The 67,397-nt window shown below is 49.1% G+C and overlaps 1 protein-coding gene across 2 annotated transcripts; it reads right to left on the reverse strand.

Moving 5' to 3' along the window:
- Positions 1 to 36,234: 36,234 nt before the first annotated feature.
- Positions 36,235 to 60,239, reverse strand: cpn1 (carboxypeptidase N, polypeptide 1). Of its 2 annotated transcripts, none has more exons than XM_070870341.1 (8): positions 60,049 to 60,239; positions 48,554 to 48,700; positions 47,236 to 47,418; positions 45,750 to 45,861; positions 41,726 to 41,865; positions 39,773 to 39,872; positions 37,962 to 38,080; positions 36,235 to 36,881 (listed from the first exon to the last, which is right to left on the reverse strand). In XM_070870341.1, the coding sequence occupies exons 1-8, from the start codon at positions 60,214 to 60,216 to the stop codon at positions 36,708 to 36,710; spliced, it is 1,143 nt and encodes a 380-aa protein (XP_070726442.1). In that variant the 5' UTR covers positions 60,217 to 60,239; the 3' UTR covers positions 36,235 to 36,707. The 2 variants fall into 2 exon arrangements, with proteins under 2 accessions (XP_070726442.1, XP_070726443.1); XM_070870342.1 differs by lacking the exon at positions 60,049 to 60,239 and adding an exon at positions 49,386 to 49,520.
- Between the last annotated feature and the right edge of the window lie 7,158 nt (positions 60,240 to 67,397).

Consider the following 67,397-nt stretch of genomic DNA (forward strand, 5'->3'; position numbering starts at 1 on the left):
AAAGAGTAGGAGTAAATGGGTACTTTTCAGAATGGCAGGCAGTGACTAGTGGGGTACCGCAAGGTTCTGTGCTGGGGCCCCAGCTGTTTACACTGTACATTAATGATTTAGATGAGGGGATTAAATGTAGTATCTCCAAATTTGCGGATGACACTAAGTTGGGTGGCAGTGTGAGCTGCGAGGAGGATGCTGTGAGGCTGCAGAGCGACTTGGATAGGTTAGGTGAGTGGGCAAATGCATGGCAGATGAAGTATAATGTGGATAAATGTGAGGTTATCCACTTTGGTGGTAAAAACAGAGAGACAGACTATTATCTGAATGGTGACAGATTAGGAAAAGGGGAGGTGCAAAGAGACCTGGGTGTCATGGTACATCAGTCATTGAAGGTTGGCATGCAGGTGCAGCAGGCGGTTAAGAAAGCAAATGGCATGTTGGCCTTCATAGCAAGGGGATTTGAGTACAGGGGCAGGGAGGTGTTGCTACAGTTGTACAGGGCATTGGTGAGGCCACACCTGGAGTATTGTGTACAGTTTTGGTCTCCTAACCTGAGGAAGGACATTCTTGCTATTGAGGGAGTGCAGCGAAGGTTCACCAGACTGATTCCCGGGATGGCGGGACTGACCTATCAAGAAAGACTGGATCAACTGGGCTTGTATTCACTGGAGTTCAGAAGAATGAGAGGGGACCTCATAGAAACATATAAAATTCTGACGGGGTTAGACAGGTTAGATGCAGGAAGAATGTTCCCAATGTTGGGGAAGTCCAGAACCAGGGGTCACAGTCTAAGGATAAGGGGTAAGCCATTTAGGACCGAGATGCGGAGGAACTTCTTCACCCAGAGAGTGGTGAACCTGTGGAATTCTCTACCACAGAAAGTTGTTGAGGCCAATTCACTAAATATATTCAAAAAGGAGTTAGATGAGGTCCTTACTGCTAGGGGGATCAAGGGGTATGGCGAGAAAGCAGGAATGGGGTACTGAAGTTGAATGTTCAGCCATGAACTCATTGAATGGCGGTGCAGGCTAGAAGGGCCGAATGGCCTACTCCTGCACCTATTTTCTATGTTTCTATGTTTCTATGAATTAGGACACGGGGCAGTGAGCACAGGGGGTTATGGGTGAGCGGGACTCGGTGCGAATTAGGACACGGGGCAGTGAGCACAGGGGGTTATGGGTGAGCGGGACTCGGTGCGAATTAGGACACGGGGCAGCCTAGTTTTGAAGTTTACGGTGGGTGGAGGATGGGAGGCCGGCCAGGAGAGCACTGCAATTGTCGAGTCTGGCGGTGACAAAGGCAGGGATGAGGGCTTGAGCAGCGGATGAGCTGAGGCAGGGGCGGAGACGGGCGATGTTACGGAGGTGGAAATAATACTTGAAGGGACAAATTGCAGGGCTGTGGGGAAAGAGCAGGGGGAGTGGGACTAATTGGATCGCTTTTTCATACAGCCGGCATAGTCACGACGGGCCGAATGGCCTCCTCCTGTGCTGTACGAGGCCAACATCCCCAGCATTTATTGACTTGACGCACGCTCGCGCACACACAGTTTTCAACATACGAACATAAGAAATAGGAGCAGGAGTAGGCCATCCAGCCCCTCGAGCCTGCTCCGCCATTTAATATGATCATGGCTGATCTGATCATGGACTCAGGTCCACTTCCCTGCCCACTCCCCATAACCCCTTATCGGTTAAGAAACTGTCCATCTCTGTCTTAAACTTATTCAATGTCCCAGCTTCCACAGCTCTCTGAGGCAGCGAATTCCACAGTTTTACAACCCTCAGAGAAGAAATTCCTCCTCATCTCAGTATTAAATGGGCAGCCCCTTATTCTAAGATTATGCCCTCAAGTTCTAGTCTCCCCCATCAGTGGGAACATCCTCTCTGCATCCACCTTGTCAAGCCCTCTGATAATCTTATACATCTCGATAAGAATCGACTCTCATTCTTCTGAATTCCAATGAGTCGAGGCCCAACCTCCTCAACCTTTCCTCATAAGTCAACCCCCTCATACCCAGAATCAACCCAGTGAACCTTCTCTGAACTGCCTATAAAGCAAGTATATCCTTCCGTAAATATGGAAACCAAAACTGTACGCAGTATTCCAAGTGTGGCCTGTGCGACCCAGCTTCTCACCCACGGAGCTGGAGAGTGGGGCAGTGGGCACAAGAAGGTTGGGCCCGGAAACGATGCCTCCCCTGGTTGGATAACTCGTCAAGCCTGTTCTGACGCAAGAAAAGGCTACTCGACGAGATAGGTAACGAGTCTGAAACTGTACCTCAGCATCGCCACGCGACAACGTGAGGGATGCTGGCTAATTTTATTCCCTTACTCACCCACTGTTGCTCAGCATCGTGCTAGACCACAGACTTGAGCACACAATCCAGGCCGACACTCGCAGTGCAGTACTGAGGGAGCGCCGCACTGTCGGAGGGGCGGCACGTCAGGGAGGGCCGCACTGTCGGAGGGGCGGCACGTCAGGGAGGGCCGCACTGTCGGAGGGGCGGCATGTCAGGGAGGGTCGCACTGAGGGAAGGCCGCACTGTCGGAGGGGCGGCACTCAGGGAGGGCCGCACTGAGGGAGGTACCGTCTTTTGGATGAGACATTAAACTGAGGCCGCGTCTGCCCTCTCGGGTGGGTGTAAAAGATCCCGTGGCACTATTTTGAAGAAGAGCAGGGGCGTTATCCCCGGTCCTGGGCCAATATTTATCCCTCAATCAACATCATTAAAGCAGATTATCTGGTCTTTATCCCCGAGTCAACAGAACAAAAAAAAACAGATGATCTAGTCACAATCACATCACTGTTTTTGGGAGCTTGCTGTGCGCAAATTGGCTGCCACATTTCCTACATTATAACAGTGACTCCATATCAAATGTACTTCATTGTCTAAAGTGCTTTGGGACCTCCTGAGGTCCTGTGAGGCACTATAGAAATGCAAGTCTTTCTTTTACAGCAGTAAATAAAACCCCTGTAGCTTTTGAGAGGACAGTATTGGGGGTAATATACTGACATGGATAGGGAACTGGTTGGCAGACAGGAAGCAGAGAGTCGGGATAAACGTGTCCTTTTCAGAATGGCAGGCAGTGACTTGTGGAGTGCCGCAGGGCTCAGTGCTGGGACCCCAGCTCTTTACACTATACATTGATGATTTAGATGAAGGAATTGAGTGTAATATCTCCAAGTTTGCAGATGATACTAAACTGGGTGGCGGTGAGAGCTGTGAGCTGTGAGGAGGACGCTAAGAGGCTGCAGGGTGACTTGGACAGGTTAGTTGAGTGGGCAAATGCATGGCAGATGCAGTATAATGTGGATAAATGTGAGGTTATCCATTTTGGGGGCAAAAACACGAAGGCAGAATATTATCTGAATGGCGGCAGATTAGGAAAAGGAGAGTGCAACAAGACCTGGGTGTCATGGTTCATCAGTCACTGAAAGTGGGCATGCAGGTACAGCAGGTGGTGAAGGCGGCAAATGGTATGTTGGCCTTCATAGCTAGGGGATTTGAATATAGAAGCAGGGAGGTCTTACTACAGTTGTACAGGGCCTTAGTGAGGCCTCACCTGGAATATTGTGTTCAGTTTTGATCTCCTAGTCTGAGGAAGGACGTTCTTGCTTTTGAGGGAGTGCAGCGAAGGTTCACCAGACTGATTCCAGGGATGGCTGGGCTGTCATGAGGAGAGACTGGATCAACTGGGCCTTTATTCACTGGAGTTTAGAAGGATGAGAGGGGATCTCATAGAAACATATAAGATTCTGACAGGATTGGACAGGTTTGATGCGGAAAGAATGTTCCCGATGTTCGGGAAGTCCAGAACCAGGGGACATAGTCTTAGGATAAGGGGTAGGCCATTTAGGACTGAGATGAGGAGAAACGTCTTCACTCAGAGTTGTTAACCTGTGGAATTCCCTGCCACAGAGAGTTGTTGATGCCAGTTCACTGGATATATTCAAGAGGGAGTTAGATATGGCCCTTACGGCTAAGGGGATCAAGGGGTATGGAGAGAAAGCAGGAAAGGGGTACTGAAGGAATGATCAGCCATGATCTTATTGAATGGCGGTGCGGGCTCGAAGGGCCTACTCCTGCACCTATTTTTCTATGTTTCTATGTTTCTAGTGTGCCCCCTGCTCTTTGTACCTGTGTGGTTTTACTCGTGCACTGCTCTGTCTCTTGTTGAGATCATCCAAAACTCGGCTGCCCGTGTCCTAATTCACGCCAAGTCCCGCTCACCCACCACCCCTGTGCTTGCTGACCTACATTGGCTCCTGGTCCGGCAATGCCTCGATTTTAAAAATCTCATCCGTGTTTACAAATTCCTCCATGGCCCTCGCCTCTACCTATCTCTGTAATCTCCTCCAGCCCTACAACCCCGCCCCCCGCCCCACATCTCTGCCCTCCTCCAATTCTGGCCTCTTGCGCCTCTCTGATTATAATCATTCTACCGTTGGCGGCGCCTTCAGCTGCTTGGGCCCCAAGCTCTGGAACTCCCTCCCTAAACCTCTCCGCCTCTCTCCCCTCCTTAAAACCTACCTCTTTGACCAAGTTTTTGGTCACATGCCCTAATATCTCCTTACGTGGCTCGGTGTCAAATTTGGTCAGATAATCGCTCCCGTGAAGCGCCTTGGGACATATGTTCTTAAGACATAGGACCAGGAGTAGGCCATACGGCTCCTCGAGCCTGCTCCGCCATTATACAATATCATGGCTGATCTGATCATGGACTCAGCTCCACTTCCCCACCCACTCACCATAAACCCCTTATCGTTTAAGAAACTGTCTATTTCTTTCTTAAATTTATTCCATGTCCCAGCTTCTACAGCTCTCTGGGACAGAGAATTCCACAGATTTACAATCCTCAGATAAGAGATTTCTCCTTATCTCAGTTTTAAATGGGCAGCCCCTTATTCTAAGATTATGCCCTCTAGTTCTAGTCTCCCCTATCAGTGGAAACATCCTCTCTGTATCCACCTTGTCAAGCCCCCTCATAATCTTATACGTTTCGATAAGATCACCTCTCATTCTTCTGAATTCCAATGAGTAGAGGCCCAACCTACTCAACCTTTCCTCATAAGTCAACCCCCTCATCCCCGGAATCAACCCAGTAAACCTTCTCTGCACTGCCTCCAAAGCAAGTATATCCTTTTGTAAATATGGAAACCAAAACTGCATGCAGTATTCCAGGTGTGGCCTCACCAATATCCTGTATAACTGTAGCAAGACTTCCCTGCTTTTGTACTCCATGCCCTTTGCAATAAAGGCCAAGATTCCATTGGCCCTCCTGATCACTTGCTGTACCTGCATACTATCCTTTTGTGTTTCATGTTTCACTATGTTAAAGGCGCTATATAAACACAAGTTGTTGTTGTTGCACAGCCTGTGTGTAACTCGAACTTGCCATTTACATGCATTCCCCACAACAACCCATAAATTAAATATCTCCTCTCCGGCTAGGATTGCACTCGAGTCTGAACATAGCCCAGCTCCTCACAGGCCAATATTTACACCTACATCCACAACTGAGAGAGCAGCACAGTCTGACAAACATCACCTCCTCCGACCTACATTCCCCCTCACACCAGCTTCCCGCCCACTTCACCAGGGCTCAATCGCAGCTTCCAACACCACTCATTTGCTTTTCTAACATTAAAACCATTTTTTCCATCTATATAAATATCACGTCACCATCACATAAATATAAATGCCAGTGTTGATGAATGCAAAATCTTTCTGCTTTTGTACACACTGTCCCATCAAACACTCCCAGGGCAGGTACAGCACGGTTTAGATACAGAGTAAAGCTCCCTCTACACTGTCCCAACAAGAGCCAGAGAAGAGGGGGTTTGCGGAGAGACCCTCCCCCCACCCCCGCTCTGTCCTGCCAACAGCTGACATGCCTGTGCGGCCCGGTACAATAGTGGTTTCCAATCCTGGATTTGCAGTATAATGCAGGCAGCCTCTGCAGACCAGCTCTCAGCCCGATGTGCTGACTCAGTTTCCCCTGGGCCCTGCTCCAGCTCTGAAAGCAGTGTGTGCCGAGATCACCACCGTGCTTTCCTGCAGATTGCTCGCTTCCAGATTTAAAAAAAAAAATTATTTTGCTCGCTGACATAGTCGAGAGTTTACCGGCCAGCAACCGCTGACCTACCCATGGTGAACAATACAGTGGGCGAGGTTCAGAAGAATTAGGAGCAAGAGTCGGCCATTCGGCCCCTCGAACCTGCCCCGCCATTCAATAAGATCACGGCTGATCTTCGACCTCAACTCCAAACTCCCACCCGATCCCCATATCCCTGGATAGCCAAAAATCTATCGATCTCTGTCATGAATATACTCAACGACTGTGCTTCCACAGCCCTGTGGGGCAGAGAATTCCAAAGATTCACCACCCTCTGAGTGAAGTAATTTCTCCTCATCTCAGTCCTAAATGGCCGACCCCTTATTCTGAGACTGTGACCCCTGGTTCTAGACTCCCCAGCCAGGGGGAAACATCCTCCCTGCATCTACCCTGTAAGAAATTTGTTTGTTTTAATGCGATCACCTTTCATTGTTCTAAACTCTAAGGAATATAGACCCAGTCTACTCAATCTCTTTGCATAGGACAATCCCCCCCATCCCAGGAATCCCCGGTCATTGTATTCCCCTTGCTTTAGGACGCCCCCACCCAGGCGGAGATCAGCTGATCCCCATATCTGAAGAGGGGCTTGTATTGACGCACGCCCACGATATCGCTCCTCTCCCCCAAGGAACGGAGCAAATTATTTAAATGGGTAGAGACTACAGAATGCTGCAGTACAAAGGGGCATGAGGGTCCTTGTGCATGAAACACAAAAGTTAGTATGCAGGTACAGCAAGTGATCAGGAAGGCAAATGGAATGTTGGCTTTTGTTGCAAAGGGGATGGAGTATAAAAGCAGGGAAGTCCTGCTACAACTGAACAGGGGTATTGGGGAGACCACACCTGGAGTACTGCGTGCAGTTTTGATCTCCATATTTAAGGAGGGATATACTTGCATTGGAGGCAGTTCAGTGCAGGTTCACGAGGTTGACTCCTGAGATGAGGGGGTTGACTTATGAAGAAAGGTTGAGCAGGCTGGGCCTATACTCATTGGAGTTTAGGTGATCTTGTTGAAATGTATAAGATTCTGAGGGGGCTCGACAAGGTGGATGCAGAGAGGATGTTTCCCCTCCTGGGGGAATCTAGAATAGGGGGCACAGTTTCAGAATAAGGGGCCGCCCATTTAAAACTGAGAGGAGGAGGAATTTCTTCTCAGAGGGTTGTAAATCTATGGAATTCTCTGTCCCAGAGAGTTGTGGAGGCTGGGTCATTGAATATATTTAAGGCGGAGATAAGACAGATTTTTGAGCACTAAGTATGTAAAAGGGTTATGGGGAGCGGGCAGGGAAGTGGAGCTCAGTCCATGATCAGATCAGCCATTATCTTATTGAATGGCGTCACAGGTTCAAGGGGTCGAATGGCCGACACCTGCTCTTAGTTCTTAAGTTATGAGGAACTGGCAAGTGTGGCTGCCTCCTCAACCCCAGGCGAGAGTCGGGTCGTTTGCCTGGTGCAGTGCACTGGGATCTTAACACACTGGGCCACTGCAGCATTGCTTCAACTGAGCCAGCTTGCATTTACAGCCCAACAATTATACATCCCTGTCTGGTGTAAAAATAAATCACGGAAAGGTGGCTCAACCATGGCTAACAAGGGAAATTAAGGATATAGTTTTAAATCCAAGGACGAGGCATATAAATTGGCCAGAAAAAGCAGCAAGCCTGAGCACTGGGAGAAATTTAGAATTCAGCAGAGGAGGACAAAGGGTTTAATTAGGAGGGGGAAAATAGAATGTGAGAGGAAGCTTGCTGGGAACATAAAAACTGACTGGAAAAGCTTTTATAGATATATGAAGAGAAAAAGATTAGTGAAGACAAACGTAGGTTCCTTGCAGTCAGATTCAGGTGAATTTATAATGGGGAACAAAGAAATGGCGGACCAGTTGAACAAATACTTTGGTGCTGTCTTCATGAAGAAAGATACAAATAACCTTCCGGAAATACTAGGGGACCGAGGGTCTAGTGAGAAGGAAGAACTGAAGGATATCTTTATTAGGCGGGAAATTGTGTTAGGGAAATTGATGGGATTGAAGGCCGATAAATCCCCGGGGGCCGACAGTCTGCATCCCAGAGTACTTAAGGAAGTGGCCCTAGAATTAGTGGATGCATTGGTGATCATTTTCCAACAGTCTATCGACTCTGGATCAGTTCCTATGGACTGGAGGGTAGCTAATGTAACACCACTTTTTAAAAAAGGAGGGAGAGAGAAAACGGGTAATTATAGACCGGTTAGCCTGACATCAGTAGTGGGGAAAATGTTGGAATCAATTATTAAAGATGAAATAGCAGTGCATTTGGAAAGCAGTCTCAGAATCGGTCCAAGTCAGCATGGATTTATGAAAAGGAAATCATGCTTGACAAATCTTCTGGAATTTTTTGAGGATGTAACTAGTAAAAGTGGACAAGGGAGAACCAGTGGATGTGGTGTATTTGGACTTTCAAAAGGCTTTTGACAAGGTCCTACACAAGAGATTGGTGTGCAAAATTAAAGCACATAGTATTGAGGGTAATGTACTGACGTGGATAGAGAACAGGTTGACAGACAGGAAGCAGAGAGTCGGGATAAACGGGTCCTTTTCAGAATGGCAGGCAGTGACTAGTGGGGTGCCGCAGGGATCAGTGCTGGGACCCCAGCTATTTACAATATACATTAATGATTTAGATGAAGGAATGGAGTGTAATATCTCCAAGTTTGCAGATGACACAAAGCTAGGTGGCGGTGGGAGGTGTGAGGAGGATGCTAAGAGGCTGCAGGGTGACTTGGAAAGGTTAGGTGAGTGGGCAAATGCATGGCAGATGTGAGGTTAGCATAATGTGAGGTTATCCACTTTGGTGGCAAAAACATGAAGGCAGATTATCCGAATGGCGGCAGATTAGGAAAATGGGAGGTGCAACGAGACCTGGGTGTCACGGTACATCAGTCATTGAAAGTTGCCATGCAGGTACAGCAGGCGGTGAAGAAGGCAAATGGTATGTTGGCCTTCATAGCTAGGGGATTTGAGTATAGGAGCAGGGAAGACTTACTGCAGTTGTACAGGGCCTTAGTGAGGCCTCACCTGGAATATTGTGTTCAGTTTTGGTCTCCTAATCTGAGGAAGTATGTTCTTGCTATTGAGGGAGTGCAGCGAAGGTTCACCAGACTGATTCCCGGGATGGCAGGACTGACATATGAGGAGAGACTGGATCGACTGGGCCTGTATTCACTGGAGTTTAGAAGAATGAGAGGGGATCTCATAGAAACATATAAAATTCTGACAGGACTGGACAGGTTAGATGCTGCAAGAATGTTCCCGATGTTGGGGAAGTCCAGAACCAGAGAACCTAAGGGGTAAGCCATTTAGGACTGAGATGAGGAGAACCTGCTTCACTCAGAGTTGTTAACCAATGGAATTCCCTGCCGCAGAGAGTTGTTGATGCCAGTTCATTGGATATATTCAAGAGGGAGTTAGGTATGGCCCTTACGGCTAAAGGGATCAAGGGGTATGGAGAGAAAGCAGGAATGGGATACTGAGGTGAATGATCAACCATGATCTTATTGAATGGTGGTGCAGGCTCGAAGGGCCGAACGGCCTACTCCTGCATCTATTTTCTATGTTTCTATATAGCGCCTTTCACAGGAGTCGAGGCGATGGGGGAGCGGGACTTGGTGCGGGGGTCCAGGTTAATGGAATGTTGGCCTTTATGTCGGGGGTGGGGGAAAAAAAAAAAGAGGTGCGGAATAGAAAAGTGAGGAGGTGATGCTTCAGCTGTACAGAGCCCTGGTCAGACCCCGGTCTGGAGTAACTGTGTTCAGTTCTGGGCACCATACCTGTGGGCGAACACACTGTGTGCTGGTGGGTACAGGTGCAACATAGATTCACCAGAATTATACCTGGCTTCAAAGGGTTAAATTAAGAGGACAGATCGCACCAATTGGGTTGGCATTGTTTCAAGTTTGGACGGTTGAGGGGTGATCTAATTGACGTCTTGAAAGTGATAAAGGGATTCAAATGGGGGGGGGTGGTAGGGAAACTATTTCCTCCAGAACAAGGGAGCACAATCTTAGAATTAGAGCCAGGCCGGTCAAGAGGGAAATCAGGATGCAATTCTTCACACAACAGGCAGTGGGATCTGGAACTCTCTTCCCCCAACAGGCTGTGGATGCTGCGGGTCAGCAGACATTTTCAAGACTGAGATTGACAGATTTTTGTTGGGAAAGGGGGAAATCGAGGGATACAGAGCAAAGGTGGGTGGATGGAGTTAAGATACAGATCAGCCACAGGGGGGGCATTCCGGGTCAGATTCGAGGGGCTGAATGGCCTCCTCCTCTTCCTCAGACGTTTTATCAACAGTGGCCTGTGAAAGCACATGCGAAGCTATTACATCGAGTATGACAGCCTTGTTCAGTTTGGCTTCAGTCCCTCTCCCTTCATTACCCGACACATGGCGAGGTGTAGCACAGACATTACACCATCCCTCAGAGTTTGCTAAATTGCAAGGTGGATCTGGGAGGGTTTGAATACTACGCTCAATTTCACTTTGAAAAACATCCAGCAATGTAATTACAGATTCTGTCCTAAAGCTGGGATGTGCCTGGACAGTATTTTGAGCTAAATAACATTTTAACATTATGGCTAGGTCCATCATTGTATAACACTGGGGTACAGGTCTGTCGCTGTATAACACTGGGGTACAGTACTGCTGGGTACAGGTCTGTCACAGTATAACACTGGGGTACAGTACTGGTGGGTACAGGTCTGTCACTGTATAACACTGGGGTACAGTACTGCTGGGTACAGGTCTGTCACAGTATAACACTGGGGTACAGTACTGCTGGGTACAGGTCTGTCACTGTATAACACGGGTACAGTACTGGTGGGTACAGGTCTATCATTGTATAACACTGGGGTACAGGTCTGTCATTGTATAACACTGGGGTACAATAGTGGTGGGTACAAGTCTGTCATTGTATAACACTGGGGTACAGTACTGGTGGGTACAAGTCTGTCATTGTATAACACTGGGGTACAGTACTGGTGGGTACAAGTCTGTCATTGTATAACACTGGAGTACAGTACTGGTGGGTACAGGTCTGTCACTGTATAACACAGGTACAGTACTGGTGGGTACAAGGCTGTCATTGTATAACACTGGGGTACAGTACTGGTGGGTACAAGGCTGTCATTGTATAACACTGGGGTACAGTACTGGTGGGTACAAGGCTGTCATTGTATAACACTGGGGTACAGTACTGGTGGGTACAAGTCTGTCATTGTATAACACGAGTACAGTACTGGTGGGTACAGGTCTGTCACTGTATAACACGGGTACAGTACTGGTGGGTACAAGGCTGTCATTGTATAACACTGGGGTACAGTACTGGTGGGTACAGGTCTGACACTGTATAACACTGGGGTACAGTACTGGTGAGTACAAGTCCATCACTGTATAACACTGGGGTACATGTCTGCCACTGTATAACACTGGGGTACAGTATTGGTAGGTACAGGTCCGTCACTATATAACACTGGGGTACAGGTCTGTCACTAACACTGGGGTACAGTACTAGTGGGTACAAGTCCGTCACTGTATAACATAGGGGTACAGGTCTGTCGCTGTATAACACTGGGGTACAGTACTAGTGGGTACAGGTCTGTCACTAACACTGGGGTACAGTACTAGTGGTTACAGGTCTGTCACTAACACTGGGGTACAGTACTAGTGGGTACAGGTCTGTCACTAACACTGGGGTACAGTACTAGTGGGTACAGGTCTGTCACTAACACTGGGGTACAGTACTAGTGGGTACAGGTCTGTCACTAACACTGGGGTACAGTACTAGTGGGTACAGGTCTGTCACTAACACTGGGGTACAGTACTAGTGGGTACAGGTCTGTCACTAACACTGGGGTACAGTACTAGTGGGTACAGGTCTGTCACTAACACTGGGGTACAGTACTAGTGGGTACAGGTCTGTCACTAACACTGGTGCATTTTATCTGAGATGTTGAATTAATGGCACTGCATTGTATCGCTTGGATCCCTCCCAGTGTGTGCTGGAATCTGCCCAGTGATATGACACACACAAGAAGCATTTTACAGAATGTGTTTGGCACATTCTTTAATTAGAATATCTTTCAGATCAGGGGATTCTGCTCCAGGCCGCTCTGACTGAGAGTGACAGGCTCGTCTAACTGTTGGAAGGACCCATGTGGGATTAGTTTGGCAATCTCAGGCCAGCCCCAGCAACATGAACCCATGGTATAATCATCTGGCATCACACTCAGAGGCCACAGTGCAGCCAGGGTGAGAAAAGAAAAACTGTCAAACTTGTACAGTGCGGCTGAAAAACATTGTTGGACCATGTAGAGGGAGCTTTACTCTGTATCTGACCAGTGCTGTACCTGCCCTGGGAGTGTTTGATGCCGACACGCAAATTAGCTACTGACCGCTCCCAACACGGAATAACCCCAATGTGATAAACCCAAAAATGCATTTAAAAAATATCAAAATGATCCACCACTTTATTCGGGGTAGTACAGCACGGGTTAGATACAGAGTAAAGCTCCCTCTACTGTCCCATCAAACACTCCCAGGGCAGGTACTCCCGGGGGGGGGGGGAGGGAGAAATGAGAGGGAAAGGCTGTACACTTCGGCTCTGGTTGTTTCCATTTCTACCAGTAGTTTTAGAAGATATTTGCTTTAGGAATGGGGACTGGCCAGAGCATGAATCATTTCAGAGCTTGTTTCCATGTTTATCTGCACTCTCACCCCTTGGCTCAGAGGACGAATGCAATGTCGGGTGCTGAACACCGACAAACCGAAGAGTTAGCCCCCGGGCTGCACCACTAGCCTGTGCTAGGTTACCAGACCTGGCCTGGTCTGACCTGGGCCAGGCCCGACTGCCCTCCGACATGCTTTAATTGGATGAAGGTGGAAAGCAAATAAAACCAAAATGTGCGCCGGGTCCCTGGTCTGGAGCGACAGCCAGTAATTCCTGGAGAGGTGCGCGGGTTGTCCCGGAGAGGAGGCGGGATCCAGCACTGCTGTGGTACCACACCTGGTTGAATAGCCCACTGCCCAGGCTCACACACAAGAGTCAGACTTGCAGCACATAATAGCCCCAAACCCATCTCCCATGGCAACCAGCATCTTCCCCGGGCTCAGGGGTGAGAAAAATCAGAGCAGCTGAAAAGGCTCAATCATCCCAGGTGATGTTACAATCGGCGGTGCAGCAATGGAAGCCCATCACGGTGATGGATCGCCAGGGCGACGGATCGCCAGGGCTGCGACCCAGTGGGTCAATTTCCTCCGGCCACCCAAACAACAACAACAACTTGTATTTATATAGCACCTTTACGGTGGGGAAATGTCCCAAGGCGCTTTATGGGAGTGTTATGAGATAAAAATTTGACCCATTGAGAACACTAACACTGCTGACAACTCACTCAATGTTAGGGTCCAGGAATCTTCTGCATCCAGTGCACAGACCGATTATATTCCTCTATCCTGCCGACTGTTCAGGAATGCCTCACTTGCAGATCAGAATGCCCTGCTAACACTGCCCCTTTAAGAGTTACTCCTCCTGGGGGGGGGGGGGGGGGGGGAAAAAGGGAGGTGGGGGTCCCTGAATTTCTTGGTGACATAATATTCCTTCTGTAGTTCCTGGCCTTGCCGTTAATGATTGCTGGGGAATATTTATTTATCTCATCATCTGCAGCAAGGAGCAACCTCTGCTTGCTACAGATTTTTCACTCTCTCCTTCCACTTTTGTGCCCTCATTTCATGATGTCTTGCTGGGGGGGGTGCGGGGGGGGGGGGGGGGGGAAGTTCCACCGGCACTGCCTGCCCTCGGCCATTCTTCATCCACGAGCGTGTATGAGAAGGGGAGGCAAGGGTGATGGGCAGTGGGCGGGGAAGTGGAGCTGAGGCCAAGATCAGATCAGCCATGATCTTATTGAATGGCGGAGCAGGCTTGAGGGGCCAAATGGCCGACTCCTGCTGCTAATCCTTATGTTATGCTCTTACGGGACAAAGCTTATTTTCGGGATGCTGCGTATGTCTCGGTAAATAAAGGCTTGTAAGCAGCTGAAGACTAGATTCTAGTTTTCTATCCATCTCCAGCTGGCGATCTGACTTTTACAAACGGCACCTTGGTCGAGACCAACTAATAGCCACCTCCCCTCCCCACGCATACACACACAGATGGGGGATTTGTAGCATTCTCCTGGTTTAGCCTTGCTCAGCACCATATTGGGCAGCCACAGAAAGATAGACTTGCATTTTTATAGCACTGTTCGCGACCTCAGGATGTCCCAAAGCACTTTTGGAGTGTAGTCACTGTTGTAATGTGGGAAACGCAGCAGCAAATTTGCGCACAGCAAGCTCCCACAAACAGCAATGTGATAATGAGCAGATCATCTCCATTAACAATTTAAATCCTATAAAAGGATCATTAAAACACATTTAGCGGCATCTGGCCCTTTAAATGTGTTGGGTGATCAGCACAGAACGGATATGAAACTAAGACATAAGGAATCATTCAGGCAGGATGCAACAATTTGATTTTTTATAGAAAAAAAAACCCAACCATGAACTGGAGATAAGAACAGCCCGGGGTTTACACACGATACAACAAGAGCCAGCCCTGAAATGCAACAGTAGCCAAAGTGTGGGGTTGCCACAATGACACACTTCAGGACTGGGATCCCCCGTGCTCATTGACAGCACAGCACTGTGTGAGGGTGGGGGGCAGGCGGCTGTGCCCAGTATCTGCACCCCCCCTCCCCCTGCGCGCTCTGTCCTTGCCTGGTCTGGGGCTCAGTACTGGGATCCCCCACCCTGCTCATTGACAGCACAGTGATTGTGTGTGTGTGTGAGAGGGGAGGGGGGTGCAGGGGGGCTGTGGCCAGTATCTGCACCCCTTGCCCCTTATCCTGGGGAGGGCTGGTCCGGGTTTGCGCTGGTCCGCTGTCCTTACCTGTGCTGGTGGCCGGTCCCGGTCCCTGAGCTGAGCTGAGACAATGTATCCGCCTCCCGGGTTTGATACAGTGGCCGCGCGAACTCGCTACATTTCCAGCCCCGCCTGCGGCATGACGTCGCCGCGCAACCCCAGGGTCCTCGCCATATTAGAGGAGGGACGGAGGGGGCGGGGCCCGGGAATGGAGCAGCCCGCCGCAGTCCTGACAGTTTTTACCTGTTACTATGGAAACCCCTGTACTGTGCCAAACACACACTTACACATAGTGTTTTATACACTCATATACAGTGCCATACACACATATATACAGTACTATATACACACACACATACATAGTGCTCATCATCATAGGCAGCCCCTCGGAATCGAGGAACACTTGCTTCCACTTGAAAAATGAGTCCTTAGATGGCTGAACAGTCCAATACGGGAATTACAGGTGGGACAGATAGTTGTTGAGGAAAGGGGTGGGTGGGACTGGTTTGCCGCACGCTCGTTCCGCTGCCTGCGCTTGATTTCTGCATGCTCTCGGCGACGAGATTCAAGGTGCTCAGCACCCTCCCGGATACACTTCCTCCACTTAGGGCGGTCTTGGGCCAGGGACTCCCAGGTGTCAGTGGGGATGTTGCACTTTATCAGGGAGGCTTTGAGGGTATCCTTGTAGCCTTTCCGCTGCCCACCTTTGGCTCATTTGCTGTGAAGGAGTTCCGAGTAGAGCATTTGCTTTGGGAGTCTTGTGTCTGGCATGCGAACTATGTGGCCTGCCCAGCGGAGCTGATCGAGTATGGTCAGTGCTTCAATGCGGGGGATGTTGGCCTGGACGAGGACGCTGATGTTGGTGCGTCTGTCCTCCCAGGGGGATTTGTAGGATCTTGCGGAGACATCTTTGGTGATATTTCTCCAGCAACTTGAGGTGTCTACTGTACATGGTCCATGCCTCTGAGCCATACAGGAGGGCAGGTATTACTACAGCCCTGTAGACCATGAGCTTGGTGGAAGTTTGGAGGGCCTGGTCTTCAAACACTCTTTTTCTCAGGCGACCGAAGGCTGCACTGGCGCACTGGAGGCGGTGTTGGATCTCGTCGTCGATGCCTGCTCTTGTTGATAGGAGGCTCCCGAGATATGGGAAGTGGTCCACGGTGTCCAGGGCCGCGCCGTGGATCTTGATGACTGGGGGGGCAGTGCTGACAGGCTGGTGGAGGACCTTTGTCTTACGGATGTTTAGCATAAGGCCCATGCTGTCGTACGCCTCAGTAAATACGTCGACTATGTCCTGGAGTGCGGTCTCTGTATGTGCGCAGACGCAGACGTCGTCCGAGTACTGTAGCTCGATGACAGAGGTCGGGGTGGTCTTGGATCTGGCCTGGAGACGGCGCAGGTTGAACAGGTTCCCACTGGTTCTGTAGTTTAGTTCCACTCCAGCGGGGAGCTTGTTGACTGTGAGGTGGAGCATGGCGACGAGAAAGATTAAGAAGAGGGTTGGGGTGATGACCACATACATTTATACATAGTGCTATACACACACACATATACAGTGCCACATACACACTTATATACAATGCTATATACACACACACATACATAGTGCTATACACAGACATACACATAAATATATATACAGTGCTTTACACACATGTACACAGTGCTGTATACATAAATATATATATATAGTGCTATACACACAAATATATATACAGTGCTATACACAAATAAATCTATATATAGTGCGATACACACACATATCACCATCATAGGCAGTTCCTCGAAATCGAGGTAGATTTGCTTCCACTCCAAAAGTGAGTTCTCAGCTGACTGAACAGTCCAATACGGGAATTATAGTCTCTGTCACAGGTGGGACAGAGTAGTTGAAGGAAAGGGTGGGTGGGGAGCCTGGTTTGCCGCACACTCCTTCCGCTGCCTGCGCTTGCTTTCTGCATGCTCTCGGCGAGTAGACTCGAGGTACTCAGCACCCTCCACTTTGGGCGATCTTGGGCCAGGGATTCCCAGGTGTCGGTGGGGATGTTGCATTTTATCAAGGAGGCTTGAGGGTGTCCTTGAAACAGTTCCTCTGCCCTCCTGGGGCACACTTGCCATGTAGGAGTTCCGAGTAGAGCGCTTGCTTAGGGAGACTCGTGTCGGGCATGCAAACAATGTGGTCCGCCCAGCGGAGCTGGTCAACTGTGGTCAATGCTTCGATGCTGGGGATTTTTATTGTCTTCCTAACACAGATGAGGCTGCACACAGGAAGGTTAAAGTAACAGTGACCTCAGTCTTTAATAAGACACTCCAGAGTGAGGAACAGGCCTTAGGGGCCGGCTTATATTCAGTGCTCCCAAGGGATGCTGAGATCCCTTGGGACTTCAGGGGATGAGCTCCCTGGTGGCGGAACACGGGAGTGCATGCTTTACAGATACACATCATCACTCCCTCCCCCCTCCCCCCACCCCCAAAGTCAAAGTGAAAGCTATTTACAAGGTGAGGTGGTCAGGAGCCTTTCTTTCCCTGGTGGACCGCCTCGGTACAAATGTCTGTTCTGGTGTGTTGGCTGTGCCCTCGCTGGGCTGGCCTGTTGTTGGCCCTGCAGGGCTGCTAGGTGAGCCTCGCCTTGCTGGGCTGTTGGGCGTGATGGGTTCGGTTTCCTGGTCCGGCGTGGTGTCGTTGATCCTTTGGGTGTGTGTTGTGGGCTTGAAAAAGGTGATGTCTGCTGTGGGTTGTTCAGGGCAGTCTGTGAACCGCAGCCTCGTTTGGTCCAAGTGCTTTCTGCAAATGTGTCCATTGTCTAGTTTGACAACAAACACCTTACTCCCTTCTTTAGCTATCATCGTGCCCGCGATCCACTTAGGATCATGTCCATAGTTTAGCACATACACAGGGTCATTCAGATCAATTTCCCGTGACATAGTGGCGCGACCATCGTTTACGTTTTGTTGCTGCCACCTGCTCTCTACCTGATCATGCAGGTTGGGGTGAACCAGCGAGAGTCTGATTTTAAGTATCCTTTTCATGAGTAGCTCAGCCGTGGGCACCCCTGTGAGCGAGTGGGGTCTTGTGCGGTAGCTGAGCAGTACTCGGGACAGGCGGGTTTGGAGTGAGCTTTCTGTGACTCGTTTAAGGCTCTGTTTGATGGTCTGCCTGCCCATTGGAGGCTGGTTTAAATGGGGCCGAGGTGACATGTTTGATCCCATTGCGGGTCATGAATTCTTTAAATTCGGCGCTGGTGAAACATGGCCCGTTGTCACTGACCAGTATATCAGGCAGGCCGTGGGTGGCAAACATGGCCCTCAGGCTTTCAATGGCGGCGGTGGCGGTGCTTCCTGACATTATTTCACATTCAATCCATTTTGAAAAAGCATCCACCACCACCAGGAACATTTTACCGAGAAATGGGATCGCATAGTCGACATGGATCCTCGACCATGGTCTGGAGGGCCAGGACCACAAACTTAGTGGTGCCTCTCTGGGCGCGTTGCTCAACAGAGCACATACGCTGCATTGCCGTACACAGGACTTTAAGTCAGAGTCGATACCGGGCCACCACACATGGGATCTGGCTATCGCTTTCATCATTACTATACCCGGGTGTGTGCTGTGGAGATCCGAGATGAACGTCTCCCTGCCCTTTTTTGGTAGCACTACGCGGTTACCCCACAACAGACAGTCTGCCTGAATGGACAGCTCGTCCTTTTGCCGCTGGAACAGCTTGATTAGCTCTTGCATTTCAACGGGGATGCTGGCCCAGCTCACATGCAGGACACAGTTTTTTACTAGGGACAGCAGAGGATCTTGTCTGGTCCAAGTCCTAATCTGGCGGGCCGTGACAGGTGATTTATCATTTTCAAATGCTTCCATGACCATCAAAAAGTCTGCAGACTGCGCCACCATCAACAAGTTTGCAGGCTGAGCCATTTTCAGCCCTGTGGTGGGCAATGGTAGCCGACTGAGAGCATCCGCACAGTTCTCGGTGCCTGGCCTGTGGCGGATGGTATAGTTATACGCTGATAGTGTGAGTTCCCACCTTTGTATGCGGGCTGAGGCATTAGTATTTATCCCCCTGTTTTCAGCGAACAGGGATGTGAGGGGCTTGTGATCGGTTTCCAGCTCAAATTTGAGGCCAAATAGGTACTGATGCATTTTCTTAACCCCGAACACACACGCTAATGCGTCTTTCTCAATCATGCTGTAGACCCTCTCGGCCTTAAACAAGCTCCTGGAAGCACAGGAGACAGGTTGCAACTTCCCTGCAACGTTAGCTTGTTGTAATACACACCCGACTCCGTATGACGATGCGTCACATGCTAGCGCAAGTCTTTTACACAGTTATACAATACAAGCAGCTTGTTGGAGCATAAAATGTTTCTGGCTTTCTCAAAAGCAATTACTTGGTTTTTTCCCCATACCCAGTTCTCACCTTTGTGCAAGAACACATGTAGGGGCTCTAAAAAGGGTGCTTAACCCCGGTAGGAAGTTACCAAAATAGTTGAGGAATCCCAGGAACGACTGCAGCTCCGTGACGTTCTATGGCCTGGGCGCGTTCCTGATAGCCTCTGTCTTGGCGTCTGTGGGCCGAATGCCGTCTGCCGCGATCTTTCTCACCAAAAACTCCATTTCTGTTGCCATGAAGATGCATTTCGACCTCTTCAGCCGCAGCCCTTCACGATCCAGTCGCTGGAGGACCTCCTCCAGATTTTATAGGTGCTCGGCGGTGTCCCGACCCGTGACCAATATGTCGTCCTGAAAGACCACCGTGTGTGGTACCAACTTGAGTAGGCTCTCCATGTTTCTCTGGAAGATCGCTGCAGCCGACCCAATTCCAAACGGGCATCTGTTGTAGATGAACAGTCCCTTGTGCGTGTTGATGCAGGTGAGGCCCTTCGAAGACTCCTCCAGCTCCTGCATCATGTAGGCCGAAGTCAGGTCGAGCTTGGTGAACGTCTTGCCTCCTGCCAGCGTTGCAAATAGGTCGTCTGCCTTAGGTAGCGGGTATTGGTCCTGTAGCGAGAAACAGTTAATAGTTACTTTATAATCGCTGCAAATCCTGACCGTGCCATCACTTTTGAGTACTGGAACAATCGGGCTGGCCCACTCGCTGAATTCCACTGGGGAGATGATGCCCTCGCGTTGCAGCCTGTCCAGCTCGATTTCCACTCTCTCCCTCATCATGTGAGGTACGGCTCGCGCCTTGTGGTGAATGGGTCATGCCTCTGGGACCAAGTGGATCATCACCTTCGCCCCGGAAAAGTTTCCAATGCTTGGCTCAAAAAGGGAAGGAAATTTGTTAAGAACCTGGGTACATGAGGCCTCATCGACATGTGATAGCGCTTGGATGTCATCCCAGTTCCAGCAGATTTTGCCCAGCTAGCTCCTTCCAAGCAGTGTGGGGCCATCGCCCGGGACAATCCAGAGTGACAATTCGTGCACCGTGCCCTCGTAGGTGACTTTGACCATGATGCTGCCCAGGACAGTGATGAGCTCTTTGGTGTACGTTCTCAGTTTCGTGTGGATGGGGCTCAGGGCTGGTCTGAATGCCTTGTTGCAACACAGTCTCTCAAATATCTTTTTACTCATGATAGATTGGCTAGCGCCAGTGTCCAGTTCTATGGCTACGGGCAAGCCATTCAATTTTAAGTTTAGAATTATATGTGGACATTTCGTCGAAAATGTGTGCACCCCGTGTACTTCAGCATCTGCCTCCTCTCTCTGAGGCTCGAAATTGCTTTGATCCACCATGGATCGGTCTTCCTCTGCCACGTGGTGGTTAACAGATTTTGCAGAGCTTGCAGCTCATTTGCAAGCTCGTTGGAGGTGCCCCATTGTTCTACAGATCTTGCAAACATACCCTTTGAAGCGGCATGAATAAGCTGAATGGAAGCCTCCACAACGCCAACAAGGTGTGAATTGCCTTGCATTCATCCTTTGTTGGGGACTCAGTCATCTGGGTCACCTGAGGCCTGCTGGCAGTTGCAGACTCGTGGGTTCTGCCCTGTACATTTCTGGTCGCAAACACAGTTCCAGTTAATTTATGAACATTGCTAGCACTTGTGTGCTGAGAGATTTGTTTGGTGTTATCACTGGTGGACATAAACGCCTGTGCTATCGCAATGGCCTTACTGAGGGACGGTGTCTCTACAGTCAAAAGTTTTCGTAGGATAGCCTCGTGGCCTATGCCCAGTACAAAAAAGTCTCTGAGCATTTGCTCCAGGTAGTCATCAAACTCACATTGACCTGCAAGTCGGCTTAGCTCGGCGACGTAGCTCGCCACTTCCTGACCTTCAGATCGCTGGCACGTGTAGAACCGATACCTCGTAATCAGCACGCTCTTCCTCGGGTTAAGATGCTCCCGAACCAGTGTACACCGCTCCTCATACGACTTATCTGTGGGTTTCACCGGAGCCAGAAGTTTCTTCATGAGGCTGTAGGTCAGTGCCTCGCAGACTGTGAGGAGGACCGCTCCCCTTTTTGCAGCGCTTCCTTCTCCATCCAGCTCATTGGCTACAAAGTACTGGTCTAGTTGTTCAACATAGACTTCCCAGTCCTCACCCTCCGAGAACTTCTCCAGGATTCCCACAGTTTTCTGCATCTTTGCGTTGGATTCGTATACTCGTCGCCAGTTATTGTGTTCCTAACACAGATGAGGCTGCACACAGGCAGGTTAAAGTAACAGTGATCTCAGTCTTTAATAAGACACTCCAGAGTGAGCAACAGGCCTTAGGGGTCGGCTTATATACAGTGCTCCCAAGGGATGCTGGGATCCCTTGGGACTTCAGGGGATGAACTCCCTGGTGGCGGAACATGGGAGTGCATGCTTTACAGATACACGACAATGTTGGCCTGAGTGAGAATACTGACGTGGTGAGTCTATCCTCCCAGTGGATTTGCAGGATCTTGCAGAGGCAGTGCTGGTAGTACTTCTCCAGCACTTTGAGGTGTCTGCTGTATATAGTCCACGTCTCTGAGCCATATAGGAGGGCAAGTATCGCTACTACCCTGTCGACCATAAGCTTGGTGCCAGATTTGAGATCCTGGTCTTCAAACACTCTCTTCCTCAGGCGACTGAAGGCTGTGCTGGCACACTGGAGGTGGTGTTGGACCTCATCATCGATGTCTGCCCTTGCTGATAATAGGCTCCCAAGGTATGGAAAATGGTCCACATTGTCCAAGGCCATGCTGTGGATTATGATGACAGGGGGGTCACTGCTGTGTGGCGGGGTCAGGTTGGTTGAGGACCTTTGTCTTACAGATGTTTAGTGTTAGGCCTATGCTTTCATGCACCTCGGCGAAGGTGTTGACGATGTCTTGGAGTTCGGCCTCTGAGTGTGCGCAGACACAAGCGTCATCCGCATACTGTAGTTCAATGACAGAGGATGGAATGACATTGGATCTAGCCTGGAAGCGGGAGGTTGAACAGGTTCCCATTAGTTCTATAGTTTAGTTCCACTCCAGCGGGGAGCTTGTTGAGAGTGAGATGAAGCATTGCAGTGAGGAAGATTGAGAAAAGTGTTGGTGCGATGACGCAGCCCTGCTTGACCTCGGTCCGGACGTGGATTGGGTCTGTGGTGGATCCGTTGGTCAGGATCATGGCTTGCATGTTATTGTGGAGTAGGCGGAGGATTGTGATAAACCTTTGGGGGCAGCCTAAATGGAGGAGGACGCTCCATAGTCCCTCATAGTTGACAGTGTCAAAGGCCCTTGTGAGGTCAAAGAAGGCCATGTACAAGGTTTTGGTGCTGTTCCCCGCATTTCTCCTATAGTTGTTGTGTGGTGAAGATCATGTCTGTTGTACCCCTTAATGGACGGAATCTGCATTGCGACTCTGGGAGGAGCTGTTCAACCACAGGGAGAAGACGGTTGAGGAGGATTCTTACGATGACTTTCCCAGTGTCCGACAGCAGGAAGATTCCTCTGCAGTTACCGCAGTCAGACTGTGTAATGATTCAAGAGTCTGGTTATTGTAAACTCACTCAGGTGCAACCTGATCCATCTTTATTCCAGCCAGAGAGTGCCTGTGTGACAAAGACACCCAGCCTATATACAGGTGACCAAGCACACATGCCACATGCGTACAGTCCAATGACCTCTGACCACGGCGCCCTCTGGTGTCTGGTGACCCCCAAGCATTAATACATAACAACATCCCCCTTTTAAAATCGTAACAACAGTCTTTTTACAAATTAAGATGGTCTAGGGCTTTCCTCTCACGAGCTGATCGTCTCAGTTCAACTTTGACTCTGGGCGAGCGTTCTGAGTCTGTTGAGACTGAGGGCTGAGTAGCCGATCTGATGGGAGTGGTCATGACCACATCAGAGACTGAGGTTCAGAGTCAGTAATGTCAGTAGAGTCCTCTGTTGAGTGAACTGTTATACTCATAATAAATGGTGAGACTAAGTACTGTGTGTAATGAGCAAGTGTGACCTTAGCTCCTTTATTAAGGTTCCAGAGTGCAGGTACTTCGTGGGTGGCCTGCTTATATACTGTGCTCCCAAAGGATGTTGGGATCCCTTGGGACTCCAACAGGTGGGCCCTCTGGTGGTCAGGTGTAATGCAAGTTACAAAGAGTTAAATAAATAACATGAACAATGGTATGCCGCAGTTTGACCTGGTCAAGGTGTTTCCTGCATGTTTGCCCATTCTTGAGCATGACAATAAACACTCTGTTACCCTCCTTGGCTGTAACAGTCAGTGCCGGCGATCCGCTTTGGATCTTGACCATAGTTCAGTACATAAACCATATCGTTGACCGAGATGTCACGTGACATGGCAACACGATCATGACACCATTGCTGACTTTGACGTCTGTTTTCAACACGATCATTCAAATCAGGATGAAGAAAAAGCTTGGTCTTGAGATTTTTCTTCATCAGTAGTTCAGCACGAGGAACCTCAGTAAGCGTATGAGGTTTTCACCTGTAACTGAGCAATATACATGACAACCGTCTCTGCAGTGAGCCCTGAATTACACGTTTCATACTTTGCTTAATTGTTTGGATGGCACGCCCTGCTTGACCATGGAGCTGATCTCACATGTCTGATGCCATTGAGTTTCATGAACTCCTGGAACTCAAGGCTTGTGAAGCAAGATCCGTTGTCGCTCACAGCAATGTCAGGCAAACCATGAGTAGCAAACATGATATGAAGGCTCTCAATGGTAGCTGTAGACGTGCTGGATGACATAACAACACACTATCCACTTAGAATATGCATCTACTACGACAAAAAACATCTTTCCTAGGAACGGGCCCACAAAATCAATGTGGATCCTCGACTATGGTTTGGATGGCCACGACCAAAGACTCAGCGGAGATTCCGCTGGTACTTTACTTAGCTGCATGCAAATATTGCACTGATGCACACATGATTCCAGATCAGAGTCAATTCCAGGCCACCATACATGAGCCCTAGCAATGGACTTCATCATGACAATATCAGGATGAGCGCTATGAAGTTTACATACAAATTTTTCTCTACCTTTCTTAGGCATGATTACATGATTATCATGAAAAATGACGCCATCTTGCTTACAGTACTTTCCGTGGAACTCCGACTCGTCGATGATATCTGCCTCAAATTATCATCCGTCGTCATGCATGCCTGGGCAGTCGCGATGGCCTTTTTCAAATCCAGCGTCTCTGCTGCCAACAGTTTCCTGAGGATTGCATCATGGCTGATGTCTATCATGAACACATCACGCAGCATGTCTTCCAGCATGTTCCCGAACTTACATGACTCAGCAAGAAGTCGCAAGTCGGAGATAAATCCCGACACGTCCTGGCCCTCAGCACGAACATACGTGTAGAAATGATAGCGCGATATAATGATCCCCTCTTTTGGCTTCAGATGATTACCCACCAATGTACACAATTTCTCGTACCCTTTTTCCGCCGGACGTACAGGCCATAAATTTTCGGACCACAATTGGTGAGGAGAACTGCCCTGCGCTTACCTGCGTAGGTCTTTGCCTCCATGCCGTTGGCCACAAAATACTGATCCAGGTGGTTGACAAAATCCGCCCAATCCTCGCCCTCCACGAATCTATCCAGGATTCCAAGTGCCCATTGTGCATGCGAAGGTTCTTAAATTACCTCATCGCCAATTGTAATGACTCAAGAATCTGGTTACTGTAAGCTCACTCAGGTGCAACCTGATCCATCTTTATTCCAGCCCGAGAGTGCCTTGCATGACAAAGACACCCAGCGTATATACAGGTGACCAGGCACACATGTCACATGTGTACAACCCGATGACCTCCGACCGTGGCGCCCTCTGGTGTCTGGTGACCCCCAAGCATTAATACATAACAGACTGGTCACCTGTTTTGAAGATGTTCATGATTACGGTATCTCTGAGATCTCCCGGCATGCTCTCCTCCTCCCAGAGATGAGAAATTAGGTCATGTATTCGTGCCTCAACGGGGATTCCATCTGCTCCTGATGCCTTGTTACTCTTGAGCTGACAGATGGCCTTTTCTACCTCATGCACGACTGGGGTTTTGCTGAGATAAGAACATAAGAATTAGGAACAGGAGTAGGCCATCTAGCCCCTCGAGCCTGCTCCGCCATTCAACAAGATCATGGCTGATCTGGCCATGGACTCAGCTCCACTTACCCACCCGCTCCCCGTAACCCTTAATTCCCTTATTGGTTAAAAATCTATCAATCTATCTGTCACTTATTCCCTTATTGGTTAAAAATCTATCTATCTGTGACTGTGATGGTGGCGGGTAGCATGCTGCGGGATGGAGTCGAGGACATTCAAAGGCAAGTCTTGGTTAAGGAGATCTTTTGTTAATGCTATATACACATATGTATAGTGCTACACATACATATATATATTGCTATATACATACATATATATAGTGCTATATACACACACACACATCTAGTGTTATACACACACATATATAGTGTTATATACACACATATATAGTGCTTTAGGCACATCTATATAGTGCTATAAATACACACATATACACACATAAGAACATAAGAAATAGGAGCAGGAGTAGGCCATTCAGCCCCTTGAGCCTGCTCCACCATTCAATAAGGTCATGGCTGATCTTCTATATCAACTCCACTTTCCTGCCTGTTCCTTATAACACTTGATACCACTATAGTTCAAGAATCTGTCTATCTCAGCCTTGAATATATTCAATGACCCAACCTCCACAGCTCTCTGGGGTAGAAAATTCCAAAGAGTTATGACCATCAGAGAAGAAACTCCTCCCAACTCCATCTTTAATGGGGGAACCCTTATTCTGAAACTATGCCCCCCTAGTTCTAGATTCTCCCATGAGGGGAAACATCCTCTCAGCATCTACCCTGTCAAGCTCCCTCAGAATATTATACGTTTCAATCAGATCACCTCTCATTCTTTTGAACTTCAATGAGTATAGGCCCAACCTGCTCAACCTTTCCTTATAAGACAACTCCTAAACCCAGGAATCAACCTCGTGAACATTCTCTGAACTGCCTCCAATGCAAGTATATCCTTCCTTAAATAAGAACTGGCAAAGTGTCATCGACCTGAAACGTTAACTCTGCTTTTCTCTTCACAGATGCTGCCTGACCAGCTGAGATTTACAGCATTTTCTGTTTTTATTCCCTACTTTTATACTCCATCCCCCTTGCAATAAAGGCCAACATTCCATTTGCCTTCCTGATTACTTGCCGTACCTGCATGCTAACTTTTTGTGTTTCATGCACAAGGACCCCTGGGCCCCTCTGTACTGCAGCACTTTGCAATCTCTCTCCATTGAAATAATAATTAGCTTTTTTATTTTTCCTATCAAGGTGGATAATCTCACATTTTCCCACATTATACTCCATCTGCCAAATTTTTGCCCACTCACTGAGCCTGTCTATGTAGTTTTGTAAATTCTTTGGGCTTGAAATTCGGTATTGCCCATTTGGAGCTGTTAATCCAGTCGGGGCGGTAACTGTAGCGCCCTCGGAAGGTTGGCGCCGCGTACCGCGAAATTAGGTTTCTGCACCCCAAGAGGGAAAGGGAGCGCCAAATCAGTTGATGCACAATTCTCTCAGGGACGAGGAACCGAGAATCTCGGCGGTAAATTTCCAGAGCGAATACACATACTGTGAAGGCCGCTGTACATCCCGTAGACAGATGTTTATGTACAGTAGACACCTCAAGTCGCTGGAGAAATACCACCAACGATGTCTCCGCAAGATCCTACAAATCCCCTGGGAGGAGAGACGCACCAACATCAGTGTCCTCATCCAGGCCAACATCCCCAGCATTGAAGCACTGACCACACTTGATCAGCTCTGTTGGGCGGGCCACATTGTCCGCATGCCAGACATGAGACTCCAAAGCAAGCGCTCTACTCGGAACTCCTTTATTTAGGTTTAAGACACTAGTTTCAGACCCAAGTTTCTCACTCTCAAACTGAATGTGAAATTTTATCATGTTCTGATCACTCTTCCCTCGAGGATCCTTTACTATGAGATCATTAATGAATCCTGTCTCATTACACATTACTAGATCTAAAGTAGACTGTTTCCTGGTTGGTTCCATGATGTATTATTCTCAGAAACCATCCCGAATACACTCATTGAACTCATCCTCAAGGCTATTTTTGCTCATTTGATTTGACCAATCTATGAAAATTAAAGTCACCCACGATTCTTTTCTTACAAGCCTCCATTATTTCTTGATTTATACTCGGTCCGACAGTGTTGCTACTATTTCGGGGTCCGACAGTGTTGCTACTATTTCGGGGTCCGACAGTGTTGCTACTATTTCGGGGTCCGACAGTGTTGCTACTATTTCGGGGTCCGACAGTGTTGCTACTATTTCGGGGTCCTACAGTGTTGCTACTATTTCGGGGTCCTACAGCGTTGCTACTATTTCGGGGTCAACAGACTACCCCCACCAGTGACTTCTTCCCCTTGCTGTTTCTTATCTCCACCCAAACTGATTCTATATCTTGATCTTCTGAGCCAAGATCATTTCTCACGCCTGCACTGATCTCATCCTTTATTAACAGAGCTACCCCACCTCCTTTTCCTTTCTGCCTATCCTTCCAAATTGTCAAATACCTCTGAATATTCAGTTCCCAGCCTTGGTTACCTTGCAACCATGTCTCTGTAATGGCTATCAGGTCATACCCATTTATTTCTATTTGTGCCTTCAATTCATCTATGTTGTTATGAATGCTGCGTGCGTTCAGATAAAGAGCTTTGAATTTTGTCTTTTTACCATATTTCCCTACTCTGACCCTATATTCTGGTGCACTGTTATGTTTGTACGCTCTGTCCCTTCCTGTCACACTCTGGTTATCATTACCCCTATCGCTACCCTGCACTATTGTCTTGTCCTTTCTCTTTAACTTTCTAAATTTCCCCTCACTTAAACTAAATAGGAGGGTTCAAATAAACTACTATTTAGTTTAAAGCCCTAGTTATTTGATTTGCCAGTACACTGGTCCCAGCCTAATTCAAGTGAAGCCTGTCCCAATGGAACAGCTTCCTTTTACCCCAGTATTGGTGCCAGTGTCCCACGAACCAAAACCCATTTCTCTCACACCAATCTTTGAGCCATGTATTCAACTCTGATCTTATTGACCTTATGCCAATTTGCTTGTGGCTCAGGTAGTAATCCAGAGATTATTACCTTTGTGGTTCTGCTTTTTAATTTAGCCGCTAGCTGCTCATACTCCCTCAGCAGAACCTCTTTCTTAGTTCTACCTATGTCGTTGGTACCTACGTGGATCATGACCACTGGATCTATCCCCTCCTACTCCAAGTTCCTCTCCAGCCCAGAGGAGATCCTTAACCCTGGCATCGGGCAGGCAAATACACAGCCTTCGGGACTCACGCTCTCAGCTGCAGAGAACAGTATCTATCCTCCTAACTATACTGTCCCCTACCACTACTACATTCTTTTTTACTCTCCTACCATGAATGGCCCCCTGTACCACAGTGCTTTGGTCAGTTTGCTCATCCTACCTGCAGTTCCTGCTCTTGTCCACACAGGGAGTAAGAGCCTTGAACCTGTTGGACAAGGGTTGAGGCTCCTCCATCACTACCTCCTAGGTCCCCATACCTGCCTCACTCAGTCACACCCTTCTGTCCTTGACCACGGACCAAATCTGAAGTACTTACCCTAATGGGTGTGACTGCCTCCTGGAACAAAGTGTCCAGGTAACTTTCTCCCTCCCTGATGCCTGAGTGTCCGAAGCTCAGACTCCAGCTCATCAACTCTGAGCCGAAGTTCCTCAAGCTGCAGATACTTACTGCAGATGTGGATCACACTGTAGCCCCCCAAGCTCCCACATGCTACAGCTGAAACACATTACCTGCCTTATCTCTATTGCATTTTACTTAACTAATTAGGTTTTCAAATTTTGAAATATCATTCAATTCTCTATTTATAGTTTTTAATCTAGGTAATAATCTGGTTTACTTTATTAAATGTAGTTATATGCTTTAGGTATTTACTGTGACTTCACCCACAGTCCTAATTTAACCCCGTTTATTTAGTTATTTTATGTCAAGTAGCACCTCTTACCACCACCTCACCGAATTCCCAGCGCACGCTGGTGAAACCTGCACTTGGGTGAAGCTGTTCTGTGCTGATACACTTATTATTAATTCACTTACTATTTTGATTACCCCAATTGCAATTTCTAATTTCCCGACTCTTAATTTAAACAAGTGCCCTAGTTTAGAGAGGAGAGAGATATATAATGTTACACACACACTTATATAGTGCTATACACATGCACATGATCATAGGCAGTTCCTCGGAGTCGAGAAAGACTTGCTTCCACATTAAAAGTGAGTTCTCAGGTGACTGAAGAGTCCGATGCAGGGCCCACAGTCTGTCACAGGTGGGGCAAATGGTGGTTGAAGGAACAGGTGGGTGGGGTGCCTGGGTTGCCGTGCGCTTCTACCGTTGTTGAAGCTTGCTCTCGGCAAAGAGACTCGAGGTGTTCGGCAGCTTCCCGGATGCTTTTCCCCCATTTTGGGTGATCCTGGGCCAGGGACTCCCAGGTGCTGGTGGAGATGTTACATTTTTTCAAGGAAGCTTTGAGGGTGTCCTTGAAGCGTTTCCTCTGCCCACCTGGGGCTCGCTTGCTGTGTTGGAGCTCAGGGTAGAGCGCTTGTTTTGGGGAGTCTCGTGTCAGGCATGCAGATGATGTGGCCCGTCCAGGTGATCGAGCGTGGTCAGTGCTTCAATGCTGGGGACGTTGGTGCGCCTATCCTGCCAATGGAGTTGCAGGATCTTGCAGAGGCAGCGCTGGTTGTACTTCTCCAGTATTTTGAGGTGCCTGCTGTACATGGTCCATATCTCTGAGTCACATAGGAGAGCTGGTATCACTACTGCCCTGTAGGCCATGAGCTTGATGACAGATGAGATCCTGGTCTTTAAACACTCTCTTCCTCAGGTGACCAAAGGCTGCGCTGGCACACCAAAGGTGGTGTTGGACCTCTTCGTCGATGTCTGCCCTTGCTGATAGTAGGCTGCCAAGGTATGGAAAATGGCCCACGTTGTCCAAGGCCTCATTGTGGATTTTGATAACCAGGGAGCAGTGCTGTGAGGCGGGAGCAGGTTGGCAGAGGACCTTTGGCTTACGGATGTTTAATGTAAGGTCTATACTTTCGTACGCCTCGGTGAAGGTTTTGCCGATGGCTTGGAGTTCGGCCTCTGAGTGTGCACAGGCATCGTCCGCGGACTGTAGTTCGACGACAGGGGATGGGACGACCTTGGATCTGGCCTGGAGGCGGCAGAGAAGCACTACTGGCGTGGATCCATGACCTCATCTCTATTATCTGGAAGGAGGAGAGCATGCCAGGAGATCTCGAAGACACTGTAATCGTGACCATCTTCAAGAAAGGTGACAAGTCCGACTGCGGTAACTACAGAGGAATCTCCCTGCTGTCGACCACCGGGCAAGTCATTGCAGAAATCCTCCTGAATCGTCTTCTTCCTGTGGCTGAAGAGCTGCTCCCAGTGTCGCAATGTGGATTCTGCCCACTAAGGGGCACAATGGACATGATCTTCACTGCGCAACAGATACAAGAGAAATGCAGGGAACAGCACCAACCCTTGTACATGGCCTTCTTTGACCTCACAAATCCTTCAACACGGTCAACCGTGAGGGATTATGGAGCATCCTCAGATTCGGCTGCCCTCAAAAGTTTGTCACCATTCTCCGCCTGCTCCATGACGACATGCAAGCCGTGATCCTGACCAACAGTTACACCACAGACCCATTCCATGTTCGGACCGGGGTCAAGCAAGGCTATATCATCACACCAACGCTCTTTTCAATCTTCCTTGCTGCAATGCTCCATCTCACCCTCGGCAAGCTCCTCGCTGGAGTGAAGCTAATCTACAGAACCCACACATATGTAGTGCTGTACACATACCATACATATTTATACATACATATAAATAGTGCAATATACACAGTGCTACGTACACACATATATAGTGCTATACATACACATGAATAATGCTGTCTCGAAGACCTTTTTGGAGGTAAAAGGCAATGTACAGAGGTTGATGCTGCTCCCTACATTTTCCTTGAATTTGACGTGCGCTGAAGATCATGTCCATTGTGCCCTTTAATGGGTGGCATCCGCATTGCGACCCTGGGAGTAGCTCTTCAGCCACTGGGAGAAGGCGATTGAAGAGGATTCTTGCGATGACTTTTCCTGTAGCAGACAGCAGGGGGATTCTTCTGTAGTTACCGCAGTCGGACTTGCCCCCCTTTATTGAAGGTGGTCATGATCACGGCGCCTCAGATCTCCTGGCATACTCTCCTCCTTCTAGATAGGTACCAATAGTGCTTTTCCGCTATGCTTTAGTGCCTCGGCGAGGATTCCATCTGCTCCTGAGGCCTTGTTGTTTGATGGCCTTTTCTACCTCATGCAGGGCTGGGGTTTTGCTGAGGTGGTGGCAGGTAGTATGTTGTGGGATTGAGTCGAGGACACTCGCGTCGAAGACAGAGTCTCAGTTATATATACTCACACATATACACACACACATATATAGCGCGAAATATGCACACAGTCATTATATATATATATATATATAAATAATACACACACACACACATAAATACACACACATATATATATATATATATATAATATACACACACACACATTACATACACAGCGTGCTACATACAAACATATATAGTGCTTTATACATGTATATATTCATATAAAAAACATTAACATTCAGAAATATTAATCATCACCATGCCCAGAATTCAAAAAGTTACAATTCTCTCAAGTTCAGTCTTAAAGAAAGACTTGCATTTCTATAGCGCCTTTCATGACCTCAGGATGTCCCAAAGCACTTTACAGTCAGTAAAGTACTTTTGGAGTGTAGTCACTGCTGTAATGTAGGAAACGCGGCAGCCAATTTGCGCACAGTAAGCTCCACACACAGCAATGTGATAATGAGATCATCTATTTTAGTGATGTTGCTGGAGGGATAAATTTTGGCCCAGGACACCGGGGAGAACTCCACTGCTCTTCTTCGAAAGAGCAGACAGGGCCGAGTCAGTTTTACGTCTCATGCGAAAGACGGCCTCCTCCGACAGCGCGGCGCTACCTCGGTACTGCACTGGGAGTGCCAGCCTGTATTAGATGGTCAAGTCCCTGGAGTGGGACTTGAACCCACGACCTTATGACTCGGAGATGAGAGCGTTTCCCAATGAGCCAGAGGAGCAGCGAGCACACTGAGGGTCAAAGGTAGTTCCAGCGGGCAGCAGATGGCGAGCGGGGCGTCGGGAATATTGTGTGAGCGCCCAGTGCTCACCCAATGCCCCCGGAACGCTGCACCTGACTCTCAGACCGCGCGGTCGATTGGCTGCGGGCCTCAAAGGGTTACTGGTTCCTGTTGTGGAGCTGAGGTTGTGCCGTTGGCAGATTGTGAAACACTCGCTGAAACGTCAGTCCCAGCGGCCTCGCGCCACAAGCAGACATAAACCTGGTCACACAGCGGGGTAAACAATACATCAATAATTACACCGAGACCATGCATCAACCCTGGACCCCTCGATCCAATCCCCACCGGTAACTCATCCCGGGTATGTTATACTGTGTATAAACCCCCGAACCCCTCGATCTGATCCCCACCGGTAACTCATCCCGGGTATGTTATACTGTGTATAAGCCCCCCGAACCCCTTGATCTGATCCCCACCGGTAACTCATCCCGGGTATGTTATACTGTGTATAAACCCCCGAACCCCTTGATCTGATCCCCACCGGTAACTCATCCCGGGTATGTTATACTGTGTATAAACCCCCCGAACCCCTCGATCCGATCCCCACCGGTAACTCACTCCCGGGTATCTGTTATACTGTGTATAAACCCCCCGAACCCCTCGATCTGATCCCCACCGGTAACTCACTCCCGGGTATTCGTTATTCTATATATAAACCCCCCGAACCCCTCGATCCGATCCCCACCGGTAACTCACTCCCGGGTATGTTATACTGTGTATAAACCCCCCGAACCCCTCGATCTGATCCCCACCGGTAACTCACTCCCGGGTATTCGTTATTCTATATATAAACCCCCCGAACCCCTCGATCTGATCCCCACCGGTAACTCACTCCCGGGTATTCGTTATTCTATATATAAACCCCCCGAACCCCTCGATCTGATCCCCACCGGTAACTCACTCCCGGGTATTCGTTATTCTATATATAAACCCCCCGAACCCCTCGATTAGATTCCAGCCTGTAACTCACTCCTGGGTATCTGTTATTCTATATATAAACCCCCCGAACCCCTCGATTAGATCCCAGCCTGTAACTCACTCCCGGGTATCTGTTATTCTATATATAAACCCCCCGAACCCCTCGATTAGATTCCAGCCTGTAACTCACTCCCGGGTATCTGTTATTCTATATATAAACCCCCCGAACCCCTCGATTAGATCCCAGCCTGTAACTCACTCCTGGGTATCTGTTATTCTATATATAAACCCCCCGAACCCCTCGATTAGATTCCAGCCTGTAACTCACTCCCGGGTATCTGTTATTCTATATATAAACCCCCCGAACCCCTCGATTAGATTCCAGCCTGTAACTCACTCCCGGGTATGTGTTATTCTATATATAAACCCCCCGAACCCCTCGATTAGATTCCAGCCTGTAACTCACTCCCGGGTATTCGTTATTCCATATATAAATGCGAGAATGAGCTAAAACCTCTCGAGTTTTGGTCCCTGTATTTAAGGAAGTATATACTTGCATTGGAGGCTGTTCAAAGGTGGTTCATGAGATTGATTCCGGAGATGAGGGGGTTGACTTATGAGGATAGGTTGAGCAGGTTGGGCCTCTCCACATTGGACTTCAGAAGAATGAGAGGTGATTTTATTGAAACATAGAAGATAATGAGGGGACTCGACAATTTGAATGCAGAGAAGATATTTCCACTCATAGGGGAAACTAAAACTAGGGAGCATAGTCTCAGAATAAGGGGCTGCCCATTTAAAACTGAGATGAGGAAGAATTTCTTCTCTGAGGGTTGTAAATCTGTGGAATTCTCTGCCCCAGAGAGCTGTGGAGGCTGGGTCATTGAATATATTTAAGGTAGAGATAGACAGATTTTTGAGCAATAAGGGAGTAAAGGGTTATGGGAAGCGGGCAGAGATGATGAGCTGAGTCCATGATCAAATCAGCCATGAGATAATGATTTTTTTTAGTGATTTAGGTTGAGGGACATATATTGGCCAGGATAGTGTGGATTAATCCCATGCTCTTCATCGAAATAGTGTCATGGGATCTTTTACGTCTGCCTGAGCACGCAGACGGGGCCTCGGTTTAACGTCTCATCCAAAAGACCGCCCTCCGACAGTGCGGCACTCCCTCAGCACTGCACTGGGAGTGTCGGCCGAGATTTTGTGCTCAGGTTTCCTGGAGCGGGACTTGAACCCACAACCTGCTGACCCAGAGGAGAGAGTGCTGCCCACTGAGTCACGGCTGACAGAGGAATCCGACGATGGATTGTCACATACCACAAAGCCGCAGTTCCTGTCAGGACTCGAGCACTGGGTATTTATAGGTCTGGGGCCTGCTGCAGAGAAACGACATCAAGTTTCACTTCACAAAGCAGCGGGTTATTTACAAAGTTTTGTGCGTGCGGCTTGCTGGTGATGCCCATGTATAGCGACACACAGTAGAACCCACGACAGTATGGACGCTCGTCACCACATTCAAACCGCACACAACAGCTGCTCTCGGCATTGCAACCCCAGATCATGACCATCATCACATCACCAAACTGTGAATAGGCACCCGAGACACTTTATTGCACCGGGGCAGGTACAGCACGGGATTAGATACAGAGTAAAGCTCTCTCTACACTGTCCCATCACACACTCTCAGGGCAGGTACAGCCCAGGGTTAGATACAGAGTAAAGCTCCCTCTACACTGTCCCATCACACACTCAGGGTGAGAGGATAAAGGGCTGATTGGCCGAACGGCCTATTTCAATGCTGGAAAATTCGACGCTTCCATTCATGGACCAATCAAATAAGAGGAACTGAGTCGCGTGGCCAGCAGGCAAATTATATTGACTAATGAATGGATGCAGTCAATGACCACAACATCCAATCACAATGTGCGTATTGTGCCACATGACAGTTACATAATATCAAAAGTTAACTTTAAATATCACAACCGTTGCTTATTATTGGCACAACAAAGAGCGATTAGCCGTGTACAGCTGTTCGAATGTTACACAGACACTCACGCGCGCTCACACACAAATTAAATTGAAAGATCCAATTGGAAGCGAGGAGGAGGAGCAGCGACAGGTCGAGAGTGTCCAGGGGGACGGTGATCCCTCCGGCCCTGATGTGACCCCCCACCCCGTCCCGAGACAAGGCCCTCATCTCCGGGCTTTGGAGGAAGCGGGGTTGGGTGGGATGGGATGGGATGCGTCACGGGCTGAGTGCGTTTCACCACCCCCCCCCCTCCCACAAAGCAAAACGCTACAGGAGAGACCCTTAGTCGCGTTGGCACGGTGATAAACGCACTGCCCCCTCTCCCCCCGCCAACCAATGTTGGCCATCTTGTCTGTTGCCACGGACACAGTCACAGTTTATGTATAAAAAGGCTTCTTTATCGCGTCGCTTAAAGATCAACGGATCATTAAAATAAATTGTTTTTTTTAAAAACTTTCTTTAAAAGACACTTTTGTTTATTCGCGATAAAAATATTGGAGATGGGAACAAAGCAGATCTGACCGACAGTCAGAATCATTGGGGAACAAAGAGTCTATTCGCTTTCCAATTGACTGTGGGAAAGCGAGTAATCGTGATGGACACGTCGGGCGACCAATGGCAGGAGCCAAGCGGTTGGAGGCGGGTTGTCATGTGACAAAACCTCCAGGAATACATTCAACCAGAGTTGGCAACTGCTACTCACAAGTTTAAAGTAAAAGCAGAGTATTAATTAAAACACACACACAATACAACTTTAAAAGATAAAAGGTCTCTGATCCAATTTAGTTCCTGAGGCGGAGTTCTTCCCAAGATGGGTCCCCCTGCGGGGTATCTCTGACACCACGTCACGAAGGCGGTTGAGGGAAAAGGCTTTGTTTTGGTGGGAGAGCGAGTGAGGGATAGGGAGGAGGGGGTGAGGACAGAGCTTCAGTGCCCCCGGTGATGGAGTCGTCGGCGTTCCCTCGGCTTCAGGGACCTCTCCCTGGCTGCCCGTGGGCCGACGCGGTGATGGGGCGCGGTGCTGGAGGGGCTCGGCAGTGGCGAGATGGTCGACGTAAGGGCAATGGGCACAACGGCTTTTGGTACCAACGGGAAGTCCACCTGTGAAGAGAAGGTCAGATCGTCACAACTCGAGACAGACTCGGGAGGTCAGGCTGATGAGCTCAGGTACTTTTTATCCCCACCCAGTCACAAACTAGACAACAATTTGCCTTTATGTAGCATCTTTAACATGGTAAAATGTCCCAAGGTGCAGAAGGAGATATTGGGACAGGTGACCAAAAGCTTGGTCAAAGAGGTAGGTGCGTCTTGAAGGTAGAGAGAGAGGCAGAGAGGGAGGCAGAGAGGTTTAGGGGGGAATTCCAGAGCTTGGGCCCAGGCAGCTGAAGGCACGGCCACCAATAGTGGAGCGATTAAAATCGGGGGTGTTCAAGAGGCCAGAATTTGAGGAGAGCAGAGATCCGGGGGGTTGTGGGGCTGGAGGAGATTACAGAGATAGGGAGGGGCGAGGACCAGGGAGGGATTTGTAAACAAGGATGAGAATTTTAAAATGTAGGTCAGCGAGCACAGGGGGTGATGGGTGAGCAGGATGGTGCGAGTTAGGGCACGGGGCAGTGGGCACAGGGGGTGATCGGTGAGCGGGGCTTGGTGTGAGTTAGGACACGGACAGTGAGCACAGTGGGTGATGGGTGAGCGGGACTCGGTGCGAGTTAGGACACGGGGTAGTGAGCACAGGGGGTGATGGGTGAGCGGGACTCGGTGCGAGTTAGGACACGGGTAGTGAACACAGTGGGTGATGGGTGAGCGGGACTCGGTGCGAGTTAGGACACGGGGTAGTGAGCACAGGGGGTGATGGGTGAGCGGGATTCGGTGCGAGTTAGGACACGGGCAGTGAACACAGGGGGTGATGGGTCAGCGGGACTCGGTGTGAGTTAGGAAACGGAGCGAGTTAGGACACGGGGCAGCAGGAGCTTGGGGTGAGCTGAAGTTTACAGAAGCTGGAAGTCGGGCCAGGACAGCGTTGGAATGTTCACTGGCTCGGTGTCAACATGTGTCCAATTTCACTCCTGTGAAAAGCGCCTTGGGAGGTTTTAGAGGTGCTATATAAACAGCAGTTGTTGTTGCTGTGAGCAGAGAAATCGGGGAAAGAAAAAGAAAGAAATATCGGCAAGGGCGACTCACCCTCGTTGGTCCGTTGTCAGCGACATTGACGAGAACGGCTTGATCTTCGTAACCGGGCGCCGACGCCGTGACGACGTACTTCCCCGGCAACAGCAGACGGAAATAGTCCCCGCCAACACCTCCAAACAGAAAGCAAATGGCTTTTTACCAAGACCCGTCCGCAGTTACATCTCCGAGGGCTGGGGGCAAATCCCATCGGCCGAGGGGACAGGGAACGGGGAAAGGGAGACCATCCCAGGTTCAGGCCAAGCTGCAAGACCAACGACTCTACTCTGATCTTCCCTCTCCTGCCTCCAGTGCATTGTCCCTACACACGTTCCTCCCTCCTCTCCTCCCCCTCCTCCTCCTCTCCACTCTCCACCCTCCCCTCCCCTCAGACTTGGGCTTGGGCTTTGTTTGGGTGCATGGGAGCTTCAGACGGCTAGTCGGGAACATTGCCCCACACCGCGTCTAGACTCATCGCCTCGTCTCCTACTCTAACTCATTATTCTGCTAATCAAGTATATGCCCCCACCTCCCTGAGCGGAGGCCAGGTCCCAGGGGGCGGAGGTGCAAGGGCAGGGGCCCACTCACTTACCAACGCTGATGTCAGTATCGGAGCAGTTTCTTGTTTCCCCCTGGCTGGGGAGTCTTGAACCAGGGGTCACAGTTTCAGAATAAGGGGTCAGACATTTAAGACTGAGATGAGGAGAAACTTCTTCCCTCAGAGGGTTGTTGTAATGTATTTGCTTCATGGATTCTTTGCTTAAGAATTCATAGCAACACAATGTTAAACCTTTGCTAATAAACCAACTAGTTGGTTGCTAATAAACCAACTAATAGCAATCACACTACACATTACCAGTTCATCCACCAGGCTCACAACCACCTGCCTCATCGTGGATCCCCTGAACCCAACTGGCTGGGGTTTTATTGAGTCTTGTGAACATCACGTGACTGGCTTAGCCACTCACAACTCAACAACATACTCACAGGTGCGTACATGACACTTGTGAATCTCTGGAATTGTCTACCCCAGAGGGCTGTGGATGCTCAATCGTTGAGTATATGATCGGGGCCCAGGAGAGGCGCGAGTTCAGGGCCCAGAAGAGGTGAGGGCCCAGGGGCAGCACGGGCCAGCCCACATTGCGATGTGTGCGCACTAGGTCCGTGCAGCAGAGCTGGTCTCCAGTCGTCTTGGTTAACCCTTGCCACTGGACCAAGACCTAGCTCTGTCGAGCCCGTGTGGTGGCTGATGTGCAACGGCCACCACACGTTAAAAAAAAATCCACGCACAGGCATCTTCCACCCTTCAACATGTATTTCCAGATCTGGAATATTAGGTCCTTCATTGAAACACCTGTGAACTTTTTGACTTGGAAGGTCATCCTCGATTCGAAGGACTGCCTATGATGAGTATATTCAAGGCTGAGATCGATAGATTTTTGGACTCAAGGGAAATCGAGGGATTATGGGATCGGGCGGGAGAGTGGAGTTGAGTTCAACTGAATGGTAGAGCAGGCTTGAGGGGTTGTATGGCCTGCTCCTGCTTCTTGTGAGGAGTGTGGCAGGATCTCTGGGGAAGGATTCCTCCCCTCCATACCAGAATGGATGGTCCTAGACTCTGCCTGAATTTCTCACATCTGAAGCGTCTGCAAAGATAATACCTTCTCCACAGGCCATGAGTCAAATGCTGGCAGCAGAGGCCTGGGGGACAGGCTGCCCACCCGATGTGGGAATGGCGTTTGATGAGAGGGGTAACGAGGGGAGTAATTCTGCATTGGAATAAAATACCAGGGCAGATTGCAGAAACACGCTGTTCTGGCACCCACCTGAGGTAACATCATGGTTGATGCCAAACACAGACACAACAGCCTTGTAGATCCCATTGTTATTTTCATCCAACACCATCCCTTTAATTCCCTTGTGAACCTGAAACAGATTAAAAAAAGGTACAGAATGCAATATCTACACGATTCACAACCCGAATAGGGAAACAAGAGTAAAGCTCCCTCTACACTGTCCCATCAAACACTCCCAGGGCAGGTACAGCACGGGTTAGATACAGAGTAAAGCTCCCTCTACACTGTCCCATCAAACACTCCCAGGGCAGGTACAGCACAGGGTTAGATACAGATTAAAGCTCCCTCTACACTGTCCCATCAAACACTCCCAGTAAACATGAAGAGTCAGGTTTATACAATTTAAGAAAGGGTTTATGGAAGAATTATAACGAGTTTGGAGTGTACATGTCTACGTTTCGACTGTTGAGGAGTGATGTTTATAACCATGGAAAATTGTCTCACCATCAACTATCGAATGGGAATAGAGTGGCGGGTGCCACATCGCCATCTACTGGTGAAGTAGCATATGACACACAAAGATCACATGACAACAATCTCAATTGATCAGTTTAGAGCAAGTCATCTGACATAGTCCCTCCAGGTGTATAAATAGGATCACGTTTCAGTAACTCTTTGCCCTTCTCTGGGCTGAGGGCATGCCTTGATTGGTTACAAGTCCCAGACCCCGATGGTCTTTACGCAGAGGGTTGTGGGAATCTGGAACTCGCTGCCTGGGAGAGTGGTGGACGCAGAAATCCATATCACTTTTAAGAGATGGTTGGATGGGCACTTGAAGTGCCGTAACCAGCAGGGTTACGGACGTAGAGCTGGTAATTGGAATTAGATTGGATAACCTCTTGTTGGCCAGCACAGATATAATGGCAAGTACTGCAGGGAATGTATTATGGCCAGGGTTCTCTCCTGGATGGGTCGGAGAGGAATTTTCCCACATTTTCTTTCCCCAATTGGCCTGGATTTTTAATCTGGTTTTTGCCTCTTCCAGGAGATCACATGGTTGGGGTGGAGTGTAAAATGTTTTAGTGTAGGGGGTGTCGCAGTTGTGTGGAGTGGGCTGGTTGCTCTTTACCTTTCTGCCATTGTTCATTGGTTTATATATAAACTTCAGGGCTGCTGACCGAGGGCCTTGTGGTTCTTTGTCGGCGGTGTGGACATGATGGGCCGAAATGGCCTTCTTGTGCGCTATGGATTTCTATGTTTCTATATCAGCCTGCTGGTAAGTATATAGACGTCTAACGTGTGTGCAAGTTTCTGTCGATATTCATAAAACCAACGAGTTGATTTCTTTCTGGGTGTCCATAGAAACATAAAAAATAGTAGTAGGCCATTCAAGTCTGCACCGCCATTCAATATGATCATGGCTGATCCTCTTTCAACACCATATTCCTGCTTTTCCCCCATACCCCTTGATGCCTTTTGGTTCTAGAAATCTATCTAACTCCCTCTTAAATATATCCAGTGACTTGGCCTCCCCAGCCTTCTGTGGTAGAGAATGCCACAGGTACACCACTTTGAGTGAAAACATTTCTCCTCATCTCGGTCCTAGATTTCCTACCCCGTATCCTGAGACTGTGACCCCTTGTTCTAGACTTCCCAGCCAGAGGAACTATCCTCTCCGCATCCAGTCTATCCAACCCAGTCAGAATTTTATACGTTTCAAGAGATCCCCTCTCATACTTCTAAACTCTAGTGAATACAGGCCTAGTCGATCCAATCTCTCCTCATACAACAGTCCTGCCATCTCAGGAATCAGTCTGACGAACCTTCGCAGCACTCCCTCTATGGCAAGTATATCCTTTCTTAGGTAAGACCACCAAAGCTGCACACAATACTCCAGGTGCGGTCTCACCAAGGCCCTGTATAACTGTAGTCTGAACTGGTGTAGTTTAGATTTAACAAGCCAGAGCCACGAGAGAGCCTCACCTCCTCGATGTAGGCCAGCAAGGCTTCCCGATTCCCGTACCACTCTCTCTGAAGCTCGTTCTCCGGTGGGAATTTCCTGCAGCTCAGCTCCAGCGTGATTTCGAAGCAGTTGGTGTGCAGGTAATTAAAGTCTTGCATCCCTAGCCACAGCACAAGGTCCGGCAGCGGGGAGAGAGAAATTGTGAATTGTAAAAGGCATCGCGGTTTTGTAAAAAGTCATGGGGTTGCCCAGCTCGGCAGCAAGGATATGCTGATAACACAGAACACTGACATCACGCAGGAACAGGCCTTTCTTGTCGGCATGGCTAGGCCTGATAAGAGCTTGAACAAGGAGCCTTGTGATAAAGATACCGTCTAGAAGGTAACCAGACGTCCAAACAAGAGATATATGCAAAGGAATGATCTCGTGGGACAGGGGAGAGTTTTCATCTGAAAGTTGAGACAAAGAACTCGACACACCATTAGATACCTTGGTTTAGGAAGAGCCCTCACAGGTTAGATAGTCCTAAGAACATAAGCAATAGGAGCAGGAGTTGGTCATTTGGCCCCTCGAGCCTGCTCCGCTATTTAATAAGATCATGGCTGATCTGATCTTGTGCTCAGCTCCACTTCCCCGCCTGCTCCCCATAACCCTTCACTCCCCAATCGCTCAAAATCTGTCTATCTCCACCTTAAATATATTCAATGACCCAGCCTCCACAGCTCTCTGGGGCACAGAATTCCACAGGTTTGCAACCCTCTAAGAAGAAATTCCTCCTCATCTCCGTTCTAAATGGGTGACCACTTGTTCTGAAACTATGATGATACTTCCATGAGTGGGAACATCCTCTCTGCATCCACCTTGTCGAGCCCCCTCAGTGGCTTATGTTTCAATAAGACCACCTCTCATTTTTCTAAACTCCAATGAGTATAGGCCCAACCTGTTCAACCTTTTTTTCATAAGTCAACCCCCTCATCTCCTGAATCAACCTAGTGAACCATCTCTGAACAGCCTCCAATGTAAGTATGTCCTTCCTTAAATACGGAGACCAAAACTGTACACAGTATAGGTGTGGCCTCACCAATACCCTGTACAGTTGTAGCAGTACTTCTCTGCTTTTATACTCTATCCCCCTTGCAATAAAGGCCAACATTCTATTTGCTTCCTGATTACTTGCTGTACCTGCATAGTAACTGTTTGTGTTTCATGCACAAGGACCCCCAGGTCCCTCTCTACTGCAGCATTTTGTAATTTCTCCATTTAAATTATAATTTGCTTTTCCTGCCAAAATGGATAACCTCACACTTTCCCACATTATACTCCATCTGCCAAATTGTTGCTCACTTACTTAGCCTGTCTATATCCCTTTGCAGATGTTTTTGTGTCCTCCTCACAATTTGCTTTCCCACCCATCTTTGTATCATCAGCAAACTTGGCTACATTACACTCGGTCCTTTCATCCAAGTCATTAATATAGATTGTAAATAGTTGAGGCCCCAGCACTGATCCCTGTGGCACCCCACTAGTTACTGTTTGCCAACCGGAAAATGACCCATTTATCCCGACCCTCTGTTAGTTAGCCAATCCTCTATCCATGCTAATATTTTACCCTCAACCCTGTGAGCTCTTATCTTGTGCAGTAACCTTTTATGTGGCACCTTGTCAAATGCCTTCTGGTAGTCCAAATACACCACATGGTTCCTCCTTATCCAACCTGCTTGTTACATCCTCAAAGAACTCCAGCAAATTTGTCAAACTTGATTTCCCTTTCATAAAACCATGCTGACTCTGCTTGACTATTATGCTTTTCCAAATGTCTTGCTATTGCTTCCTTAATAATGGACTCCAGCAGTTTCCCAACCACAGATGTTAGACTAACTGGTCTATAGTTTCCTGCTTTCTGTCTGCCTCCTTTTTTAAATAGGGGTGTTACATTTGCGGTTTTCCAATCAGCTGGGATCTCCCCAGAATCCAGGGAATTTTGGTAGATTACAAACAATGCATCCACTATCTCTGCAGCCACTTCTTTTAAGACCCTAGGATGCAGGCCATCAGGTTCAGGGGACTTGTCCGCCTTTAGTCCCATTATTTGAGAGAGTACTACTTCATTAGTGATTGAGATTGTTTTAAGTTTTCCCCCTTTCTATAGCCCATTGATTATGTATTATTGAGATGTTTTTCATGTCTTCTACCGTGAAGACCGATACAAAATATTTGTTCAAAGTCGCTGTCATTTCCCTGTTCCCCATTATTAATTCCCCAGTCTCATCCTCTAAGGGACCAATGTTTATTTTAGCTACTCTCTCCCTTTTTATATACCTGTAGAAGCTCTTACAATCTGTTTTCATCTTTCTTGCTAGTTTACTCTCGATCTTCCCTCTCTCTCGTTTTTAAGTTTACCTTCGCTGTTTTTCAAAAAAATTCCCAATCCTCTGGTCTCCCACTAATCTTGGCAACTTTGTATGCCATGGTTTTCAATTTGATACCATCCTTTACTTCCTTAGTTAGCCACGGATTATTCTCCCTTCTCTTAGTCTTGCCTGTCTATAGATGGTGGGGAGAAGATCTGTACACGGACGCTAGCCATCTGTCCAATCGGGACTGACAGCTACTCGTCAGTCGTATGTCTACTGTGTCTATCCTGATTGCGTGTTGTGTTTGATTATATTTGAACTACTGCTCCTTAATAAAACGATCTATGACTCCCAAGACTATTTGAGTAATCTGTGCATGACCTGTGATCCAAACCTTATAGGGGGAGAAGAGTTTGATATTTGAGGCAGTCAGTGTTCATGTGTAGATTTAAGGTACAAAAACAAACACTCATAGTTCAACACCCTCCACTTTTGGGTCAACAGGGGCATGGAATAGCCTGGGACCAATGGGGAAGGACCATGCTGTGCCATTGAGCCAATGAGGAAGGACCATGGCGTGCCATTGAGCCAATGAGGGCAAGGCTTGACGTCGGATCAATGGGGTCCTGGTGTGCCGCTGGGTCACAGGTCAGGAAGGCGAGGTTTGATGCCTCATTGGGTGTCGAGCTGGTCAGGTGGTAGAGCTGGCCCAAGTGCCCTGAGCCTGGGGTGGGGGTGGATTACTGGATGATTTGGAGGGGGAGGGGGTGAAAAAGAGCAGGGAGGGTGAGATTAGAATTGACAAGAGTTGAAATTGCACAACTCTGATGGGGTAGGGTGCAGGGGGAATCCAGTCACACCAGATTGTCACAACTTTTAACCGCAGGGCAAATTGCACTTGGGAAGGGAGGGGGGGGGGGGGGGAAGGGGAAGTTCTTCTGCTTACCCCCTTAAGCCACAACAGTGGTTTGGGGGGTGGAGAGGGTGAGGGTATGTATAGGACGTTGCTGGGCTAACCGGAGAATCCCACCAGACATGCCCACGATTGGCCCAGGGGGACCCATGTCTGCTGAGATCCAGACGATTCCCCTGTGGGCCTAAAGTGAGGTCAAAGTTCACAGGCCAATTGGCGATTTTGTAAGCAGCAAATGGCGCGAGGTTTTGTCCCTCGTCCCAGTTGTCTTCCCGAGAGAGTCCTGGCTCAGAGGGTCAGCTTAGCCTATTCCGTACCGACCCCCCTCATTGGTTAAACAACCTCCGCCCCTGGGATCGGGACCAGGGTCATGGCGGGAGCGGAGTGCCGGACGGAATCTCAGACTGGGCGCACATCCGGGGGGGGCCCCATTGCGTCTCTGGAACCTCCCGATGGTGGAGCAGGTGCTGGAATGAGGCCCGATGGGCCGAACAGCCACCCCTCTCTGCAGCAACCTTTGCGATTTCCTGGGGCGCGAGGCGAATGTATGGGATAGAGGACAGGCTGAGACGTGATGCCCCCACAGTTGAATAGGCAGTCGAGGCTGGCAGGTGAAGATTGGGAAATCTGAATCTTTCCTGGGACGGAAGACAGGACAGACACCTGTTGGACATGGGGTGCGCTCCCCCACCCTCAATAGACAGTGGACGCTCCCTCCCTATCTGACCTTGCAGCAATACCGGCACCGAGAGAGAGACTGACACAGAGAGAGCTCACCTCTCGCCAGCGAGTACCAGCTGGCACCGTTGGTGATCCCATCGGGGAAGTAGTCTCCGCAGTTGGTCCCACTGTGCATCCATCCATGAGAGTACGAGTAGACCTTAGCCAGCTGGAATGGGAGAGAAATGGAGAGGGGGGCGTGGGATCGGGCGGGGAGAGATAGAACTCAATTAAAGTCCGGAACTAACAGCAGAATTTCTAGACGGGGTTAGATACAGAGTAAAGCTCCCTCTACACTGTCCCATCAAACAGTCCCAGGGCAGCTACAGCATAGGTTAGATACAGAGTAAAGCTCCCTCTACATTGTCCCATCAAACAGTCCCAGGGCAGCTACAGCATGGGTTAGATACAGAGTAAAGCTCCCACTACACTGTCCCATCAAACACTCCCAGGGCAGCTACAGCATGGGTTAGATACCATGGCCTCTCTCAATGAAGTTGTGTCTTTGCTGTATTGAGATTCACTCCCAATATGAATCAATGTTGCCCCAAACTCGTTGCCTATCAGCCCTTCACGGCCAATCGACAGAGGCGGGTTTCATGCAGTCAGTCGGAGCTGGATTGTATAGGTTAGGAGTGCTGTCACAGTGAATGACTCGCGGACAAACAGCCCCAGGGATTGGTGTACCCAAAGGGACAACTCGCAATCCGCATCACAGCTGCTCCCTCTGGTGGATGCTGGAAACAACAGGCACAAAAAAAAATCTCACATTCAGGAAACGTTTGTCCCAACTATTCCCATTAAACACACTGTAAACCCACATCACCCTGCACCAGAAAGGATCTCACCCCTGGATATCTGTTATTCTATATATAAACCCCCCAAACCCTTTGATTAGATTCCAGCCTGTAACTCACTCCTGGGTATCCGTTATTCTATATATAAACCCCCGATTAGATTCCAGCCTGTAACTCACTCCTGGGTATCCGTTATTCTATATATAAATCTCCTGAACCCCTCGATTAAATTCCAGCCTGTAACTCACTCCCGGGTATCCGTTATTCCATACATAAACCCCCCGATTAGATGCCAGGCTGTACAGGATGTTTAAGTACTATCTGAATCCTGCCTTGTGATAATGTGAGCACAAAAACCTAGGCTGACACTCTCAGTGCAGTACTGAGGGAGCGCTACACTGTTGGAAGTGCCTTCTTTCAGATGAGAATTTAAACCGAGGCCCCGTCTGCTCTCTCAGGAGGACGTAAAAGACCCCATGGCCACTATTTCGAGGAAGAGCAGGGAAGTTATCCCCAGTGTCCTGGGGCCCAATATTTACCCCTCAACCAACATCACAAAAACAGATTATCTGGTCATTATCACATTGTTGTTGGTGGGAGCTTGCTGTGCGCAAATTGGCAGCCGCGTTTCCCACATTACAACAGTGACTACACTTCAAAAAAGAAAAGTACTTCATTGGCTGTAAACCGCTTTGGGACGTCCCGAGGATGTGAAAAGCGCTAGAGAAATGCGAGTCTGTCTTTACCTTCTGGAAGAGCTGGTGGTCGGGGGTGCTGGAGACGGAGGTGCGGTACGGGCTGCGGGCAATGGGCCCCCGGGCCTTGTCGAACGGGTAATTCGCCACCACGGCCCCTCCGTGCAAGTTGGCAGACAGTACGAAGTTGTAGCTCTGCATCCAGCGGATCACGGCGTAGGTTTCCTGCTCGGTCTGCGAGGGAAGCGAATCAGCGTCACACCGGGTCCCCGACAACTTTTCTCTCCCCACCCCGTGCACATGGCCGCGCAGTCACGAGGAAGGTCGCGCGCAGGCCGCTCACCGGCACCGACATGGTGAATAACCGCCCGTGCGCAGAAATCCAACGGGACCGTGTGTTAAAGGATACCGGCCACACAGAGCCCAGCGCAGCTCACACACAACACTGATCCCCACCCCACCCCAATCACAACACAGGAAATAGGAGCAGGAGTCGGCCATTTGGCCCCTCGAGCCTGCTCCGCCGTTCAATAAGATCATGGCTGATCTGATCTTGGTCAGCTCCACTTCCCTGCCCGCTCCCCATAACCCTTCACTCCCTTATCGCTCAAAAATCTGTCGATCTCCACCCTAAATATATTCAATGACCCAGCCTCCACAGCTCTCTGGGGCAGAGAATTCCATAGATTTACAACCCTCAGAGAAGAAGTTCCTCCTCAGCTCAGTTTTAAATGGGCAGCCCTTATTCTGAAACTATACCCCCCCCCCATCAAACACTCCCGGGGAAGGCACAGCACAGGGTTTGATACAGAGTAAAGCTCCCTCTACACTGTCCCATCAAACACTCCCGGGGAAGGTACAGCACGGGTTAGATACAGAGTAAAGCTCCCTCTACACTGTCCCATCAAAAACCCCCAGGGCAGGTACAGCATGGGTTAGATACAGAGTAAAGCTCCCTCTACACTGTCCCATCAAAAACCCCCAGGGCAGGTACAGCATGGGTTAGATACAGAGTAAAGCTCCCTCTACACTGTCCCATCAAACACTCCCAGGGCAGGTACAGCACGGGTTAGATACAGAGTAAAGCTCCCTTTACACTGTCCCATCAAAAACCCCCAGGGCAGGTACAGCACAGGTTTAGATACAGAGTAAAGCTCCCTCTACACTGTCCCATCAAACACTCCCAGGGCAGGTACAGCACGGGTTAGATACAGAGTAAAGCTCCCTCTACATTGTCCCATCAAACACTCCCAGAGTCGGTACAGCACGGGATTAGAACGTACAGCCTGCCCTCCCCTACCCACGTTGCCCAGTCGATACTGGGGCCCAGTGGTCGGCGAGCCTGGGCAGCTCGGAGCGCGGGACTGACCTGTTCCTGCCAGTTGGCGGTGAGCGGGATGTGGTGATTGCGGCCCTTCTGCTTGTCCGGGGCCACGTGCAGGTCGGGGAAATTGCGGTTGAGGTCCACTCCTCGGGCATTGGCCCGGCCGGTCAGGTAGCTGTTCATCTCCGAGCCCTGTGGGAGGAAAACATAAAGACCAGCAACTCCCCTCACAAATACCACGATCTGCACTGCAGCAGGCCAGTGCCTCGACACGCAAAGGCAGCACCTGGTATCTTAACTTGCACCAAGTCCCGTTCATCCATCCCCGTGCCCAGGGAGTGGAGGGCAAAATCTAAGCAGACACTCCCAGGGCAGTGCTGAGGGAACGCCGCACTGTCGGAGGGGCAGTGCTGAGGGAGCGCCGCACTGTCGGGGGGGCAGTGCTGAGGGAGTGCCGCACTGTCGGGTGGGCAGTACTGAGGGAGCGCCGCACTGTCGGAGGGGCAGTGCTGAAGGAGCGCTGCACTGTCGGAGGGGCAGTGCTGAGGGAGCGCCGCACTGTCGGAGGTGCCGTCTTTCAGATGAGATGTCTGCTCTCTCATGTGGGTGTAAAAAATCCCACGGCACTAATTCGAGGAAGAGCAGGGGAGTTCTCCCCGGTGTCCTGGGACCAATATTTATCCCTCCACCAACATCACTAATCTGGTCATTATCACATTTTTGTTTGTGGGAGCTTGCTGTGCACAAATTGGCTGATGTGTGTCCCACATTACAACAGTGACTGCACTCCAAAAAGTGCTTAATTGGCTGCAAAGCACTTTGGGATGTCCGGTGGTTGTGAAAATAAATGCAAGTCTTTCTTTCTCGGCTCGCTGACCTGCATGGGCTCGAGGCCTATTAACGCCTCTATTGTGTTTCTAACATAGATGAGACTGCACACAGGGAGGTTAAAGTAACAGTGGCCTCAGTCTTTAAATAAGACACTCCAGAGTGAGGAACAGGCCTTAGGGGCCGGCTTATATGCAGTGCTCCCAAGGGATGCTGGGATCCCTTGAGGCTTCAGGGGATGAGCTCCCTGGTGGCGGAACATGGGAGTGCATGCTTTACAGATACACAACATCACTCTCCCTCCCCCCCACCCCCCAAAGTCAAAGTGAAAACTATTTACAAGGTGAGGCGGTCAGGAGCCTTTCTTTCCCTGGTGGACCGCCTCGGTACAAATGTCTGATCTGATGTGTTGGCTGTGCCCTCGCTGGGCTGGTGTGTTGTTGGCCCTGCCTGGTCTTGCTGGGCTGTTGGGCGTGATGGGTTCGATTTCCTGGTCCGGCGTGGTGTCGTTGATCCTTTGGGTGTGTGTTGTGGGCTCGAAAAAGGTGGTGCCTGTTGTGGGTTGTTCAGGTCAGTCTGTGAACTACAGCCTCGTTTGGTCCAAGTGCTTTCTGCAAATTTGTCCATTGTCTAGTTTCACTACAAACACCCTCTTCCCTTCTTTAGCTATCACCGTGCCTGCGATTCACTTGGGACCATGTCCATTGTTTAGCACATACACAGGGTCATTCAGATCAATTTCCCATGACACAGTGGCGCGACCATTGTCCTTTTCATGAGTAGCTCAGCCGGGGGCACCCCTGTGAGTGAGTGGGGTCTCGTGCGGTAGCTGAGCAGTACTCGGGACAGGCGGGTTTGGAGTGAGCCTTCTGTGACTTGTTTAAGGCTCCGTTTGATGGTTTGTACTGCCCGCTCTGCCTGCCCATTGGAGGCTGGTTTAAACGGGGCCGAGGTGACATGTTTGATCCCATTGCGGGTCATGAATTCTTTAAATTCGGCACTGGTGAAACATGGCCCGTTGTCACTGACCAGTATGTCAGGCAGGCCGTGGGTGGCGAACATTGCCCTCAGGCTTTCAATGGCGGCGGTGGCGGTGCTTCCCGACATTATTTCACATTCAATCCATTTTGAAAAAGCATCTACCACCACCAGGAACATTTTACCGAGAAACGGGCCCGCATAGTCAACATGGATCCTTGACCATGGTCTGGAGGGCCAGGACCACAAACTTAGTGGTGCCTCTCTGGGTGCGTTGCTCAACTGAGCACATACGGTGCATTGCCGTACACAGGACTCTAAGTCAGAGTCGATACCGGGCCACCACATGTGGGATCTGGCTATCGCTTTCATCATTACTATACCCGGGTGTGTGCTGTGGAGATCAGAGATGAACGTCTCCCTGCCCTTTTTGGGTAGCACTACGCGGTTACCCCACAACAGGCAGTCTGCCTGAATGGACAGCTTGTCCTTTTGCCGCTGGAACGGCTTGATTGGCTCTTGCATTTCAACGGGGATGCTGGCCCAGCTCCCATGCAGTACACAGTTTTTTTACTAGGGACAGCAGAGGATCTTGGCTGGTCCAAGTCCTAATCTGGCAGGCCATGACAGGTGGTTTTTCATTTTCCAGCGCTTTCATGACCGTCAACAAGTCTGCGGGCTGCGCCACCATCAATAAGTTTGCAGGCTGAGCCATTTCCACCCCCGTGGTGGGCAATGGTAGCCGACTGAGAGCATCCACACAGTTCTCGGTGCCTGGCCTGTGGCGGATGGTATAGTTATACGCTGATAGCGCGAGTGCCCACCTTTGTATGCAGGCTGAGGCTTTAGTATTTATCCCCTTGTTTGCAGCGAACAGGGATGTGAGGGGCTTGTGATCGGTTTCCAGCTCAAATTTGAGGCCAAACAGGTACTGATGCATTTTCTTTACCCCGAACACACACGCTAATGCCTCTTTCTCAATCATGCTGTAGGCCCTCTCGGCCTTAGACAAGCTCCTGGAAGCATAGTCGACAGGTTGCAACTTCCCCGCAACGTTAGCTTGTTGTAATACACACCCGACTCCGTACGACGACGCATCACATGCTAGCACAAGTCTTTTGCATGGGTTATACAATACAAGCAGCTTGTTGGAGCATAAAATGTTTCTGGCTTTCTCAAAAGCAATTACTTGGTTTTTTCCCCATACCCAGTTCTCACCTTTGTGCAATAACACATGAAAGGGCTCTAAAAGGGTGCTTAACCCCGGTAGGAAGTTACCAAAATAGTTGAGGAGCCCCAGGAACGACCGCAGCTCCGTGACGTTCTGTGGCCTGGGCGCATTCCTGATAGACGCCAAGACAGAGGCTGTGGGCCGAATGCCGTCTGGCGTGATCTTTCTCTACTTCTGTTGCCATGAAGACGCATTTCGACCTCTTCAGCCGCAGCCCTACACGATCCAGTCGCTGGAGGATCTCCTCCAGGTTTTTAGGTGCTCGGCGGTGTCCCGACCTGTGACCAATATGTCATCCTGAAAGACCACCGTGTGTGGTACCGACCTGAGTAGGTTCTCCATGTTTTTCTGGAAGATCGCTGCAGCCGACCGAATTCCAAACGGGCATCTGTTGTAGATGAACGGTCCCTTGTGCATGTTGATACAGGTGAGGTCCTTCGAAGACTCCTCCAGCTCCTGCGTCATGTAGGCCGAAGTCAGGTCGAGCTTGGTGAATGTCTTGCCTCCTGCCAGCGTCGCAAATAGGTCGTCTGCCTTAGGTAGCGGGTATTGGTCCTATAGCGAGAAGTGATTAATATAGTTACTTTATAATCGCCGCAAATCCTGACCGTGCCATCACTTTTGAGTACTGGAACAATTGGGCTGGCCCACTCGCTGAATTCCACTGGGGAGATGATGCCCTCGCGTTGCAGCCTGTCCAGCTCGATTTCCACTCTCGCCCTCATCATGTGAAGTACCGCTCGCGCCTTGTGGTGAATGAGTCGTGCCTCTGGGACCAAGTTTCCAATGCTTGGCTCAAAAAGGGAAGGAAATTTGTTAAGAACCTGGGTACATGAGGCCTCATCGACATGTGATAGCGCTCGGATGTCATCTCAGTTCCAGCGGATTTTGCCCAGCCAGCTCCTTCCAAGCAGCGTGGGGCCATCGCCCGGGACAATCCAGAGTGGCAGTTTGTGCACCATGCCCTCGTAGGTGACCTTGACCATGGCACTGCCCAAGACAGTGATGAGCTCTTTGGTGTATGTTCTCAGTTTCGTGTGGATGGGGCTCAGGGCTAGTCTGAATGCCTTGTTGCAACAGTCTCTCAAACATCTTTTTACTCATGATGGATTGGCTAGCGCCAGTGTCCAGTTCCATGGCTATGGGTAAGCCATTCAATTTAACGTTTAGCATTATAGGTGGACATTGTTCCACAGCTCTTGCAAACATACCCTTTGAAGCGGCATGAAAAGGCTGAATGGAAGCCTCCACAATGACAACAAGGTTTGAATTGCCTTGCATTCATCCTTTGTTGGGGACTCAGTCACCTGAGGCCTGCTGGCAGTTTCAGACTCATGGTTTCTGCCCTGTACATTTCTGCTTGCAAACACAGTTCCAGTTAATTTATGAACATTGCTAGCACTTGTGTGCTGAGAGATTTGTTTGGTGTTATCACTGGTGGACATAAACGCCTGTGCTATCACAATGGCTTTACTGAGGGTCGGTGTCTCTACAGTCAAAAGTTTTCGTAGGATGGTCTTGTGGCCAATGCCCAGTACAAAAAAAGTCTCTGAGCATTTGCTCCAGGTAGCCATCAAATTCACATTGTCCTGCAAGTCGCCTTAGCTCGGCGACGTAGCTCGCCACTTCCTGACTTCCAGATCGCTGGCACGTGCAGAACCAATACCTTGCCATCAGCACGCTCTCCCTCGGGTTAAGATGCTCCTGAACCAGTGTACACAGCTCCTCATACGACTTATCTGTGGGCTTCACCGGAGCCAGAAGTTTCTTCATGAGGCTGTAGGTTGGTGCCCCGCAGACTGAGAGAAGGGCCGCTACCCTTTTGCAGCGCTTGCTTCTCCGTCCAGCTCGTTGTCTACAAAGTACTGGTCTAGCCATTCGACATAGGCTTCCCAGTCCTCACCCTCCGAGAACTTCTCCAGGATGCCCGCAGTTTGCTGCATCTTTGCGTGGATTCGTATTCTCATTGTCAGTTATTGTGTTCCTAACACAGATGAGGCTGCACACAGGGAGGTTGAAGTAAGTGACCTCAATCTTTAATAAGACACTCCAGAGCGAGGAATAGGCCTTAGGGGCCGACTAAGATACAGTGCTCCCAAGGGATGCTGGGATCCCTTGAGACTTCAGGGGAGGAGCCCCCTGGTGGCAGAACATGGGAGTGCATGCTTTACAGATACACAACAGCCTCGATTTTAATATTCCCCTCGGAGCTGGGACGGTTAAGGGGAGATTTACTGGAATGGCAGCAGGGATGAGGGACTTCAGTCATTTGGAGAGAGGGAGGGGTCAAGAAGAGGTTTAATGCACCTCTCTCACCCCTCGTTTCCTGATCTTCTGGAAATGGTTTAATCTGCCCCATGGGACAAGTTGAGAAGGCGATTAGAAAACATAGAAACATAGAAAACAGGTGCAGGAGCAGGCCATTCGGTCCTTCGAGCCTGCACCACCATTCAATACGATCATGGCTGATCATGCACTTCAGTACCCCATTCCTGCTTTCTCTCCATACCACTTGATCCCTTTAGCCACATCTAACTCCCCATTGAATATAGCTAACGAATTGGCCTCAACAACTTTCTGTGGTAGAGAATTCCACATACTCACAACTCTGAGTGAAGTAGTTTCTCATCTCGGTTCTAAATGGCTTACCCCTTATCCTTGGACTATGACCCCTGGTTCTGGACTTCCCCAACATCGGGAACATTCTTCCTGCATCTAACCTGTCCAGTCCCATCAGAATTTTATATGCTTCTATGAGATCCCCTCTCATTCTTCTAAATTCCATTGAATATAAGCCTAGTTGATCCAGTCTTTCTTCATTTGTCAGTCCTGTCATCCCAGGAATCAATCTGGTGAACCTTCACTGTACTCCCTCAATAGCAAGAATGTCCTTCTTCAGATTAGGAGACCAAAATTGTATACAATATTCAAGGTGTGGCCTCACCAAGACCCTGTACAACTGCATTAAGACCTCCCTGCTCCTATACTCAAATCCTCTTGCTATGAAGGTCAACATGCCATTTGCCTTCTTTACTGCCTGCTGTACCTGTATGCCAACTTTCAATGACTGATGTACCATGACATCCAGGTCTCGTTGCACCTCCCCTTTTACTAATCTGTCACCATTCAGATAATAATCTGCCTTCCTGTATTTACCACCAGTGGATAACCTCACATTTATCTACATTATACCGCATCTGCCATGTATTTGCCAACTCACCTAACCTGTCCAAGTCACCCTGTAGTCTCTTAGCGTCCTCCTCACAGCTCACACTGCCACCCAGCTTAGTGTCATCTGCAAACATGGAGATATTACATTCAATTCCTTTGTCTAAATCATTAATGTATATTGTAAATAACTGGGGTCCCAGCACTGAACCTTGCAGTACCTCACTAGTCACTGCCTGCCATTCTGAAAATGACCCGTTTATTCCTACTCTTTGCTTCCTGTCCGCCAACCAGTTCTCTATCCACGTCAGTACATTACCCCCAATACCATGTGCTTTAGTTTTGCACACTAATCTCTTGTGTGGGACCTTGTCAAAAGCCTTTTGAAAGTCTAAATACACCACATCCACTGGCTCCCCCTTGTCCACTCTACTAGTTACATCCTCAAAAAATTCCAAAAGATTTGTCAAGCATGATTTCCCTATCATAAAACCATACTGACTTGGTCCGATCCTATCACTGCTTTCCAAATACACTGCTATTACATCTTTAATAATTGATTCCAACATTTTCCCCACTACCAATGTCAGGCTGACCGGTCTATAATTCCATGTTTTCTCTCTCCCTCCTTCTTTAAAAAGTGGGGTTACATGAGCTACCCTCCAGTCCATAGGAACTGATCCAGAGTCTATAGAATATTGGAAAATGACCACCAATGCATCCACCATTTCTAGGGCCACTTCCTTAAGTACTCTGGAATACAGACTATCAGGCCCTGGGGATTTATCGGCCTTCAATCCCATCAATTTTCCTAACACAATTTCCTGACTATTAAGGATTTCCTTTAGTTCCTCCTTCTCGCTAGACCCTCGGTCCCGTAGTATTTCCGGAAGGTTACTTGTGTTTTCCTTAGTAAAGACAGAAACATAGTACTTGTTCAATTGGTCTGCCATTTCTTTGTTCCCCATTATAAATTCGCCTGATTGTGACTGTAAGGGACTCACATTTGTCTTCACTAATCTTTTTCTCTTCACGTATCTGTAGAAGCTTTTGCAGTCAGTTTTTATGTTCCCTGCAAGCTTACTCTCATATTCTATTTTCCCCTTCCTAATTAAACTCTGTGTTCTCCTTTGCTGAATTCTAAGTTTCTCCCAGTCCTCAGGTTTGCTGCTTTTTCTGCCCAATTTATATGCCTCTTCCTTGGATTTAACACTATCCCCAATTTCCCTTGTAAGCCACGGTTGAGCCACCTTCTCCGTTTTATTTTTATGCCAGACAGGGATGTACAATTGTTGAAGTTCATCCATGTGATTTTTAAATGTCTGCCATTGCCTATCCACCATCAAGGCTTTAAGTATCATTTGCCAGTCTATTCTAGCCAATTCACTTTTCATGCCATCGAAGTTACCTTTCTTTAAGTTTAGGATTCTTGTCTCTGAATTAACTGTGTCACTCTCCATCTTAATGATGAATTCTACCCTATTATGGTCATTCTTCCCCAAGGGGCCTCGTACAACAAGATTGCTAATTAATCCTCTCTCATTACACAACACCCAGTCTAGGATGGCCAGCTCTCTAGTTGGTTCCTCGACATATTGGTCTAGAAAACAATCCCTTATACACTCCAGGAAATCCTCCTCCACCATATTGCTACCAGTTTGTTTAGCCCAATCTATATGTAGATTAACGTCACCCATGATAACTGCTGTACCTTTATTGCACGCATCCCTCATTTCCTGTTTGATGCCATCCCCAACCTCACTATGACTGTTTGGTGGTCTGTACACAACTCCCACTAGCGTTTTCTGCCCTTTGGTGTTCCGCAGCTGTACCCATAAAGATTCCACCTCATCCAAGCTAATGTCCTTCCTTACTATTGCGTTAATCTCCTCTTTAACCAGCAACACTACCACACCTCCTTTTCCTTTCTGTCTGTCCTTCCTGAATGTTGAATACCCCTGGATGCTGAGTTCCCAGCCTTGGTCACCCTAGAGCCATGTCTCTGTAAGCCCAATTACATCATATCCGTTAACAGCTATCTGCGCAGTTAATTCATCCACCTTATTACGAATGCTCCTCTCATTGAGACACAGAGCCTTCAGGCTTGTTTTTATAAGCACTCCTTGTGCACATATGTTTTATAAACAGAGGCAGAGAACATAAAGGAACAAAGTTATGCTCAACCTTTATAAATCATTGGTTAGACCCCAACTGAAGTATTTTGTCCGATTCTGGGCACCGCGCTTTAGGAATGATGTCAAGGCATTGGAGAGGGTGCAGAGATTGACCAGAATGGTACCAGGGAAGATGGACCAGTTACGCGGAGAGACTGGAGAAGCTGGAGTTGTTCTCCTTGGAGCAGAGGTGGTTAGTGGGGGGAAATTTAATCGAAGCGGGTAGGTGGGGTCTGTTTGATTTCCTGTTGAGAGTGGGCTCTCTCTATCCTCACTTGGTACACCTACCCTTCACCCCCTGGTCAGAGACACTTCTCTCCCCCTCCCCTTCTCTCTTCTGGAGTCTGTCTTTTTGCTATACCTTTTGTGTCTCTTCCTCACTGTTTCTCTCACTTCCCTTCCATCTCTGTCTGAACCTCTGTCTCTCTCGCATCCAGATTCTCTATCCCCTTCTCGCTCACTATCTGTCTCTCTTTCCCCTTCGCGCTCACTATCTATCTCTTTGTCCCGCTCACATATTTTTATTTTCTTTTTCTCTCTCTCTCTCTCCTCTTCTTCTCTCCCCGCCCTCCCCCCACCTCTGTCCGTCTCCCATCCCCCCCCTCTCCGTCTCTCTCCCTCTCTGCATCCACTCCCCCCCCCCCCCCCCCGCCCCTCTGTTTCTCTTGCCCCACTCCTCCGCATCTCTCTCCCTCTCCCTGCGGTTGCGACTGCGCCCACTGTCCAATATCCATGTGTGGGGTACAGGGTCAGGGCAGGGTGGGAGTCTGTAGCTCAGTTCCCGGCCCAGGGATCGGCCGACTGAAGCGCAGTAACATGCAATCAGCCTGCCGACTCCGGGTATTACCAGAGCTTTTCATCTTCCCCTTCTCACCATTTGCTCAAAAAAATCCCCACCAAAAGCAACCAGCCTGGTATTTAATTCTAACTACGTAACTGGAGACACAGCTTGAAAGCATTTGGCTGCAAGTTAAACCTGTCATTTTACACCCTGTATTTAGAATATTGTGTAAGGGAGGGGCTGGATGGCACAGTGAGACAGGCCAGGATTTCACCAGTGGAACCTGGGTTACATCCAACTCAGACTGAAGGGACCACAGTGTGTGCACTGAATGAATGGCTGGGGAGTGTTAATCCAGCACCAGTGTGGGAGACACCGTGCTAAACACACACACCGAGGTATCTGTTGGGACAGTGTAGAGGGAGCTTTACTCTGTATCTAACCCGTGCTGTACCTGCCCTGGGAGTGTTTGATGGGACAGTGTAGAGGGAGCTTTGCATTAATGGGCACATTACAACAGTGACTATGTTTCATAGGTACTTCATCAGCTGTCCCGAGGTCACGAAAGGCCCTGTATCGATGAAAATTCTTTCTTTTTTCCCCCTCACAAGAGAGGAGAACGTTGATCTTTAGAAGAATGACCTTCCCTGGTGGACCATTGCCCTGGATACAGCTTCATTTAGGTCAGAAGTGAAATTAATTTGGAGTAGTTGGTTGTGTGGGGGAGCAGGGGGGGGGGAGGAGAAGAGAACGAGGTCCCAATAAATTCTAGAGTTCTGTGGCCCCAGTAATGGACGAATTAGAAAGGAATGGTGTGAATACCCCGGACTCCAAGGGTTAAGTTACGAAGCGAGATTACACAAAGTAGGATTGTATTCCCTGGAATTTAGAAGGTTAGGGGGTAACCTGATGGAAGTTTTCAGGATATTAAGGGGAACAGATAAGGTGGAGAGAGAAACTATTTCCGCTGGTTGGGGAGTCTAGGACGAGGGGGCAGAGTCCAACAATTAGAGCCAGACCTTTCAGGAGTGAATTTCAGAAACATGTCTACACACAGAGGATGGCGGAAGTTTGGAACTCTCTTCCGCAAACGGCAATTGATGCTAGATCAATTGTTAATTTAAAATCAGAGATTGGAAGATTTTTGTTAATCAAAAGTATTAAGGAATATGGGGCAAAGGTGGGTAGATGGGAGTTAGGTCGAAGATCAGCTGTGATCTCACTGAATGGCGGAACGGGCTCGAGGGGCTGAATGGCCTCCTCCCGTTCCTACGGTCTTGAACAGAGTGTGGGCCAGTATATTTGGAGTTTAGGAGGAGCTGGAAATTTGCAGGGCTACGGAGAAAGAGCGGGGGAGTGGGACTAGCTGAGGTGCTCTTGCAGAGAGTTAGCACGGGCTCGACGAGCCGAATGGCCTCCTTCCGTGCTGTAACCGTTCTATGATTCTAGAGGAGAAGGTTGAGCATGGGTAGAGTTCTCGATAAAACAGAGGCAAGCAAGGAGGCGATGGAGGGAGGCTGGAGACGTGATCACAGACAAGACTGGTTCCTAATAATCGCAGCGCTCACCCCAGGAGTCCCTTGACAGTAGGGAAGTCCTGCTCCAACTCTACAGGGCGTTGGTGAGACCACACCTGGAGTACTGCATACAGTTTTGGTCTCCTTATTTAAAATAAGGGATATATTTGCATTGGAGGCAGTTCAGATAAGGTTCACGAGGTTGATTCCTGAGATGACGGGGTTATCGTATGAGGAAAGGTTGAGCAGGTTGGGCCTGTACTTATTGGAGTTTAGGAGAATGAGAGGAGATCTTATTGAAACGTATAAGATTCTGAGGGGGCTTGACAAGGTAGGTGCAGAGAGGATGTTTCCCCTCGTGGGGGAATCTCGAACTGGGGGCATAGTTTCAGAATAAGGGGTCGCCCATTTAAAACGGAGATGAAGAGGAATTTTTTTCTCTCAGAGGGTTGTAAATCTGTGGAATTCTCTGCCCCAGAGAGTTGTGGAGGCTGGGTCATTGCATATATTTAAGGCGGAGAGACAGAGATATTTTTGAGTTATAAGGTAATGAAGGGTTATGGGGAGCGGGCAGAGAAGTGGAGCTGAGTCCATGATCAGATCAGCCATGATCTTATTGAATGGCAGAGCCGGCTCGAGGGGCTGAATGGCCTCCTGTTGCTCCGATGTTCTTAAACAAAGCGAATGTGGGGCCGTGTATTTCAGGAAGAGCGAGGGGAGAAGGTTGAATGTGGGTCGAGTTCTCGATAAAGCAGAGACAAAAGAGGTGATTGAGGCTGGAGGTGAGAGCAGCGGACAAGGCTGGTCCCCAAGAATCGCAGCGCTCGCCCAGAGGATGCCCGCTAGCTGAAGCATACCAATACCTGATCAGCTGCCACCTCGTAGCCGTCCGGGTTCATGGAGGGCAGGATGTGGATGCGGGTGTGGTGGATGAGGTGGGTGATGCGTGGGTTCCTGCGGTTATACTCCTCGCACAGGTACTGAGCCAGCTGGATCAGCAGCTCCCGGCCAAGCACCTCGTTACCGTGCATGTTCCCGACGTACTTAAACTCCGGCTCCACTGCAAACACAGCATTCACACCATCAGCAACCTCCGGCCCGTCGTGCCTGTGACGGCTCACTGAAAGAGCCGTCCGATTAATCTTCCCTCCCCCCACCCCCCCACCCACTCCCCTGCTCTTTCCCCAGAGCACTGCACATTTCTCCCCCTTCAAGGATGTATCCAATTCCCCTTTCGAAGGTTACTGTTGAATTTGGGTGATGGATACGTGGACGGAAGCTCAGCTTTGGGTCAAATCAGACGCCAAGGTTGTGAACAGTTTGGTTCAACCTGAGACAGCAGGGGGAGGTGGGGGGTCGGGGGGGGGGGGGGGGGAGGATGCATTTGCTGTTCTAATGATAGATGCTGTTTCCCTCGGCTGGGGAGTCTAGAGCCGGGGCCACAGTCTCAGGATAAGGGGTTGGCCATTTAGGACTGGTGGGGCGGGGTGGGGGGGGGGGGGGAACAGCGGACAGAGGGGCGGGGCTGACATTAAGGGTGTCGACCTCCACAAAGAATTTGCCAATTTCAAACGTCTGCTTCCTCAAGAAGTGCAAACTTCAAGTTTCAAGAACATTTTTCCAAAGACACGAATCGCCCTCAGGATCCTGTAAACCATGCACGGATCTGCTGTCAGAAACCAGGGCTGTCCACAATCTGTCTTATTATGAGGCTAAAACTGTAATACGAAGAATGTTGTGTTTAAATCGTTGTTTTGAACCGGAGACGAATTATCTCCTCAGACTAGTTGCTGATGTTTTGGTACCCTGAGATGTTATAGCATTCTGCACTATGATACCCATTATCTGTTGTTTTCAAGTTCGGACTTCAACTTTGTTTATGTATCTTTAAGACAATTTGTTATAGAAAGACTTAGAATGGATGGAAGTTTTAGAAGTCAACATAAACAAGTTGCTACGTTGGAAAGGAGAGAACGACTCTGAAGCGAGCAGCTTTCTGGTTTGAGCTTTAGGATTGTACCCGAGAGAATTGGGACAAGAGAGATGAAATGGATTCCACAAGGCAGCATCTTTGGGGAAGTATACACAACAAGACATGTGGCCAAGATCATGAGACATCTTTAGGGTGGGCTTTGACGCGACAATCGAAACAAACTTGATACGGCATTGGATAGCAAGTGTTTAGGGAAACCTCTATAGGTCAAAAGGTCTTGTCAATATCCCATGTCAGGCCCACCATTAAAAATAGAATAAAAGTAGCGTCCTCAAGATTGTGCACACAAATGGCATGAGGGGAGAGCAAAACAGAAGTTGGACTGGTCGAGTGCTCTTTGTGCCCCATGCTTTACCGAAAGAGGCAGCAAGCCACCTGCGCCAGTCGTTTGTCCGATCGGATCGGTATCAACTACTTGTCACGGTCATATGTTTTTGCTGTATAACTAATTTGTTATATTCTGACTTAAACTCTGATTAAACACAATATACCCGCCAGATTGGTTTACAGTCGATCCCGATTGTTAAAGTGACAAGAGATAGCCTTAAACTTGGGTATTTCTAGCATGGCAATGATGGCTAGCACTCAGGATTCCGTTAACCATACCGTGGTGAGAGATAGCACGTGCCCATATCGGTGGCAATGGCTACAGAGATAGTGGATGCATTGGATGTAATCTACCAAAATTCCCTGGATATTGGAGAGGTGCTAGCGGATTGGAAAATCGCAAATGTAACGCCCCTATTTAAAAAAGGAGGCACACAGAAAGCAGGAAACTAGAGGCCAGTTAGCCCAACATCTGTTGTTGGGAAAATGCTGGAGTCTATAATTAAGGAAGCAGTAACAGAACATTTGGAAAAGCATCATTCAATCAAGCAGAGTCAGAATGGATTTATGAAAGGGAAAGCATGTTTGACAAATTTGCTGGAGTTCTTCGAGGATGTAACGAGCAGGGTGGATAAGGGGGAACTAGTGGATGTGGTGTATTTGGACTTCCAGAAGGCATTCGATAAGTTGCTGCACAAGATAAAAGCTCATGGGGTTGGGGGTAATATATTATAATTTATAGAGGATTGGCTAACTAACAGAAAACAGAGAGTCGGGATAAATGGGCCATTTTCCGATTGGCAAACAGTAACTAGTGGGGTGCCACAGGGATCGGTGCTGGGACCCCAACTATTTACAATCTATGTTAATGACTTGGATGAAGGGACCAAGTGCAATGTAGCTAAGTTTGTTGATGATACAAAGATGGGTGGGAAAGCAAATTGTGAGGAGGAAACAAAAAATCTGCAAAGGGATATAAACAGGCTAAGTGAGTGGGAAAATTTGGCAGATAGAGTATAATGTGGGAAAATGTGAGGTTATCCACTTTGGCAGAAAAAATAGAAAAACAAATTATAATTTAAATGGAGAAAAATTGCAAAGTGCTACAGTACAGAGGCACCTGGGGATCCTTGTGCATGAAACACAAAAAGTTAGTGTGCAGGTACAGCAAGTAATCAGGATGGAATGTTGGCCTTTATTGCAAGATGGATAGAGTAGAAAAGCAAAGAAGTCCTGCTACAATTGTACAGGGTATTGGTGAGGTCACACCTAAAGTATTGCATGCAGTTTTGGTCTTCGTATTTAAGGAAGGATATACTTGCATTGGAGGCTGTTCAGAGAAGGTTCACTTGGTTGATTCTGGAGATGAGAGGTTGACTTATGAGGATAGGTTGAGCAGGTTGGGCCTTTACATATTGGAGTTCAGAAGAATGAGAGGTGATCTTATCGAAACATACAAGATAATGAGGGGGCTCGATAAGGTGGATGCAGAGAGGATATTGCCACTCATAGGGGAAACTAAAACTAGGGGACATAGTCTCAGAATAGGGGGCCACCCATTTAAAACTGAGATGAGGAGGAATTTCTTCTCAGAGGGTTGTAAATCTGTGGAATTCCCTGCCCCAGAGAGCTGTGGAGTCTGGGTCACTGAGTAGATTTAAGGCGGAGATAGACAGGTTTTTGAACGATAAGCGAGTAAAGGGTTACGGGAGCAGGCTGAGGGAGCGACCCACTGTCGGAGGGGCAGTACTGAGGGAGCGACCCACCGTCAGAGGGGCAGTACTGAGGGGAGCACCTCACCGTCGGAGGGGCAGTACTGAGGGAGCGACCCACCGTCGGAGGGGCAGTACTGAGGGAGCACCTCACCGTCGGAGAGGCAGTACTGAGGGAGCACCTCACCGTCGGAGGGGCAGTACTGAGGGAGCACCTCACCGTCGGAGGGGCAGTACTGAGGGAGCACCTCACCGTCGGAGGGGCAGTACTGAGGGAGCACCTCACCGTCGGAGGGGCAGTACTGAGGGAGCACCTCACCGTCGGAGGGGCAGTACTGAGGGAGCACCTCACCGTCGGAGGGGCAGTACTGAGGGAGCACCTCACCGTCGGAGGGGCAGTACTGAGGGAGCACCTCACCGTCGGAGGGGCAGTACTGAGGGAGCACCTCACCGTCGGAGGGGCAGTACTGAGGGAGCACCTCACTGTCAGAGGTGCCGTCTTTCTGATGAGACATTAAACCGAGTACCCATCTGCTCTCTAAGGTGAATGTAAAAGATCCCGTGGCACTATTTTGAAGAACAGCAGGGGAGTTCTCCCCGGTGTCTTGGGGCCAATATTTATCCTTCAACCAACATAGCAAAAACAGATTATCTGGTCTTTATCCCATTGCTGTTTGTGGGAGCTTGCTGTGCGCAAATTGGCTGCCACATTTCAACAGTGACTACTCTTCAGAAGTACTTCATTGGCTGTAAAGCGCTTTGAGACGACCGGTGGCCGTGAAAGGCGCTATAGAAATGCAGGTCTTTGTTTTACTACTACATAATTAAACTGAATGAAAGGGCGCCAGAGTACGAGTCTGTCCGGGGTGCTGTTCTCACTGACGCCGGATCCGGGTGTATCGTCTGGTCCCGCTCCTGTTGCTTATGCTCTTGTGACACTGTCCGTCCGGTGAGGGATCGCAGCACGTCACAAATAGGAGATCATTCCAGACCTCAGGGACTGTGTACCTCGGATCCTGAGGGGAGGCGGGGAAAATGAGCTGCAGACAGGTAGGGGCTTTGTGCAGCTGTCTCTGTTGGTTGCCAGCCAAACCCGAGCAGACTGCCAAACATCAGCCAGATGTGCGCAGGATGCATTCGCAGACAGTGGGGCCCTTCTCTGTGCGAGGCTCACAAAGATTTCATTGCAGATATTCTGGACAAACGCAAACTGGAGGGAGAATGAGAGGCGTCCTGCGGCCCACTGTGGCTAGAGGGTAGCCTGGAATCCCAGGGGAACCGGGCATCCGACCAGTGAACAGTCGAGGCAGAAATTTACTGCGTTAATATAGAGAGATGTAACCCACCCTCTCCAACAACAACTTGTATTTATATAGCTCCTTTAACGTAGTGAAACATCCCAAGGCGCTTCACAGGAGTGTTATAAGACAAAACAAATAAATTGATCACCGAGCCACATAAGAAGAAATTAGGGCAGGTGACCAAAAGCTTGGTCAGAGACATATGTTTTAAGGAGCGTCTTAAAGGAGGAAAGAGAGGTAGTGAGGCGGAGAGGTTTAGGGAGTGAGTTTCAGAGCTTGGGGCCCAGGCAGCTGAAGGCACGGCCACCAATGGTTGAGCGATTACAATCAGGGATGCTCAAGAGGCCAGAATTTGAGAAGAGCAGATAACTCCGGTGGGGTGAGGGGGGAGGGCGGTTGTGAGGCTGAAGGAGATTCCAGAGGTAGGGAAGGACAAGGGCCATTGAGGGAATTGAAAATGAGGAGAATTTTGAAATCGAGGCATTGCTTAACCAGGAGCCAATGTAGGTCAGCGAGCACCAAGGGGTGATTGGTGCGAGTTAGGACACGGGCTGCCGAGTTTCGGATCGCCTTGAGTTTACGCAGGGTAGACCGTGGGAGGCCAGCCAGGGGTGTGTTGGAATAGTCAAGTCTAGAGGTAACAATGGCATGGATGAGGGCTTCAGCAGCAGATGAGCTGAGGCAAGGGTGGAGACGGGCGATGTTATGGCAGTGGAAATAGACGGTCTTGGTTATGCTGCGGATATATGGCCCTCTTCACCAAACCGCCAATGTGTAGGACACAACTCCACACTGTCTCCTTCACAAACTCACTCCTTCCCAGAACCTCAAAACTAGGGAACTCCTCACCCCATATCTACCCTTCACCCATGTAAAACGCAAGCATGGCGATTTACCTCATCTCGTTTAACCTCGATAGTGCTCTAATGGTGGAAATCTGAAACTCTCCCCCTCAGAAAGCTGTGGAGGCTGGGGCTGAATTGAATATTTCAAAACGGATAGATTTTTGTTGGGTAAGGGTATTAAGGGTTACGGAACCAAGGCGGGTAGATGGAGTTAACATACACATCAGCCATGATCTCATTGTGCATGAAACATAAAAAGTTAGCATGCAGGTACAGCAAGTAATGAGGAAGGCAAATGGAAGCCTTTATTGCAAGGGGGATAGAGTATAAAAGCAGAGAAATCTTGCTACAACTGTACAGGGTATTGGTGAGGCCACACCTGGAGTATTGTGTACAATTTTGGTCTCCGTATTTAAGGAAGGATATACTTGCATTGGAGGCTGTTCAGAGAAGGTTCACTGGGTTGATTCCGGAGATGAGTGGGTTGACTTATGAGGATAGGTTGAGCAGGTTGGGCCTTTACATATTGGAGTTCAGAAGAATGAGAGGTGATCTTATTGAAACTTAAAAGATAATGAGGGGGCTCGACAAGGTGGATGCAGAGAGAATATTTCCACTCATAGGGGAAACTAAAACTAGGGGACACAGTCTCAGAATAATGGGCTGCCCATTTAAAACTGAGATGAGGAGGATTTTCTTCTCTCAGAGGGTTGTAAATCTGTGGAATTCTCTGCCCCAGAGAGCTGTGGAGGCTGGGTCATTGAATATATTTAAGGCGGAAATAGACAGATTTTTTGAATGATAAAGGAGTCAAGGGTTATGGGGCACGGGCGGGGAAGTGGAGCTGAGTCCATGATCAGATCAGCCATAATAGCAGAATAGGCTTGAGGGGCCGAATAGCCTCCCTCCTGTTCCTACACAATGGGCTTGAGGGGTCAAATGGCCTGCATCTCATTCCTGTTTTCTGCATTTGACCCTTGAGCTCGGTTTCTCAATAACAAAATATCGATGGGCCTAATTTTGCAACCCATCGTATAAAGCAACCAAGCAGAAACTGAAACAGAGACCACCCCCACCCCCCCTCCATTGGTTTGGGAGATATTCCGATGAAATGTATCCTATGACATCCTGCTCGAGAACTAGAGTGAACCAGACCCCTTCCAGGGACGTCTATGGGTGCCCCAAAAACATCACTGGGGCACCCAATTGGGTAAAGTTCCCAGCTCTCGCACTGTATGGGATGTGGGACCTGCTGCTGGAATTAAGGAGGTCACAATCGCAATCTCCCCGAGTGCCAGCTTTCACCAGTGTTCCCACGGGGAGTCCCTGGATCAGAGGCAGACCCGACAGCGGGGGGCGGTCTGATGGAGGAGCGGGTTGAGGGGCATGGGATCTATCCCCTTCCACACTCCTTCCTCTATCCTTCCCCTTATCTACCCATTGTCCCCTCCACCACCATCCCATTCACCTTCTTTCTTTCCTCCATTACCCCCACCTCTCTCTCTCTCTCTCTCTCTCTCTCTCTCTCTCCCTCCCTCCTCCCCTCCATTGCCCTTACCCTCCTCCCCCCCACTCCCTCTCTCTCTCTCTCTCCCCATTTCCCTCCATTCCCCCTCTCATTCCTTTTCTACCCCTCCATTCTCTCGCTCTCTCTTCCCCCTCCCACCCCATTCCCTTTCTCGCTCTCCCCCCGATTCCCTTTCTTTTTCTCTCTCTCTCTCTCTCTCCCCCCCCCTCCCATCCCATTCCCTTTCTCTCCCCCCCGATTGCCTTTCTTTCTCTCTCTCTCTCTCTCTCTCTCTCTCCCTCCCACCCCATTCCCTTTCTCTCTCCCCCCATTCTCTTTCTCTCTCTCTCCCTCCCCCCATTCCCTCTCTCTCTCTCCCCCCATTCCCCCTCTCTCTCTCTCTCTTCTCTCTCTCTCTCTCTCTCTCTCTCTCCCCCCCATCTCGCTCTCTCTCTCTCTCTCCCCCATATCTCTCTCTCTCTCTCTCTCTCTCTCTCTCTCTCCCCCCCCCATCTCTCTCTCTCTCT

Source organism: Pristiophorus japonicus, unplaced genomic scaffold (genome assembly GCF_044704955.1).
Source record: "Pristiophorus japonicus isolate sPriJap1 unplaced genomic scaffold, sPriJap1.hap1 HAP1_SCAFFOLD_1320, whole genome shotgun sequence".
NCBI classification, from domain to species: domain Eukaryota; kingdom Metazoa; phylum Chordata; class Chondrichthyes; family Pristiophoridae; genus Pristiophorus; species Pristiophorus japonicus.

Excerpts from the sequence above, each read along its gene's own strand:
- cpn1 (XM_070870341.1), bottom strand. The coding sequence starts at position 60,216 with ATGCACGGTAACGAGGTGCTTGGCCGGGAGCTGCTGATCCAGCTGGCT. Across the intron at positions 48,701-60,048 it reads ACGAGGTGGCAGCTGATCAG|GGCTCGGAGATGAACAGCTA; the intron begins GTATTGGTATGC and ends TTCCTCCCACAG. Across the intron at positions 47,419-48,553 it reads CCGCCAACTGGCAGGAACAG|ACCGAGCAGGAAACCTACGC; the intron begins GTCAGTCCCGCG and ends CTTCCCTCGCAG.